The sequence below is a fragment of the Aythya ferina genome (genome assembly GCF_964211825.1).
Source record: "Aythya ferina genome assembly, chromosome: 2".
NCBI classification, from domain to species: Eukaryota; Metazoa; Chordata; class Aves; order Anseriformes; family Anatidae; genus Aythya; species Aythya ferina.
The window spans coordinates 4,042,092-4,114,180 of NC_140297.1; the positions used below are offsets into that span (position 1 = coordinate 4,042,092).

A 72,089-nucleotide genomic window follows, 5' to 3' on the forward strand; every position below is an offset into this window, starting at 1 on the left:
TGCCAAGTAATTTTCATTAACTGACATTAATTGATTCAGAACATTCATGATGGGGATTGCGAAGAATCACAGGTCTATTGCCTCATTCATTAAGTTTCATATGGCCAAGATGATTAGATCCCTCTCTAATGCCGACCAGAGGACATTTTAATGCATTTCAAAGTTATATTCTGAGACCAGCTTGGTGCTGTAGAACAGTAGGTTATAGTAAGCTTATCGGGAGGAACCGTTTTGTGATAAAAAGTAACAAATTCCATCAGAGCCTGCAAGAGATTATGAGAAATATGGTTACTTTCCTCTGTTATTTCATTATTAGAACTTCTTTGGGTAAGTGTAGAGTAATAACAAAGAGTACAGTGAATAAAGTAAATGAATGTGATAAACAGAAATTAGATTTCTAAATAAGGTTTTAGCCTACCAAAAAAAAAATAAATAAATAAAATAAAAGATCAGTTTGAAGCAGTGAATGGAAATAAAGAGAATAGGAAACTCAGATTCTCATATATAAGTGTATAAGTGAGGTTTATAACATCAACTGCATCAACATGTTAGAGAACAATGACAGCAGACTTTGTTTTCTTTTATAGCATGGAGAAAAACTCATAACAAGAGGAGTTTCCAGCTAGTCTGTTTAAAGTTCAGGTGTTAGAATGGGACCTGTTTTGTAGATCAGCTGGAGAACAGATAGGAAAAACAGGTGCAAGAGAGGAAATCTAGGAAGAAGAAAGCACAGAGATACCAATGCCTTCTCCTGAGGACTGCTTATGACCACCCATGTCAAGATACTACCCTCCCCTTTCTCTCCTGAAAAACAAACAAGCAAGCAAACATATCACAACGGTGGTTTACACTTGGTTCTGCTCCACAGTGGGAGACTGGTTTTGATAACCTAAAAGACCTCACCAAAGTAATCTGAGAGGCCTTAAGCAATGGAATGTAACTGAAACATTCTGGATTGGAATGTCATGTTGATATTCATTTAATTGCACCTCCATATTCACAGACTCTCTCTCTCTCACACACACACACACATATATATATATACATACATATATAAATACAGCAATAAAGCCCCTGAGCAACTTAACCCAAGGCTGAAATTTGTCCTGTTTTGAAGTGAGGAGTTGGCAGGGGCTGGTTCTCCACAGATGCCTTCTGATCTAAATTATTCTGTTACTCTATGATCTCGTATACTTAAGCTGATTGAATACTTTTTTCAGGAATTCTCATCTGTTTTTATGTTGGGGGTATTTGATTGACATCTATTTTGCATTTTTCTTGCAACTCTTAGAATAGGAACCGATGATATTACATGGTGCCTACCTTAATGATTCTATATAATGAGTTTTTTGTTTTTTTTTTTTTTTTTTAATTTTTCATTTTTTCCAGTAGAATGAGAACTACTTTACTGACTAGTAAGAATTGGCCAAAGTTTTGTCATTCTCTAGAGATGAGGAAAACTGTCAAAATAAGACTTAAAATGATTTTTTGAGTTGTTTAATCACTTGGTTTTATAACAAACTTGATTTTGATGTAGTGTTCGAGGCTTATCTGAACAGGTAAGTGATCAGATGTTATTATGCACTAATAAAAGACAAACACATAGGAAAGAGGAGGTAAATGAGAATTGGGTTACCAATGTTATCCTACGAATTTCTGCTTTCATCCCCCTCTTTATCATGCACAGGTTGTAGGTTTGACTGTCTCTCTAACATAAGCCTGGGGTTACTGTTTGATTTTAGATACAAATTTTGTTGATTTGCAAGTCTAAGGAGAGATACATCATAACACAAAACATGTCAGCATTTTAATATAGCAATCCACACATTCCCCATTACAACAGAGACTGATCTGGTCAGGATTAACAGAGTGAAAAGAGAGAAATTAATAGATATCACTGACATGACTTAGTTGCCCAAACACAGATAAGAAGTGTTACTCGAAGTATCCTTGTATATCTGAAATATCTAAATGGAGCTAGCAAAAATGACAAAGGACTTATAGGAGATCTATACAAATATGAAGAAATTTGCAGATATATGCAATTCCAGAAATGGTGTTAGATGCCTCTTTTGGAGTGGCTTAGGAGAACCCTGAATCTCTTCTGACTATACAGAACCCTTATGCTTAACGCCACTGGGAAATAATGAATGATAAATGGGATATGAAATAGCACTTCAATCTCATCAAGAAAAATGCTTCTGCCATGTCCATAATTCTTGCTCTCTTGGGCCCTGAGAATAGCTTGGTTTAATATTTACTGTGGCAAAATCCAGATTTGGTGTCTAGGTTCTACGAACCCTGACATTTAAAAATTGCTATAATTTTTTGCCTTTTTCTTCTTCCCTCACTCCCTCCTACCCCTAAAGAAGCAGACTGTAGGAAAGCCTTTACTCTTTACCCACTGCACCCATAAATAAAGCTAGTTTTGAGACAAACTTATTCAAAAGAGACAGAAAGACCTTGCAAAGGAAATCCCCTTGCAAATGAAATCCCTTGTCACTGCTTGAAATTCCCACCTGAGAGAAGGGAGACTAAACTCCCTCTTGCAGAGGACCCAGGAAATGCCACCCTGGCAGACCCACTGGAAACGCTGCTCCTTTGAAAAACCTGTTGCCACCGGCTGCAAGCACAGGCTGATGACAAACAGAAGAAGAGGTGAATTCAGCATCTCTTCTCGAACGGGGAGCATCTGCCTCCAAATACACCCTCAAAGACCAGCTGGTGCTCCAGCCCCCTACAGTTTTGCATGCCAGGTTCACGGAGGTGGGTCCAAAATCCCAGGGGAATCTCAAGCCTGGCCCTGCAGGGCAGGAAGGTGCGGGAGGAAAAGTTGCAATTGTCGGGATCCCCAGGAGGGACCCGGGGATCGGGGAAAGGAGGTGCAAGGAGCTACGGGGCGGGTCTTGGGCAGGTGGGGGCGGGCTGAGCATCGGCTTTTGGTAGCCTCACAGGAGGCAGAGGGAGCGGGGAGGACCCGGAGGATGCTGCAGAGGATGCGAAGTTTGTGCTGGCTGCTGCTCCCCCTGGTGAGTGTCCGGCGGGAAGGGGTCCCCTGGGCACCTCTGCCTTGCTCTGGGAGCCGGGGATGGTCCGGGGAAACCGCACATCAGGCTGCCCACACAGCTGGCCACAGCTGGATGGCTCTGCCACTGCCCTGCAGGGTCCCGGGGAGGGTCGTCCACAGAGGCAGGGTAACTTTTGTCAGAAGAGGGAGCAGGCTGAAGGAAGAGAAAAAATGAAAAGAAAAAAAAATAAAAAGAGGGCGGGGGGAAGGAAATAAAAATAGAAAACGTATTCCAGAGTTACAGATTTAACCCAGCTCTTTTCTTTAATTTTTCCAACCCTATGATGCTATTAATAAATCTCTTTCAGTTTCCATTCATTAGAACTGCAGTTTCCAGAGGACAGAAAAGCATCCCTAGATCAGAGTAGCTGTAGCATATCTTTAGAGGGACAGGAGGGGATAGCTTGCTTCTTGTCTTGTCCTGAGGAAGGTAACTTTGCTGAAGAGAGAGGCTAACTAGAAAGGAATACTTCCTCCTGATGGATTTGGGACATTTACTTCTCTGAGAGGGCACTGATGTTTTTAGTGCTGAAGGCAGCTGCTTATAATGTCACCAAGCAGGAGCCTGAACCATCTTGTGTCTGCTGTGCACTGGAGGCAGCAGGTGAGACTGTAATGTTAAACATCAGGGAAGATGTATAGGCACAGAGATGCAATTCAAACATGTATATCTCTCCTGTGCCCAATGCCAACTGCTGGTTTTGCCTGCACTGATTAGCAAAAGCAGGTGTAGGTGTAAGTACATCCATATCTCCTCTTTCTCCTACATCTTTAGCCTCAAAGAATTGTTTGGGAACCTTCCTGGGTGTGATTCCTGGGGACTCATTAATTCTAACTTTAGCCATTTCACAGTTGAATGTTTAGTGTAGACTAGGATTCAGACTCCCTCTGTACTCAATGTGGAGACAGTCGCCTTCCCTGGAAGGATTTCCTCTTGTCCTGAGAAAGATAGATGGGGCAAATATTCCTATAAAGCCTATTCTCTCCCATTGATAATAACAGCAGTCTAAAGGGTTACAGACCGGACTTGACCCTTCTCTTTAATAAGGTGAAAAACAGGAGGCAAATTCTCACACCAGCACCAGATGTGAATCTTTTGGAACACTGGATTTTCATTGTGTTTAAACAGCTTTATTTACATGTGTTAAGATATAGAATCTTGCTACACAAATCTTGTTACATACAGTTTTTATTCAGAGCAAACTAGTCAGCCTGCAGTGTTACACTTCTACAGGTAGAGTGACTTTGGCATTTGGACTAGCCCTTTTACATATATCAGATGCATAGCTTATTCTTGCAGATGTCTGCAGAGTGGAGCTAACCTGGAATGATGTATCATGCACATCTGTGGGCTGCCACACATTTTAACATTTTAGCATAGTGCAGCAGTCTGTGCCCATAATAAATTTCTTATCAGATGGGATGAGAGCAGAGGAATTCCTGTTTGAAAACTGCATGCTCCAAGTAGCTTTTGGCATCAAACTATTGCTTACATATGAACACCAACTGCATTTCTGGTAAGTGTCAGTGATCTAAATCTCAGTGTTTTTCATGTCTCAGACTTGGTCTGCTGGGAAGGTTTGGACTCTAAGTCAGACAGCCAGGAAAAGCCAGAGACCCACTGGATGTTTTGTGTAAATGGTATTTTCACATGTCAAAGGGTCATATCAGAGAAAAAAAAAATCCAGTGCAGATTCTCCAAATATTTCTTCATTCAGATATGAAAATAAACCAGAAAGATAATCCTGAAATAATCCTGAAAACTTCCTCTATGAAACTAGGTACTTCTACCTCCTGTCAGCTCCCCAGAGAGCTGTATGATGCAGGATGTACTTTCTGCATTGGAGAATAGAGTCCTTGGCATTAAAAATTACCATTTGCTTGTAAGTGACAAGCAACTGAGAGCAGTGGGTGCTGAAATGCATAAAAAGGACTTTTCCTGTCTTAAAGAGCTCAGTCTCAGGAAACAGAGGATGGGGAGCTGAAAAGACTCTGTATTTGTCATCCTTCCTGCTGAACTAAAGTGCTTTCATCTCCAAACACTTAAAAGCTTTTCACGTTTCTGGAGAAGGGCTTCCGCCTTGTTTGAAGAATGGAGGTGAGATGGAGCATAGATGGATTATCATATGGATCTACATCCATAGCAAGCAGGCACATGGATTCAAGTCCATAGCAAGGTGCTGAGTTCCCAGTAAAAGAGATTTGGGCTGGCTTAAATTCCTGATACAGCCACTACTCAATCTTCATTTAAGGGATATATGTGCTTCTTCTAGGGATTCAGTGTCTGCATACCTTAGGTTCCCCTCCACAGGCAAGTGGAGGTGTGGAAGGATCCGTCTGCTCAGGCATTTTGTTCTCCTGGAGTGAGTTAATGGAGGGAGACAGGCTCCTGTATAATGAGTCACTGTGTCCTCAAATGGGTGTCTGAGAGAGGTGGGAGGAATCCTCCCCTGGAACTGCCTGTCTGCCTTCATTGATTATTAAGGGAGGCTTGATGGAGGAGTTTAGATTAATCATCTAAAATTATCTGTCTAAAATTAGGAATCTTGTATAAAGTTACTAGTTTAGACTCCTTTAATACTACTAGGAAAGGGTAGGAACACTCCAAGAACAATGGCTATGGCTTTGGTTGAGTGAGCTTGCTGATGGTCTCTGACATTTGTTTCATTTTTCTGGAACTTGGTGACATGAACCCCAGCCTTAGGCAAACATTCTACACATATGGAAACGGAGAAATTTCACCTTTACATGGGCACTTGAGATAGCAAAAAGAAGTATCCTTGGCTGTTAGGGTGCTTTTATTCTGTAAATATTAGTGGCATTATTAGTTGAGAAATTAAATGCTCTAACAAGTTCATAGAGCTAATGCATTCATTTTAATTTTCTTCAAGATAACATTAATTACATTGGGTTTGTAAACAAAATAAATTTGTATGTCTGAATTGTCACATAGAGAGTTATCTATGAGTAAATACATACACTGATATACACAGATATGTATGTGCAGCTAGTACTGCTCTGTATAAAGCTATGTGGTTAAATACAGTCAGATAAATACAATCCAATACACAGAGGAGCATTCAAACATTACTCCAATTTCTTAAAAACAATCTTGAAAAGATATTCCTCTAAATGACTGTAAGGCAATCAGTATCTCAGCTTTTCTTGTTCCATAGGTAATAGAGTTAGAAAGAGGAAACAAACACTGAAAATGTCCTCTAGGTAGTCATTTTCAGCCAAAAAGACTCCTGGAATAATCTATTTAAACTGGCTGAAGAGAAAGATTAGAAATAGGCCTTTAGCTTTGGGGTTAAAAGCTTTGGGGATCAAGACTGTCAGAACTTTCAAGTTAAGGGCAGGATATTTTATGATAACTAAATACGATGGAGTCATGACACTGCTTTGGTGACCTCATGCTTTACAGTCAGTCAGAATCAGGAGTGGTAAACATGGCTTGGATACGGCAGTAAAAAAAAAAAAAAAAAAAAAAAAAAAAAAAAAAAAAAGTGGATACTCACTGTTTTTTCCAAGCACATTTAAGCATTGGGCTTTTTTTGCTGTGTAAGAAATTTTGGCTAGTTTTTAATAGTTTCTTCCAGTTTTCTGACAGAATAGAATACTGCCTATATTGTATTATAATACTGTCTAATTGCTTATAGGTCACAATGAATAGGAATGTCCTTACTTCAGTGATTGTGAATGTAGTTAAACTGACATGGCTTAAACATGACAGGAGCTTATGAAGCTCAAGGTTTGTCTTAGTTCCTTTCAAATGGGAAAATTGTCCCTGACTTGGATGACTTATGGTTCCTAATTTTAAAACTTTCTAATTAGTATTTGGATTTTTGAGAAAGAAGTGAAACAGGTGGACAAGGACAAGTGTTATGGAAGATTTTCATAAGATATATTCAACAGATAAAGTTCATGAAAATGGCTGGGGATTTGTTGGACTTCTTCAGTGAACAGACATGTATTCAGATTTTTTTATGTAGAACATAAAAAATGTTCAACATTTTCATGTTGAACACATCACTTTGATGTGTTCATCAACATTTCAATTTAAAAAAAAAAAAAAAAAGCATGCGCTTCAGAGCATTTTCTTCTTTGGACTGTGTCTTTGGTAAAACCAGCCAGCTTACAGAAATGAATGAACACACCACTGCACAGTTAAAAAAGGTCAGGGAATGCATGATTTTCACATGTCTTTGCTGTGCTCTTCTGTATTTCAAAATAGCAAGTAAGTTTTAATCCTCCCAGTTGAGAGTCTATATGACATGAGTGGCAGACAACTCTTGTTTGAATATGGAGAAGAAACTGTTTGGGCATCAAAGTCGTAACAGAAAAAGCTGAACAGGAAAAGCCCATACATGGAGAGCAGGGAGTACAGAGATGACTTCAGAGGAGATGAGATCTGAGAGATGAATTCAAACTGTGGAGACAGAGGGAAAAAAAAAAAAAAAAGTTATGAATATTATGAATATTCTTAGTAAATGATTTATGCACTAGATGCAGAACTTGTTAGTGTGGGTTTAGGCTTCCACTGCATTGGAAACTTAACCAGATCACTGGAAATACACTTCAAGTTCTTGAAATGTTCCTATCTTTCCAATTCTTCATTCAGCTACTTCTTCCATTTTTATTACTTTTCAAAACGACTAAGAGTTACCAATTCATTCCTGTTTTTTTGATCCCACTGAATTTCTTTTTCAAAAGTATATTAGATGTCCAACTCTGAAGCACTTCCCTTGTTTTCAGAGAGCATAGAAAACGTCCCTTCTTTTTCCCAAGTGTGCTAATAGACTTTTTAATGAGTGAAGATCTGTCCTTTATGTGATGTCTAAATTACAGTTTTTCTATCACAACAGTCTGAGGGCACCATCCCTTTACAGGCTCTCACAAACAATTGCTTTTAACTAATCTGCACTAAGTATGGCATTAGGATGTTGCTAAAAATACTTACTTCCCTGAGCTTGCTAAATCTGGCCTTGTCCACCACAAGAAAATTAAAGCCTGAAGTGTCGTTAGCTTGAATTTTCTGTTTGGGCAAACAAACGAAAATACAGAGGAAATACAAAACAAGGTTATGCTTCTTACTATCAGTAAGTGTATGGCTCAAGGTTTCAATGCAGTATCCTTATGGATGTTAAGAAAATTAAGTTCAAAAGTAAGTACAAATCTAACATCTGGCTCTATAAACTGTCTCAGGGTTTTAGCATGCCCGCTTCTGTCATATACAATTTTTTAATGTTCACTTATGATTGCTTTTTTCCAGGCAATATTGTTTCAGTTGTTAAGACTTAGATTTAAGACACCACTGTGAATTTTGGTTGGTCACTAAAGTTTGAGACTGGAAAAAGGTTTCAGTGTAGCTCAGCAATGCAAAGCCTCATTCCTTGAGTGCTGTCCACAATACTGCATGAAACACCTAAGGTTTCTGTTTAATTCTCAGGGTGAAGGCACCCTATAATGTGATTTTCAGTAAGGTCAATGCCATGTTACTGCCTTGCCAGTAGTAAATGTTGATCCAAGAAGCAGCATTTTGAATTAGCCTCTGAATTATGACCACAGCAGTGAAGACTGTGTCAGATTGGGCACCCTTACTTTGGTTCCTAAATTACCCCTTTCTAAGGTGAATTAGAGCTGCTTTTTTCCTACAGGAGCTCAGTGATTACATCAGATGCCTCCCACATTGCCATACTGTGTCCCCGACCTGGTGAAGCAAGTTAGAGCAACAACAGGCACTTTTCTCCCAAGGCACTGTGAGAATAATAAGAAAAAATAAGCAAATAAGTAAATAAGAAAAATAAGTAAACCTTAGCCAACGAATCACAAATAATGTTCTGCCCAGAAGGCTTTCCTTTAACTGTAAAATGGCTTAATGGTTGTCTTTTTCTTAAAGCCAGAGGAAAACCAACAAATTGAAGCATCATCACTGTTCTAAATTTCTTGTATATGTGTCATTTTTTCCTTATTTATTTATTTATTTTACTGTGGGATTACTTCCAATAAGCTACAATATTGTCTGTTAACAAAACCAGCCTCATTTTTGATTCTTACAGTGTAGGCTGTAGGTTGCCTCTGTAATTACACTTGATCTTGATTTTCTAACTGTCAGAAATATTTAATCTATTCTCTGGCCTATAACAAAAGTTCTGGTTTCTAATGGCTACAGTCACTGGCACACCAAATCCAGTACCCCAAAATCAAATCAAATTTATATATACTTATTAACTGCTAAGCTATCAACAGTAGTGGCATTGTGTACAGTCTCATTATTGGTGAGTATCAGCAACAGTTGTTATAGAGAAAATCCTAAAATCATGTTTTCTGATGATTAATCGTTGCTGTTGGAGGCAGAGGGCTGGACTACATGGACAAGGGATCTGATCTGTTATGGCAGTTCTTCTATCTTGTGGAAAATCAACGCACACCTTCCCTGTGGGTAGAGTATGGGCTTCCCAGCCAATGCAAATGAATTGCCCTCTACTGGTTTCAGTGCAGTTCTGGGTTATAGTGACTGATAATCTGGTTCAACAGGTGTGGATTTATCAAAGGAGGGAAAAGGCACACATACTGCCTCTTTGACAATGCATCTAGCAGGGTACTGTTGCTTAGTCCCTCATATGTGTTACACCTGCAACTGCTGCATGCATTGCTTAAGTTGGCCTTTGGAAAAAGATATCACTTCCTCTTTTGAAACCTTTCATTATGAATTATGTGTCTGCTATTCATTCCTGGCACCTCTGGCATGAAGAGGAACCTTAAGTTAACCCATGTATCCCAAATGCTTTTCCTCAAAGGCATTTCAAATCTATTTTAATGGTTTTGAATTCATTTTGGGCTCTGACTGGTCAGTGCTTTCAAGCATTTTGCCAAAGAACTCAAAATAAATGGTAATTGTATAAATCATGTTGAGTTGTTGTGACTTTTAAACACCAAGCCTAAGAATATTCCATATACAAAGTTTCTCATCAACATCAACAGAGTCCAGGAATTCTAGAAAACAAAACAAACAAAAAAAGACTTGTTTCCTGTCCAGCTGAATCCAGCCTTATAAGTAGAAATAACGAGGGACTTTTTGTTAACAATCATTTTGCTACTACTACTCAAATTATTTGCTTGTTGTGTAGGAAAACCAAAACCAAAATTTTAAAAGATAAGCAATAAATGTGGCTCACACTAAAGCCTCAAAAATTACATTTCAGAGTAGAGTTACTACAGATGAACAGCACGAGATATTTTAAGAATCCTTCATGCTGGTTTATAAACTGTATTTAAAATTGCCCACTGGAGAGATAAAATGCATGAAAAAAAATCCATGTCTTAATTTTCTTTTCATGCAGTGTCCTTAATCCTCTTTCTGTTCTAATATTAGGATGTATGAACCATGTCTAGGGCTTCATAATTAAATGCATTTTGTCCATGCTACTTTAAAATGCAAATACAGGTAAAAATTTTGAAGTTTTTGAAGGTAAAGGCTTTTTTTTTTGTTTGTTTGTTTTTTGTTTTTTGTCCCCCACCCCACACCCCCTGGCAGATATTATTATAAAAATGTAATAGTCTACAAAACTTCCAGTCACTTTCAGTTGATGCTAAAAGAAGTCCTGGCTGCACTGCTCACTAAACATTCTGAAGGCCAATAAATCAACTTCCAGTGACTGAAAAGGCAATATAGCAGTGATGTTTTCATCTGCACTGTGTTTTCAAAGTCATTAGAGGTTTAGAATGGCCTACAGTCTCCCTCAGAAATATCTCAGAAAGCCTTCAATCCATCACCACAATTAAAATCACTATCCCCAGAGCCTCTGGCTTTGCTTTGAATAGTATATCTTGCAAAGGAGCAAACCCTCTGCTCTCTTCCATGTAAGACTCCATGTCTTGAAAATCCCACTATAGCCAGAGGAGGCTTTGGTGCTCTATTCAGTGGTCTGAACATAGTTTAGTTACTTTCTAGACTCTCTTAGCTCTAATGACTGAGGGGGTTAATTCTGTTGCTTAAATATGTGTGTGTGGAACTATTTAAAACAACCCATAGAGTTTGAAACTTTGTCATGGGGCTGGCAAAATTAATATCAAACCTACACAAGAGGTCTGGGATACCCTATATGAACACAAATGTCATTAACCATCCCAGGGTGAGTGAAACATCCTTTAAATTTCTATTGACTGCAAAAGAAACTCAGATAACAAGGTCTCATGTAGACACTGACATTGTAGATAATTTCTCAGAATTTAATTGTCCCTAAAGAAGCACCTGCTATCATTTTCAGAATGTTGAGGCTGTTAAGAATATCTTCACAATGGCAACAAATATGACTGAAGGATCCTGAAACTTTCCAGAGTGTGAGATGGAGGTCAAGTAAAATACATGACAATACCTCAATGACATTAATTATTTGTATTTAAGAAGCTGTATCTAGACCCTAGTAAACAATACTGTTGATGTTTAGAAGTCCATTTAACTGGTTAAATGTAGTTATCTTCATCTGAGAAATAAAAATAATTCTATAAGATCCAAAAGTGAATCATGCATAATTTTTTTTTTAAATTCTTCCTTTGGTGAAATGGAAACAATGTCTCTGCGTACTAACTCTTCATCCTCAGAAAGTAAAGTGATAAAGTTATGTAATCACTTAGAATGAACTTTGATCATGGCTACAATTTTCTTAATTTCTCTAAATTCTTGGACTTTAATATTGTTTATTTAAGTCTGAATGGACAGACATCTTCTGCTCCTTCCTATGGCTTCTTTCTTTTCTTCCTTTTTAATTATACCAACTGCATTCAGAAGGGAAGAGCTTAGGCCATGTCTGTCAGTAGAGTGATTTGTATAGCACTGTCATCCCAAAGTCTTGGAGAAAATGGGGAACCAATTCTGTCAGTCTCAACATCAAAGAAAAGTGGGTACCTGCTCCTGAAGAATAAAAAAGACACTGCCATGTTTTGAGCTAACTCCTCCAATAATATATCCCAAGACTCAAAACTCCCAATAACTCAAAAATAACTCCCAAGAGTTATTAGGAATCTTTTTCGAAGACATTGTTCTGAACAATCAAAATAATTAACTAAGAAATTATCTATTTATGTTTAAAGAAAATTACTTATTTTTGATTTATGGAGAAGAAATATGCATATGGTCAGAAGGTATGTATGTTTGGGGAACCCTGATTCCAATAGCCCATGATCTTATTATCCGATATTGGTCATTTGACAAAGAGGTGGAAATCCAAAGATTGTGAAATTCCAAAGACTGCAAAATCCACTTAAGTTTTGTGAAAATTATAGGCATAAAAAGGAGTTGGTAAAAAAAATAAAACAATCCATCTTAGAAAAAAGGTGCTACATGAGCTCTACTCATATGATAGACAGAAAAAAACAAACAAACAACAACAACAAAAAAAAACAAAACCAAATATATATGCATATGCACACATGTATATAAAATTGATACATGTACAAGATCACAGCCTCCTTTTCCCTTTGTCTATCTTTCTGCTATTTACATTTCCTATTTGAAAAAAAAAAAAAAAAAAGGCTCTGTTCACTTTGGTAATCACAGAACTTCTTGGTTATGTTTTCTTTGTCTCACTGAGGTCGCGGGAATCCATCCAGAATGCAAGATATTCCAGCAAGTCATGAAAGAGGAGGCGCTCTGCCTAGAAAAGAATGAATCTGTTTCATCAGATTTTAAAGGTAACGGTCTTGATTGACAAGTTCTGATATCAGTATCTCTTGTATCACTTCAGGTGTGTGATGTGAAGATACCAGTTACTGAATCAAAATTTGATTCCACAACCCTATTTTATTGGGCTTGAAGTGCTTCTCCTTCTATTGGATGCAGCTTTACCTCATCTGATTTTAGATGTCTGTAAATGCTCAATGTCTAAGTCAGGATGTGTCTTCTTAGATTCCCTTAAAGTAAATGGAGAAAGGTGGGTGTCCTTAGAAAAATTTTCATTGCCTTTGCCTTAGATGCTTACTTTAGGATGAGATGAATCATTCTCTGAAATCACATTTCTCTTTACTAACTATGGAATGAGGCTAAGATGATTAGTTCAGACTCTGAAAACTTTAAATGTCTAGTTCAGGCAAGAAAATCATATTTGAATATATTTTTTAAGTCATTAAAGTATTTTATATGTACTTATATCCAAAACCCCAAAGAAGCTTCCACAGAATACAGGAAAAAAAAAATGCAGAAATTTTATTATGTTGAAAATCATTCCAATTTGGTGAAAAAGTTATTTTCCAGAAGAAATGAGAAGAAAAAAAATAATCCCAACTTCTTCAAAATATATCATTTCTACATATTTGGAGTTTTTCTGTTTGTTTGCTTTAAATTGCTTATTGTAATAGTGTTTTGAAATCTATTATATGTCCAAATATAAATTTTGTAAGTTAAAATGAACATTTCAGCATTTCTGTAACATATTTTTAAAATGCTGTAGAAGGGAATCTCTTTACTGTGGTTCCAGCATTCTAGAGGCCTGCTTTTAATTGGTTCAAATTAAAATATCAAATGTCCAAACTCTTTCAAAAACTCAATCCCATTTTTTATGGTCAACTTTAGTTAAAAAAAGATTGAAACTGCCTTTCAGTTATCATAAATTATCAGATGGACATTTTCTAGAGATGAGTTATGAGACAAAGGTGCTTCATGCACTTGGTATGAACGGAAGTATTACAACCACCTGGAAACCTGCCTTTAGAAGCCTACAGAAGTTTATAGACTAAATCTCAGGATATGTCCTTTATCTTATGTATTTTTCTGACGCCTGTCCAGTCACTCTGGTATCTGGCATTGTTCTTGTCCGTTCTATTTCAGTGTTATTTTTTCCTCACCCCTCCACCTTCTTTAATCAACTCCAAAATACCTCCTGGATACATTTTACACTTGGAACACCCACTAACACTCCGCAAAAATTCTGGCAACAATCAAGCTTTGTCCATCATGATTTATTACAAGCATTTTGTCTTTGAAAAGTACAGTATGACATTCCAGATATTTTTCTCTTTACCAGGAAAACAATTATGTGATTTTGGAATCCTCTTTGTAGCAAAGGCCATGCAAATAAATAAATAAATAAAATCCTGAAACTTCTGTTAAACTATTTAAAAATCTTGAACCTTGTCAACTGTGATTTTCTCAATGATCCCCTTTCCACCTTTTGTTCTATACAGGGGGAAAGAGTTTAATGAAAATCTGTTCTGGTATTTGCAGCCTTTCTCAGTATATTCAAAAATGAAACATTAAATCTGGAAAAACAATTCATCTAGGGTTTTTTAAAAACCCTAGGTTATGTTATCTAGGGTGTTCTAAAACTTGTCTCAGATTGATAAGAGTCTCTGGATGTTTTTCAGTTTTCAGGAATTGCATATGAGACAAAATTAAAGACCACAATTTGTACAGTTGCTTCCCAGCACTCTCAGAGAATCAGAGGCAGAATTATTTTGTGTTGCAGAGTTTTAATCTAAAGTCATTAGTCATTATCCTCACTATATGGAGTGGTGTCTAATGAGTGTCCTTAGTGGAGTCAAGGGTGCAATTCCTCACTTCTTGAAGTTCATGTGTAAAATAGGTCAATTGAATCAAGCTCAAAAAATGCTTATTTTTCTCCTTTGAAAACAAAACAAAACAAAACAAAACACAGCAACAACAACAACAACAAATTAAAGAGTTTTGGGTGTCTGAAGCAGACTTAAATGTCTATGATATCAACATTACTTCATAGGATTCCTACTGCACTTGTCTTTATGGAGTCTCAGATGATTTAGCCATTTGTTAGTGTCTTGAAAACCTCAGCATGTGAAATGTTCTTGCTGACTTTGCACTCAGTGCTTTCTCAATCAACTATAGAAGTTATTGGAAATGAAGTCCACCCACTCTGGAAGATAAAACATCCAGGTCCCCCTCCCAGATAAGTTCACCTAATTCTGTTATTTATCCCCACATTGTCAAACAGGTTAAATTTTTAGACTCAGTTCCTTAGAAGTCTTTTAGTGCTTCTTAGAGGAGCTCTTTAAGTCTCTTAAAATGTGTGGGGTTCCAAGTCTATGTGGACCTCCCATTACCTAACTATTCATTTGAAAATTAGCAGCCTAGTTTAGTCTATAATCATCAGAGAGACCTAGGTACATGCACTGAGTGATTCATCCTGTCCTCAAAAAGGAGACACCGATATATGGAATGAATCACTAGAAGTCCCTGTCTCTTTCTGCTGATTACAGGGGGAACATAGCTAAGTTTAGCTAACATATTTCAGACAATTAAAATTAGAGATAATGAATCAGTCTATTTTCCCATCTGGCAAATTGGGGATACCAGGAATTTCATCCTTCTGAAGGTGATGTGAGGATAATCCTGTGGAAGATTCTTAGGACTATTCTTTCAGAAGCCAGAGAGTAACTTTGCTTGGCTACAGGCAAGTAATATTGCTTCCACATTTCAGCTCTTGACAATTTTAGATTTGCCTTGTCATCAGTCACAGAGGAAACAGAAAAGAATCGGTGAAGGAAAATAACACCTCCCAAATGAAACTCATGCACTGTTTTATATCTGCCTTATGACTACCTAGAGATTAGTTTCTGTTACAGCATGGTGCTTTTTTATTGGTTCAGGCACCTTTACATGCTGATAATTTTTCTGTGCTTCACCCACACCTGCCTGACAACTGACACAGCATGACTGCAGCTTGAGTGTCAATGTGATGCATCAGTGACAAAGGTGCGATTGACTATAACTTCTGAAAACACTTTTTATTGGATGCATAGTTAATTAACTGCCCCGTATCTTCAGCAAACAACCTCTGGTTTAAGGAACCTCATAACTGCCAACCAGCCAGATCCGTTCCCAATTATGATTATTTCAGAAGATGCTGGGAGAATTTCTTCTGCTTCAGGATGAATCTAATCCCTGAAGTCACTGCCAAATTTTGTTAATTGACTAAGACAAGGATTTCAACCCCTATATATATATATATATCCATATATATATATATTTTTTTTTATTTAAGTCAAATGAAACTGATAGACTTTAAGCATGAAGTCAGGAAGCTGAGTTTTTAAGTTGGATGATTTTCATCTGACTGAAAGCATTAATAAAAAAAATCTCAAGAGCTTATAATTATTCCATATATTCATTTTGTTGACTTTTGACAATAAAAAGAGCTGCAGCTGATTTGACTTTCAGAGTGTGTCTGCTTGAATTTAATGTATTTTCTCTCAAAAGATAAAGTAGAAGTGTGTATGTGAGGGATGATACACTCAAGGAGTAGAAGAAAGCAACACAGTTCTTCATTTGTAGAGCTTCATGGTCTGTTGTGACTCTTCATGTACATGAATTAGTGGGAAAGCCATAGACAATCTCATTATGGAAGATCAGCTGTGTGATGTTCTGTGTGTATTCCTTTATTTAGATTTCTTTAGAGTTGGACTCAAAGAGTTATAGTAAATGGGATCACATCAGGCCAGTGGCCTGATGATACAGGACTTGAAGGTTTATTAAGTAAGTTTGAAGATGACACTAAACAGGGAGGAGCTGTTGACTCTCTCAAGGGTAGTGAGGCCTGGAAGAGAGACCTAGACAAATTAGAGGGCTGGGCAATCACAAACAATATGAATTTTAACAAGAACAAGTGTCAGATTCTGCCCCTGGGAAAAAGGGCAGCCCTAGATGTATGTACAAACTGGGGGGTCAAAAGGATGGAGTACAGCCCTACAGAATAGGATCTGGGGGTTCTGGTTGAAGACAAGTTGAATATGAGTCAACAATCTGTTCTGGCAGCCAAAAGGGCCAACTGTATCCTAGGGTGCATCAAGCATTGCTAGCCAGTTAAAGGAAATGATTGTCCCACTCTGCTCTGGTGCAGCCTCACCTCAACTGCTGTGTGCAATTTAGGACACCTCAACATAAGAAGGACAGAAAAGAGAACATACAAAGGAAGACCACGAAGGTGGTGAAGGATCTAGAGGGGAAAACATTAAGAGGAGTGGCTGAAGTCCCTTGGTTTGTTCAGTCTAGAGCAGAGCAGGCTGAGGGGAAGCCTCATGGCAGCCTGCAGCTCCCTCACAAGGGGACTGGAGGGGCAGGCGCTGAGCTCTGCTCTCTGCGGACAGCCACAGGACCTGAGGAAACGACATGGAGCTGGGATAGTGGAGGGTCAGGGTGGGTATTGGGAAAAGGTTCTTCACCAAGAGGGTGGTTGGGCACTGGAAAAGGCTGCCCAGGGATTTAGTCAAGGCACCAGTTTGGCTGTGTGGAGACAGAAATTGGACTAGATGATCCTGGTGGGTCCTTCCCATCTCAGGATATTCTGTGGTTCTATGATTCTTTTTTTTTTTTTTTTTTTTTTTTTTCTTTCCAGGGTGCACCAGAGATTGGGATGGTCTAAGCTGTTGGCCCAGAACTGCTTTTGGGGAAATGGTTAAAATTCCCTGTCCGAGATTTTTTGAAGAAATCACCAATATCCATGGCAAGACATTTTTCCTATTCTTCTGATCCTTAGATATTTAGAAAAAAAAAATATCTAATAGTTCAAGATCAAGTAACTTGCATATTTACATGATTCACAAAGCTATCTTATGTGACCTGACACAGAGTAACTATGTAGATAAGCATATACATCTTGGCTTATGGTGAATACTTGACAATTTTTGGTGTAGTGTTATGCTGTACTGAATCGTCTAACTTCTTTTGTTGTCTAAAATATATAGGTAATTGCACTAGGTTGCTGAGGTTATAATGGAGTATATTATAGAATCACTGACTTATGAAGTCATGAATAATTGATGTTAGAAAGGACTTCTTGAGGTCCTCTAGTCTAATCTTCCAGTCAGAGCAGGACCAAATTCAAAAAATCAAATCTAACTTCAAAGCTAAGTCAGGTGGCTGAGGATTTTGTCCCTAACAGATTATGTTGTAAGTACAGGATAGATTGCATAATTTGGTTTCCTCTGTGCGAAGATTGAACTTGCAGAAAAAATGAATGGGAACGTCTGTATTAATGTTTCAAATGATAGGTAAATAATTAACTCTCTGTAGCTAATCTTGCTAAATGTGACTACATGTGCAAGTATCTAACTTATGAATCAAAGTAGGAATATAAATGTTTTTTTCTTGTCAAACAATAAAAACAACAATGACAAACAAAACAAAACAAAACTTGTAATTCATTCTCTGATATATTTCACCCTTAAAGGCTTCCTTCAGAGAAACTGTACACAGGAGGCACATTGGTCAGAACCATTCCCACCATACGCTGTTGCCTGTGGATTCGATGAAGGTTCTAGTAAAGGGCCTGAGGATCAGGTGAGTTTTTATTTCCTGCTTGTGGACATCTCCAGAGCACATTCTCCTGAGTATACTGAATAGATGGATGTTCCCACATACCTGAGCCCCACCAGAATTCACTAACTGCCCTTCTTCAATGTTAAACTCAGATCTTCAAGTATATTTACCAACTGTTTAACAAATAAGGCTTAGTGCAAAGCAAAGGAGTAGCAGGTAGGAGGGCCACTTTCCTCTCAAATTTTCCTCCTATTTTTACTCAATAGATTCACAGTTAGGTCGTCTATCCTGCTTAACAAAGACTTTGTTTATCTGAGATAGAGGATTTGAATCTACACTATCTTCCAAGGTAACCTTACCAACCTGTCTATAGGGAATTTTTCAGGGAACTCTGTTTTTGATTTTTTTTTGATTTTTTTTTTCCAGGTCTTCTTTGAATCAGAGAATAAAAGAGTCCATAATTTCATAGCATGGTTATCAATGTATACGTTCAGTAGGGAACTCTTGGATACCACTAGGTAGTTCCACATTTCATTTTAGGTACTCAAGAGCAAGAAATGACCCCCCATTTTTCTTGTCTTGAGAGCAACATTTGGTGCTTCATATAGACTCCGGCAACACTTTTTCATCCACATCTTCATATGATTTAAATTTCCACATTCTTTATCATTGTGTTTGGCCCCAGGGTAGGAATGACTTGCACTGTGGTGGTTGTTCTTCAACAGATGAGCTTTACTTCATGGCTGAACAATATTTATTCAGAGAGCCATGCTCACTGCTTCTGTCTCATGAATTCTGATCTTTACTAATGAGGCATGAGAGAATAGGGGTATCTCCATCCTCTCATCTCCATTCTGCATTGGGCAAGGTTCATACATCTCACATGAATGCACTAGTGCCTGTATCATCACAGAGTGTCCTCTTCTTATGGTAATTTGATAGAACTGATTGACTCCCTCCAATCTATGAAAGAAAAGACTAACGCATATAATTCCTTGTGAGTGTTCAGAATTGGGACTTCACAGTGGAAAAAGGTTATTGGTCACTGACCAAGACACAAAAAGCTGAAGAGGATTGTCTTCACTAACACTTTGGCTGTTATCTTGAGTAAGTCATTTGGGTCTCCAGGAGGGGAAAGGTCAAGCACAGAAGTACTAGTTCAAGTATATGAATCTTTAAAAATGTTGACACAATTGGTTTCATATGGCTTCATGAATTTGGAAACACAAGCATATTTGTAATAGGCAATACAAATACAAATTTGTATTATAAAAAGGAATAGAAATCTGGAGCAAAATTCCCCAACTGTAAACTAAAAATATTTGTACAATGGCATGGTTCTCACACACAGAACTAAACTCTCTTAATCTTCAAACCAGAGTGGATTTTTCCAAGAAGCCCCAGGTTTGTACTGAGCAGTAAATCATGCACATGGAGAGTCTATAGTTGGCCTAAGTTGATAAGAGGAAAGGGGCTATATTTATATTTTATCATTAGCAAAGGTTTCACATTCATGCTGTGCCTGTGTTTAATTTGTTATCTCAGTCATAACCACAAGGTTTATGAAGGGAAGATAAGATCAATAAGCTCTACTGCATTGTAAACAGAGGGAAGTTGGTGAGAAGAATCCCACTTGCAATCTAAGAGGACTACTTGTTTCATATTTGTATCCTCAGTGAGAACCTCATGTGTCTTTTGCATAGAGTATTTTTTTTTCAGATGTGCTATAAAAATAGATAACATATCCAAATACTTCCTTATTCATCTGAAGGATCTATTTTTCAATTTGTACTTTTGTTTTGAAAATATCATATAAAAGATTAGCAGTATTTCAAAAACATAAGGGTGATTCCTAAATTGTCAGGGTTACTGATTTACTTATAGATCTACTTAAAAATGCTAATATATTGTCTCAACCTAGATATGCTGCCTTTTAGATAAATGCAGTTTGGATCAATTAGAGAACAAAGTCTCCACTGCATTTGCAAGGAGGAAATTTGAAACTAAATTCAGAGAATTTAGTTTCTTAGGATTTTGAATAGTTAGGTGAACCTGTAGTGAATCAGAATAAAATGTGCATAGCTAAAGCCAAATAAAATTGTATTTTATTTTTTTTTTGAAATAGACTATTTGAATGCAAAGCAAAGAAACAAATAAACTACAAAGAATTTACAGTGTTACAGCTGTAAGGCCAGTGAATGAAATGCTTTTTCACAGAATTTTGCTTTCCTCTCCTGCAAAATGCAAGTTTTATTTATTATTTAACTATAGCTGTTTATGAAAACCAACAATTCTCGAATCAGCAGAAAACATCCTTTGACCTTAATGGAGTACAATCTGGCCCAAGTCTAAAGTTACTGACTCACAAATCACCCATCAGCAGGTTTCAGTGCCCTAGCGTCCATATGTACCTAGAAGAAGAATCATAGTTACATAACAAAGTTAACATCTTCTTGTTAAGCACGCTCAAACTATTTTATGGTCACTATTTCGGATGAGTTGGTGGGCTGTGGAACCTGTCTCATGCATAAGGTTTTGAAGGGTTCAAAGGAAAAACGACATGTTAGTGATGGAGGGAAAACCTGAATCAGATCTTTAGCACCTAAAGCAGCATGGAGGGGATGGGAATGACTGATAAGGGAAACTGTAGCTTAGTGAAATGAGCACACCAGCATGCATGCTGCATAACCACCAGCATTGATCTTTGTTCTCTTTTTCTCATAGAAATCGTATTATTCTGCATTTTGGCGTGTCTACACTGCTGGCTATGCAGCATCAGTGACTTCACTCATTACAGCTCTAATTGTCTTTGCTGCCTTCAGGTAAAAAAGAAAAGTCTCTTTTCAGGATGTCTCAAGACAGCCTTATCCTAATTCCTTCCAAACCTTCTGTGTTTTTGTTTTTTAACTATTTTCAAACCTTTCTCAGGCATTATACTATCAATGGAAATGTGTTCTTTTATTCATGTTGTGGCATTTCCCTGCAGACACTAAAACAATAAAGCTGACTGGACAGTCTGTCTTATTCTCTATGATTGCACCATACAGTAGTAATGCTTCAAGCTGTTATTGCTATTAACATAAGATAACTATTCCTCCAGTACATAGCAGGACATATTCTGCAGAAACTGAGTATGTCTCATGCCCTGAACCTGTAGTCATTCTAAATTGTTCATTCCCTCTGTGAAAGACATAATAAGGAACAATGGAAAGAGGTTTAAAGAAATTAAATGTCATGCTTGATACTGTCGGATATTAGGAAATGGATCCTGGTTTAGACTGGCTCCAATGAACCTGAACAAAAATGTTAAGTCTACTTTCCAGGCAGGAGTGCAGACCACAGAAGCAACTTCCTAGGTGGTGTAAACTGACAGTCTCAAAGGTCATATCTCCTATAGAAGGACCCAGGACCAGGAGGCTGATATGTCCAAACCTTGAAGGAGATTCCTTCATCTCAAGGCCAAACCATGGACAGGACAATCCAGGAAAATACAGCCTGGAGTAAGACAACTGCTTCTCTGTTAGTAATCCCACAACAAGCAGCTGACACCTATTCAATCCTCTCTGTTCTCCTCCAGCAAGAAAGGAGCTGGAGAGCCTGTTGCAGTCTTGTTTAACAAAAAAAAAAAAAAAAAAAAAAAAAAAAAAAAGTTATTTAGGATAATTAGAAGGCACTATTGCAGTATAGCCCAAGAGTCCCAGAGTTATTCTCTGCTCCTGGCATCTGCTTTAAATGTGTGGCAATTCAAGGACAATTAAGCTAACACTTTTAGTAGAGCAAACAGAAAATAACTGCTGTGATCCTGTTTGCCTAGCTGCCTCTCAGATGACAGATTATTTGCCTTGGAAAGTGTCTAAGGTCACCCTGCATTCCTGTCTGAGTTCAGATGAGAAATTTCTCTTGAAAAAACATTTTCCTTTTCTTTTTCTATGTCAGAAAATTCCACTGTACACGGAATTACATCCATATGCACCTGTTTGTCTCCTTTATCCTGAGAGCAATTGCTGTTTTCACCAAAGATGCTGTTTTGTTTGCAGATGAAACTATGGACCACTGCCTAATGTCAACGGTACTAAACTTCCCTACTGTCTTCCATTGAGTTAATACTTAATTCATGACCTGAAGAGAACATGTAGATTTCTTAATCCAATTTCTCTTTAGTTTGCAAGAATTGAAATCTTAAAGCAATCAATACCTTACAAACAAAAAGGTCAAGTGCTATGGGTTACATTACATCCAGAATTGGTATATAGGTACAGCCTTGTTGAACCTAATGGAGCTGTATCAATTTCTATCACAAATTCTATAAAAGAGGCCCAATGTTTTCTTTTCAAAAAACAGAAAATTAACTGAAATGATGGAATCCCATGCTTGCTGAAACCTTGTATTAATTTCCTCATTTTTGTCTGGCAAATTTGATTTTTTCCTTATACTTGTAGAGAATCCAAACCCAATGGAGAATAGACCTAATAAGGTTTTTTTATTCCTCTGTATTTCCAGGTTGCTTGTAAAGCTGCTGTAGCATTCTTCCAGTTCAGTATTTTAGCCAATTTCTTCTGGCTTCTTATAGAAGGGATATACCTACAAACACTGCTTTTGCTGACCTTTGTTTCAGACAAGCAATATGTATGGTGGTTCATATTTGCTGGCTGGGGTTAGTACTCTTTTCCACTCTGTGTTGTTTAGTATTTCCATTTACTTTTAGAACTAAACAAAATATTCTGAGATTTCCTTTGATAATTTCCTTTGATGAAAGGTGCCTTTTCATGCAGTAGTACTACATCAAAACCATACCATTATTCTGCCTTTCCTCTTATCTTGGTAGATTTTTCACCACTTAAAACTTTGATGGAGAGGGTAGAACAGAATATTAGAAGTACTTGGATATGCCTACTCGAAAGACTACATCACTCCTGTTTATGACTGGAATTAATTTCATGCAACTACTGTCATTTAAAAGTTAATCATCTAATCTAAACTATCTCTCCAGGTTTTTCCTGCAGCAGTAGAATGAGGCAGTCATGCTGTGGTAGTGATTAATCCAGTCTTCAAACAGATGACTAATGTGCCTGGATAACATCCTGAAAACATCTTGTCTTCATCCACTGACTAAAGAAATTTGAGTGACTAACTTTAAATTGACATTTTGCTTTTGGTAGGCAGAAATAGATATCTGAGATCGCATGAGTTCAGGTCTAGGAATCAAAAATTCTATTTATTTATTTTTCCAAAGACATTCGCTGTCTTTAAGGAATCTTTTGAGTTTATACAACAATTAAAAATATCTCCCATTATCAGAATGTGGCACAAAAAAAGCACACATTTTCTTTCACTGCAGAGAATTGTCTATTGTGACTCTCAGATATTCCTGTATTTCACCTTGGCTATTCTAAAATTGAGGTGCTTAAATTGAGTGGTTACATAACGCTTTTGGATTAGAAGTAAAATCCACATTCTTCTAAAGTAGATAGCATTTTTGCCTCCATCTTCAGATTCTTAAACTTTATTTATGTAACTAAAATTTTTTAAATCTGAATTTTATAAAGAGGATGCCAATTTGGACCTATTTCAATTATGATTGCCAGAAACTAAACACTTAGGTCTTAATTCATCACAGCTAACTTGAGATAAGAACAGAAACACCTCAATTGATATTGTAGTATAAAAAGTCAAAAGTGAGAGACATCTCAGGGGCAACTCAGATCACAGGTAATATGGATATAATTTTTTCCTTTCATTAATTAAAAAGTCAACTTAAACTGAATATTATCCCATTATAAAAGCTTTGAACAAAAGTTAGGAATGACAATTTCTGAGCTTTTTCTACATATTCTATATGATACTCAAATAGACAGTATCTATATTTAATTTGATTTATCAGTGTGAATGTCACTTTGTTCTTTTGTGGCATATTTGAAAGGCACTTAGTCTTTGGAAACCCACTGATGGAAAGCAAAAGAAATTGCTAGTTTAAAGACCTGTTACAAAGGAAATTAATTAATTAATTAATTAATTAATTATAACAACAACAATAATAATAATAATAAAATGTAAATAGTTATTCACTCACAAATGCAGAATCAATAGCAAAGATTGGAAAGAAATTATAAATGCTTATTATGAATGCTTTCAAGTTGACTGTTTTACAAGGATTGGTAGAGGCTTGTCAAGAAAAGATAAAAAAAAAGAAGGAAGGAAGGAGAGAAGGAAGGAAGGAAGGAAGGAAGGAAGGAAGGAAGGAAGGAAGGAAGGAAGGAAGGAAGGAAGGAAGGAAGGAAGGAAGGAAGGAAAGATAAATTCTTTCAGCTAGTGTACAAAGTATTGTGTTCTGACCACTATTCACAAGACAAAATAGCTGTAGCTCAATAAATGATTCTTTCAGCTGCACATCTGCTCTTAATTTATATCCAAACCTACAAGTAATCCTAGCTCATATTTTTGAAAACATTGTTTCACAGCATCCCCTATTCTTCTATTCTTTTTCATTTTTATTTCGTTCTCCTATTCTTTTTTTTTTTTCCTTCCCTCTGAACTGAGAGTTAAGTTCTTCCGTAAAGTCATTTCAAGATTGTCTGTCCCATTGTCTGAAACTTAATGTGCATCCAATCTGCTGTACTGTGAAACTTCTTGCAATAAAGTTTCCATGGGACATGGCATTAAAAAAATTATATTGTTTTCTACGTTGATCTGTCCAGGAGCTCCCACTGCTGTGATGTTTACTTGGGTCCTCACAAGAATACACCAACAGAATACTGGGTAAGTCAGAGCTTGGGTAAGGAAGCCGATGTCATCCTATTTTATATTATATTTTGATTTATTAACAGGGAAAAAAATAGAAATTTAAAACAAAAATATTTTTCCAAAGTCATGCCTCCAACCATAAAACTTCATAAAAAAGTGAGAAAATAATTTTCAGTCTTCTGATTTTGTTGCACATATACTGAGTAATAAAATTTGGAAATGCCATAGTAAGAATTAAAATTTCACTAGTTTTCTAATCCCCAACTCTTGATTTTTTTTTTTTTTAAGAAAACCAATACTTCTGTTTAAAAACAGCCATTTATATCTAGCTCTAGTCTTTTCACACCTGTACCTTGAAAACAAACACATTGTTATGTCTTGATAGGTAGTTTCATGTGTTATTTTCATCCCTTTATTTGAATCTTTATATATATATATATATATATAATTATAATTATTCTTTATCTTTCAGTATGAGAGTCAGTTATAAAGCAGAAGATTGTTTACTAAGGGTTGCCCTGAAAGCCTTCAGGTTATTTCACATGGATGATAAGTTGGAAAAGATATTATTTTATACCTACCTCCTCAGGACTCACTTAAATTGTGTAGAAATAATAAGTATTATAGTCTACCACATTGGTACATCCTATTTTCCTCTTTTTGTATTACTGCAGTATATCTGTAGTACATGTTCTCCACTGCAGTGTTTCATAAGTGGAAGTAGTCTACCTTTCCAAAGCATGTACTTTTTCTTTTTGTAGCCAGAAAAGGTGCAAGAAGGATTTCATTTCTCCTCCTTTCCTGCTGCTCCTTTTCCAAAGAATCATAGAACACATTGGGGTAGATGATCTAATCTTAAAGATTATCTGATTCCAAACCCCATGTCATGGGTAGGGACACCTCCCACCACACTAGGTTGACCAAAGCCCCATCCAGCTTGGCTTTGAACACGTTCAGGGATGGGACATCTGTGGCTTTTCTGGGCAACCTGTGCCAGTGCCTCACCTCCTTCTCAGTAAAAAAAAAAAATCTTCCTTATATCTAATATACACTCTTTTCGTTTAAAGCTGTTACTGCTTACTTAGTCACTACACTTCCTGACAGAGTCCCTCTCCAGCTTTCCTGTACTTTATGCACTAGATGGCTACTACAAGGTCTCCTGAAGCCTTTTCTTCTCCAGGCTGAACAACACCAACTCCCTCAGCCTGTCTCCACAGCAGAGATGCTCCAGCATCTGAGTATCCTCATGACCTCCTCTGGACTCACCCCAACAGCTCCCTGTCCTTCTTGTGTTGAGGGCCCCAGAGCTGAGTGCAGGGCTCCAGGTAGGGTCTCATGGGAGCAGAGCAGAGGGGTAAAATCTCCTCCCTCACCCTGCTGGCCATGCTGCTTTTGATGCAGCTCAGGATATGGTTGGTTTTCTGCAAGCGCACCTTGCCAGCTCATGATGAGTTTCCCATTCATCAACACCCCCATGTCCTTCTCATCAGGTCTGCTCTCAATCCATTCTCTGCCCAGCTTGTATTTGTGCTTGGGATTGCCCTGGCCCATGTCCTTGACCTTGTGCTTTACCTTGTTGAACCTCATGAGGTTTGCACAGACCCACCTCTCAAGCCTGTCCAGGTCCCTCTAGATGTCATCCCTTCCCTTCAATGTGTTGAGCAAACCATACAGCTTGGTATCATCATCAAACTTGCTGAGGGTGCACTTGATCCCAATGTCCATATCACCTACAAAGATGTTAAACAACGCTGATCCCAGTAGCAATCCCACAGGAACATCACTCATTACTAATATCCGCTAAGGTATTGGGCTGTCGACTGTAACTCTTTGAGTATGACTTTCCAGACAATTCCTTACCCACCAAGTAGTCCATCTGTCAAATCCAGGTCTCACCAATTTAGAGACATGGATATCAGTCAGGAAATAGTGATATATAAAAGTACTTTTCTGCAAGCAGAATATTCATTAAGTAAACATACATGTATATATATATGTATAGGTTCAGATGAAATGTATAAATAATTTAGGCTGAAAAATAATAATCCCAGTGCAGATGCCAGAATGGCCAGAGTATTGGGTTTATTTCTTGAATCTATAGCAGAAGAAACTGGCACAAGATACTCCAGTTGCAAAGAAAGTTCAGGGAAAGATGGATGAATGAGCATTCTGAGAAGTTCTCACAGGGTTAAAGAGGGGGCTGAAGGCTGAAGGCTGAACAGCGTTTGAACTTTGGATGCTCTTCCAGCAAAAGGTCTACTCACTCAGTTTGCTTGTCTGATATACTTTATGTGCCTACTTTAAGGTAAGGTGAATCATATCCTGTTGCACTGATAATCTTTGCAAAAGAACTGTAGTGGAATAGCACCAATGAAGACATTTAAAAAGTCAAATGTATCTCATTGCAGATATCTACATTTGTTTGGTTGCTCCTTTGATAATAGATATATAAACAAACCACAGTATCAGAACCACTCTCTTTTTTGCCTAATATCTAAGAGGGAAACCCATGTCCTTCAGACAGCTGGTCTGAACTCATGTTGCAAAGAAACATCTTAGACATGTAGCCAAGTGTTCTGTGTGACAAAACTGGAAGAGAAAATAAAGGAAGATGGAGAATGAGAAAAACTAGCATGTATGGAACTTGACTGAAGGGAGGAAAAAATTAAATGTTATTCATGCTAATTACATTAACAGCCTCCCAACAAAGACCAAAATCCTATTTTGCTCTCTGCCTTCAGGGTACCTTTGATAGAGGTCTAGATTTTTCTTACATGTATCTGCTTCCCTTATGACACCAAAATCCTTATACTCCTATATTCCTGGAGGTATAGCAGTTTAGTACCTAATTTGTACTATGTAAAACTTTATTTTTTATTTTATTTATTTATTTATTTTTTTCAACAAGAGAGTAGGAAAGAAGCCTGAAAATATGTGTATTTCTTGACTTCACTTTAGTTCTTTAGCCTTTGGCTCTTACCAAATAAAATTCCTTTAAATTGGGCTGTACAGAATTTCTGGGGGAGGTACTGGGGAAGAAGTAGAAGCAGAGGCCTTTGAATAGTCATTTCAAAATGTCTGTCACCTCCCTGTTCAGTGACAGAAACAGTTTGGAAAAGCTCATATGGTATAGATAATATTACTGTTTTTGTTTGCTGTTTCAGATGTTGGGATGACGATGAAAATGGAGTAGTGTTATGGATCATCAAAGGCCCCATTCTGCTAACTGTATTAGTATGATTTGCATTTTTTTTCTTGAGCATCTTTTGAAATCTGACATATTCTAGTGCTTTCTTTCAGTAAGGTGGAAAAAAAAAGCACGGTAGCACATGCTATGTTTGATTTCTTTTGAATTTCAAATAGGTGAAAATTATTGTATAGTATGTAACATTTTTTATTTTATTATTTTTTTTTTTTCCCAAAAAAACCTCTAAATTACAGTCTAGGGTAAATTTTCTAGAGTCACACTAGGACATTATAGAATCACTTTTCCACAGACATTCTATATACTATGTTCTTATCTGTGCCTCTGTAATCCGTTTCTGAAGAAAGGCAAACCATACTGGCAAGAACTCCTAGATAATATGAAGCTAACTTAAATCAAGAAATATATCTAAGTCATTTTATCTAGTATATTTTTACAATGAGTTGCTAGGATGTAAACTTAAGACAAAAATTCCGTTATACACAGACTCATTCTATCTAAATTCAGAAAGTAAAGAATATGTCATTTATGACTGTGTCTGTTATAATCCCTATTATTAACGATGAAGGGAACTGGAGGGACTATTTAAACCACAGAAGATCATCTGTGTGTTGACAGTGAGTACAATGAGATAATATCAAACATATAATGACATTCAGATATGCAGGACTAAATTCACTCAGCATATCTTTAAATGTAATACTATATTGGTGGGAAAAACGAATATTTCTAATTATACTTATTTGATCTGAGAGCAAATCTTCACTGGTTTATATCAGTGCAATTACTATTATGGGAGATTCTTACTTCGTTTGTATCAACTGAAGATGCTTCCTGATTTGTAATAAATTTACCGATTCTGTTTTTTCTTTTCAGATTAACTTTATTATATTTATTAATGTGATCAGAATTCTAGTTCACAAATTGAAATCTCAGGACGGAGGAGGGAGCCATTCAAGCCACTTTGTGTAAGTATTGCAGGGTCTTTTGAAGTTGACCAATGTTACTTGTTCTAAGAAATTGCTTTACAGACAGGACCACAAAATGTTCCATTGGTTACTATACATAGAGAGATGTCCCCAGAAGAAATAACAAAGTAAAGCTGTCTTTGTATCCCACACTTTTGTTTGATTGAGATTGGTCTCAGGAGGTAATTTGGTGCCTCAGCCTTTGCATACATAGCAGGGAGAAGACCCTTAAAGGTCAGTCTGGAAAACTTGCATGCTGATTCATCTTTGCTGACCAGGTGTTGACAGTGAGAGTGGCAGAAAGTAATATTTCTGTAACTTCATTGGATGTAGTTGCCTCCATTCTGGACTTGTCCTCCATAGTAAAATTTGTTCCAACACATAACTGTCATCACTAACTTTGTAATTCTAACGGTACCTTGTTCTTTAATTATTGGTTTTCCAGGAGGCTTGCTAAATCCACATTACTCTTGATCCCACTCTTTGGAGTGCACTATATTGTATTTGCATTTTTCCCAGAAAGCACTGGTCTGGAAGCTCGCCTTTACATTGAGCTAGGCTTGGGATCCTTTCAGGTAAGCTGAACAAAAAGTTTGAGTCCTAGGAAGTTTGGGCTGAAACACCTCACTCTTGGGAATTTTACATTTTTGTTTGGTTATTACAGCAGATGTTAATAATGTGTCTAAATTCAGCACACACATTCTATTTTACTCCAGTACAAGCTCTCTCTGTTGTTCCACTATCTTATTATTTAAAATCCAGTGCTAGTCTTGAGTTCTGACTCAGACTTCATATTAATAATCACAAAAAAGCACATCTACATTTTTTGAATAACAATGACTGAGTATCATGAAGATCAGGCTATGGATTAAGAAGATCTGATTGAAACTTAATTCCACATGTAATAAAGGTGATGATACGAGAAATGAAAAAATAATGATAATATATAGTAACCTGTTCTGCCCTTACACTTCAGCAGTAGTAAATCCATCATCTTAACACTTCTGTGCTTCTTTTATTTGCTATAACACTGTCCAGAATGATATCCTGGTTTTGGAAGGCCACGGACTGGTAAATACTTGAGGTCTTTTTCCTTCCTCTTTCCTCTGTACCCCACCACTTTTGGCCTAAGCCAAATTTGTTCATTGGACCATGTTACCATTTTAACTAGGTGGAGAAGCAAGGGCCAGTGCTCAGGGCTGTGCTTCATTCAGTTTATATATGAAGATGTAGTTTATCACTGTCTAGTATCTGCCTGTGTTAGCACAGTCTATGAAAAGTTTTGGGTGTGGGCTGACTAACCCTCACCCAAAAGAGGTCTGACTGCAGGTCTGGCTGAATATGAACCCAAGACCATTCCCAATAAGTTCTTTGGACACAGACATCCTCTTGTGAGTGAAAGAAGATAGTTTAGAAGAAAACATGCAAACCAAGAACAGGTCCTCACCAACTTTATTTACTAGTGAAAATATAGCCTTGTACAAGGTGAAGGTCCCTACTACCTTATCTGGGGAAGAATCTGTTTGTAGGATACAGTGAACTGTGATTTAGTCCTTAGTGCCTCCATAAAAAGTCAATTATATATATGTAGTGTCACCAGTCCACTGAGACATTGAATCCAAATTTGAAAACCCATTAAATAGTTCCACATTACATAAATCCCAAAGGAACAATGGAAAAATATTTTTGCTGTCTTACTTGAAGTTTGAATGAAAGATGATTTTTTTTTTCCTCCTGTTTCTATGCTTCAAATCCTGATGGCTGATTTTTTCCCCTCTCTATTCTCCCTGTCCTAGGGTTTTGTTGTTGCACTTCTATATTGTTTCTCAAATGCAGAGGTGAGTAGCAAGTATATAAAATTATCAAAACCTTTGAAACTCATGGGCCTCTCTTGTTTTTTCTTTTTCCTGTTTCCAGAACTGATTTGTGCTTTGATCTATTCCTGAACACATGAAATACCCCTATCTCTTTTTCCCTTGGTACCTTTGTTGACTTTATTTTTATTCATATAATTCTGACAGAAGGATACACAATAAGCTTTGAAGCTGTGACCCTTTACAAATGGTTGGTGACTTTTCTGTCAGGGGACATTTTTTCTGCTTTGTCTGATAGCTATCATGATGATGTCTCAGTGGAAAGCTTGTAACATTGTACTTTAGGTTTGTTTTATCCTGGTGTGTTTTCCCTTTCCCTTTCCCTTTCCCTTTCCCTTTCCCTTTCCCTTTCCCTTTCCCTTTCCCTTTCCCTTTCCCTTTCCCTTTCCCTTTCCCTTTCCCTTTCCCTTTCCCTTTCCCTTTCCCTTTCCCTTTCCCTTTCCCTTTCCCTTTCCCTTTCCCTTTTCTTCTCCAGCGCATCTTATATGAATTCTGCAGTTTTGCTCAAGCACTTCTTTTCTCTTTTTGCCGCGTTCTTAGAATTTAGATACAATCCCTAGAGTACATTTTACAGAACTTTATCATTTTAAAAGCAGCTTCCCACAGAAAGAATGAGATTTATCTGGATTTCTCTGTATAAATAGTGTAATGTAATGTAATATATTTTTAAGTTGGTTCAGTATCTTCCAAAATCAGTAAGAGATCTGTAAGAGGGATTTCAATATGGATAAACTGAAAACCTGGAGAAGGACCTTGTGCGGTCGTATTTTACACTGCAGGTCACAACAGGAAGGCACAGACTTGGTATGAGGAAAAATATCTGTAATATATAAAAAAAAAAAAAAAAAGGTGGAAATATTTATGTGGTAGAAATACAACAATAAAGAAAGAAACTACAAAAAGAAAGAAAAACTTCCTTGTCATCCTCTGAATTTTGTTAATAGTTTGTTTATTTATTTATTTATTTTAGTGTGAATGGGTGTATGATTTAAGTCCACCTAAAAATGCGTTAAGGCTTAATCTTTATTGGTTTGGGTGTATATGGGCCTAGCAGTCACATAGAAATTTTGGCATATTTTATCTTCAATGACCTATGAAAGGTCATTTTATCTCCAATGAAAAAGTCTTTGTTTTCTGATTGTTTTTATAATTCCTTTTCCGTAGGTTCAAAGTGAACTCAAGAAACAACTGTGCAAATGGCAGTATCAAGAGTACCTGAGCTTCACACACAAACATGGCACAATGTCCAGAGAAAACAGTCCAGTCAATTATGTTACTCAGTTATCATTGCTTGAAAAAATCAGTCCGAAAAGGAAAATATCTGCATACCAGAATGGTGTAACTTCTGTCTGAGTTTATCTAGCAGGCTGAGTTGCTGTAACATCGTAGCATACTACCTAAAATATAGACAGTTGGGATTCTTTATGGCTTTCTGTAGTGTCAACAGACTTCTGAGAATTTCTTGTCCTGAACACGACCTGCTTTTCTCACGTGGTACAGATTAGTACCACAGTATCACAACTCTGGCTCTTTCTCTCCTCAACCACACAAAATCCATTGTTTTTGTTCATTGTTATTGTTGTGAAATGACAGATCGTGAGGACTTGTGCATCAAAAGGTTAGCACTCAAATCAAAGGAACTACATTCATTTTTCCCAGGTCCATCATGTTTGTCACATCTTTGTCAGTGTTTCCTGAAATTTCAGTTTGGAAGAGCACTATAATTAATCTTCATTTGAAAGATTACAGAGTGGCAAAAGCTTGTGAAAAAAAAATAGTGATTTTTTACTAACTGTTTTGAGGCAATTTCAGCCAACTTGATGGAATTATGCACTGGGAAGTGCTAAGCTCCTTTGAAAGGAATCTCAAGGTATCACATGAGTGATGCAAAAATGACTTGAGTTACATTATCTACTTGTTTTTTGTTTGATTTTGTTGTTGTTGCTTCTGTTGTTGTTTATTTGATTGGTGATTTTGTTTGCTTTTTTTTTTTTTTTTCATGCCTGTACAATGGAGATACTAAGTCAGGCCTGAGGACTTAAGATGGCATTTTCTTACCCATGGGAAAACATGTAGTAGCTGAGCCTTAGGAAGATTATGCATGTACAAAGGAGGAACATACAGCAAACATAATGCAATATCCCAGTTGGGCTTTCTTAAGCTCAGAATAATTTACAAACTGAGTCTTCTTAGTGACCAGACACTGGTCCTTGTGTAGCTGGAACAGAACTTCTATTGCAATATCCTTGAAGGTTAGCTGGATCCTGCAATTAAATCCACAGTGATACTGTACTTCTGTGATTTTTGGTGACCTCTCTCTGAGGATGAACTCTGTCATTGTTGTGTTGATTTCAGTCCTGCCCACCATTTCTCAGCTCATTATCACTCCATTGAAGAATGTGCATTGAAGAGGTCAGAAGCGAAACAGAGTATGGTCTGGTAAAACAGAGCAAACCTGTACTTACATCACTTCTTTGGGTGGCCTTCCTCTTTGGGATTGAATTGGCCTCTACATCAAACTCTCCAAAAAGCAGCGTGTTTACACAAGGTACATGAAACATAGCTGCAGTTCATTTCAAGATGGGACCATTCCCAGAAGGACCTGCATCCAGACTTGAAAGCAATTCTAGAGACTGCAGCCATTCAAGTACACCCTGGAATTTCTGTGAACTGGAATACCAGCTTAGCTTTAAAAAGTAGAGCTCTGGTCCCTGATTTTGTTGAACTCTTGATTAATTATTTAAGCAAGGTGATATTGACTTTGTGGGAACCTCTTTGTTGATTTTAGGTGCATCATCTCTAGCCTTACATGTGTTATTACAACAGAGATGCATTGTCCATGTTTCTATACACATAAGTTAGACCACTCCTTTATTAATTAGGCATTTACTCCATTTGTCCCAATGAATCACATGCTCTATACAAAGGTGTCTGTTCTGACCACCTTATTAGTTTTCCTTGTAAAAATAATCATTGCTCCTGTGTTGTGCGTTGCCTAGCATAGTGATTTGAACACATTTGTGTGACGTACATCTATAAAATGTAAGTGATAATTAAAACTGTTGTGTTTGTAATTTTTTAAATGTTTTATGTCAATTTGGACGTTTCCTTCAAGACTTTATCAAAAAACGACAGTCTTGTAATTGTGTTTGTTATGGATAAAGTTTTGAAGCCAAAGAATATGTATGATTATGATCTCTTTACCCAAGAGGAGATTTACATTATAGGAACTTTAACCTGTGGCTTGAGTTGATGCCTCACTTCTATTTCAAGACACCATCACCAAGACAAAGCTTTGTAGTAGCCTGCTTCTATAAATTTAGGAGAAAAGATCATTTATTCAGATATTTGGCTACTTATAAATGTTTTCTTGAGGAAATAATTAAACAGTGTTGAGTTATATAATATATGAAGGAATTGACACATAATTTCCTTTCATTTGTCTTTGGAGGCAACAAATTGGAATGATCCTGCTTTTGTCTGACCTGAGAATGTTTCCTAAACAAACAGACAAAAACAAACAAAAGACTGGCCTGAAGCTTTATGTTTTGAACATACTATCATATTTTCTCTAACACCTTTCTTCATGGTTTATTTGGTGTATATATCAGCCATCTTGTGTTACACAGCAATTCCCACTTCCCATCTGTGCTCCCAGGATGGCCTAAATTTTACTTTAAGGCCACCTATCTCACTACATGTCCTTTGATTTTCTTACTGGGAAGCTTCTTTACTGGACCAAGGATCTAAGGAAAGGACAAATTATGACAAAGAGCAGTAGTAGGTACATCAAGAAGGATCTTTTCATCACTCATCCAGTGTTCAGCAGCAGAAAATTCAAAATATGCAGTAATGACACTGTTCTTGTCAGACTTCAAAAACTGTTTTGTGCCCATCTACGGTCACCATTCACACTTAGATTGCATTAAGTCCTTGGATAACCACTCCTGCCTTAGCCTCTTTCCAGACACCCTCACATCCCACCTCACAGTGATCCAACAAAATACCTCAAATGTTCTCCAGCAACCTTAGCAATATGCCAGCCACCTGTTCTGCCTGGGCCTTGTCCAGAATGTCCCTGCATCCCTCCTTATGCTTTTGACTTTTCCAAGTCTTATACTTTTATATTATTTTTAATCAAGATGTGTAAGCCATAAGCTGGAATTGAGGGCTTTATAAAGTTATTCTGCGCATATAAAAGCATTATTTGCATAATTTTTATAAAGGGCACACTTGGAACAACATGATGATGAAGTTGATAGCCCTGGGGAGAACAAAAGTTTCTTGGATAAAGATTTTATGTGGGCACTGAGAAGGCTGCTTCATGGCACATGTAAGAACATGATGGTGTATGCAGGAAAAGGAATGTGTTATGGATACGTACTGCTCCATTCCACGCCTTTGAAGGCAGCAAAGGCGTTGTCACGAAGGATGCCTAGAAGTGTTGTGCCATTTGTGTGAAGGCACTGCCATCTAGTGGTTCATGGTGTGTACTGGGAATGCTACTGCACTGTCTGGAAGTGCACAGTCAGAACAGCCATGAAGCATGCTGAAGCACGCTCAAGCACTGTTCACAGCTAGCCTAACTAGCTGAGGATCTGAGGTGTACCCTCTCCCAAGTGAGATTTATATGATTACCAAGGGACATGTGCAAGGGGTGTAGAGAATGGAGATTACTCAAGTGTATCATTTAGTATATCAGCTAGGAAACGCTGTTTTCTCTTCCTCTAATTCTGTTATCTTTCACATAGTTTAACACTCTACATATTTTAAAATCCATTTCTAAACTACTCATAGAAAGATTAAAAACAATTGTTTCATCTGTTTCTCTCGATGTTGCATGGCGCAGCAGAGTCAAGTTGATTAGGTGATTGAAACTTCTCACTAAGAGTACTAAGAGTAGTAGTAGTAGTTTGTTAATTTTACTCTCTCTCTCTTTTTTTTTTTTTTTTTTTTTTTTTTTTTTTTTTTTTTTTTTTTTTAACTCTCCTGAAAGCTTTATTGTGTAGATTCCAGATTAAAAGAAAATCCTCCAGCCTGTGCTGGCAATGCTGACCAATGCTGACCTTTCCCAAGGTTGCATATTCTATACACAGTTGGATTTTCAGAATGGTTCAGAGAAATAGTAGAAGATATTAAACCAAACCAAACCAATTAAATAAAAAACAAGAACAACAATAACATACAGGACCAAAAAACATTAAGTCTGATTATGTTCAGAAAAAGGCTGAACTGAGGAACTGGAGCCTGCAACATACGTACTAGAGTATGTATGAGGGTACATACAATCTATCGTGGGATCATAGGCAGCTCTGTCACTATACGAGAGGGGTGTAGAGAATGGAGATTACTCAAGTGTATCATTTAGTTTGATATAAACTAAGATTGGATGTCTAAGCCAGTGACAGTATTAGCAGTACAGTTAGTGAAATCCTTGAGCTGCACAGATCTCCCTGAAGTGAGCACCTATATTTGGCTAACTACAGAGTTGTCTAAGCATCATTAACTATTAATCTGGGGTTGGATTTTATAAACATAGTTATCAAATGCTCTTGGGACATCCAAAACATCTACACTGTCCTGGAGATATGATTCAGATTTTCGTACACTTACACTCATCTGGAGACCAAACAGGACACCACACTGTACCTGAAATGACACTATTTAATCTAAGCAACCAATTGATAAACTCAGATAAACTCAGCCCTGTAGGTAAAGTCTATTAAAGGAGGGTCATAGCCTCCTTGTATATGGGCTACCTATGTGGTTACATCAGCAGTATCTTATGACTTTCTTTTAATCTTTTAAAATGCTGTACAAAAATGTTTCCTGTCCAAAAAACTCACTCTCAGGCCAAGTTATGTGAGTGGGCAATGTTGATTAAACCCACACCCTTGCAGGACTGAGATTAAAAACTGGTGTGAGGGGAGTCAATGCCAAATAATGGGTGAGTGACTAAATCCTGTGATGCCAAAATTGGTCAAGGTTTTTGGAAATTCAGTATTCATTTATTGTTCAACTATTGTAACAATTCAGATACAATTTGATGACAGTGCCCCACTAGATGCAAGTTTCCAGAAATAGTGTTTTAGTAAACTTAGAGACCCTACTTGTAAGTCTTCATGATATTCGTTTAAAAGTTGTGTTAAAATCCATTTGAACTAGACAGTGAGAATTTGTTAAAGTTGTTCTCTTTGGTATTTTGACAGATTTAGTAAATGAAGGTTTTCTAATGTCTGATTCTTGTAGCAAATGTGTTAGTGTGGTACTGTGTCTTTAAAGTTATGGATATTTACCACAAGACTTTTACATTTAAATACATTTATATGTGCCTTGTCTTTCTCTGTCTGTAAACTACAAAAGAAGCCTAAAACATCTGCTCAGACTAGACACATAACCTTTAGAAATAAAGTATTCTCCAGATTCCCTCTTCCACATTTGCTAAGCTCCCTGTTTAGTGGGACAGTGACTGATATAGCTCTTCAGCATGTGGTAGAAAGGGCAGACACATCCTGTGCTGCATCATCTTACAACCAAAATAAAGGGTTGATGCTGGCCCAGCTCACCCAGTAAATCCCCAAGTAAGTGGATTGTCACAAGATATTCACAGTGATACAGAAAAATAATATCCCACACATCTGCACTGAGGACTCCCCCAACCTGACCATGGACCCATGTACTGAGTTTACATAACAAGGTTTTGGTAGTGGGAGGCTGCAGGTGTGGATTGTGAGAAGAATCCAGAAGGTGCCCCACGTTAGATAAGGGCCAGTTTCAGCCATCTCCAAAGGGACTCACCACTGGCCAGAGCTGAGGCAATAAGTGGCATTGTTCATGCCTCTGGGAGAGCAGATTTAAGGAAGGGAAACAAACACACTGCTGTGCAACAGCAGCTGGAAGAGTGAGGAGTGAGAAGCAGCCCTGCAGCCCCCAAGACGAGTGCAGCAGGAGGGCAGGAGGTGTTCCAGGAATGCAGCACAAGTTCCCCTGCGGCCCCTGGTGGAGCAGGCTGTCCGCCTGCAGCCCATGTGTCCCACATGGAGCAGATCTCCATGCTGAAGCCCATGGAGGAGCCCCTGGTGGAGCAGGTGGATGTGGCCTGGAGGAGGCTGAGGCCCATGGAGAGCCCCCGAAGGGCCCCCATGCAGGCCCCGGGCCGGAGCTGCAATCCATGGAGAGGAGCCCACACAGGAGCAGAGGGTCTGGGGGGAGCTGCCGCCCATGGGGGACCCACGCTGGAGCAGTTTGCTCCTGGGGGATGGACCCTGTGGTAATGAGCCATGTGAGAGCAATTCCTGACGAGCTGCTGCTTGTGGGTAGCCCCGCGGGCTCAGTTCGGAAAGGACGGCATCCCGTGGGAGGGACCCCGTGTGGAGCAGGGGCAGAGAGGGGCTGTGAGGCAGCAGCGGAGATGAAGCATCAGGGACTGACTGCAACCCCCATTTCCTTGTGCTGCTCATGGGGAGGAAGGAGAAGAGGGTGGATGAGAGGGAAGGTGTTTTTGGTTTGTCTTTTTTTTGCAGTTTCTCACTTCTCTAGCTTGTTAATAATAGGTAATAAATTTTGTTAATCTCCCTATGCTGAATCTATTTTGCCTGTAACAATAACTTGAGTGATCTCCCTTCCTTATCTCAATCCTTGACCCTTTACATTGTATATTCTCCCCCTTTCCCTCTGAGGAGAGGGAGTGAGAGAGTGGTTGTGGTGGAGCTCAGCTGCCCAGCTGGGTAAAACCACCACAGCCTAGCATCCCATTTCATCCCAGTTCCTATAGTAACACTATATGCTGATCTCCAGTTCCACTACAGCCCCGCCCCACCATTGGTCCTGTTGAAATAGGCTGACATCATGACCTTGTCTCTGACCTGTCTTGCACCTACCTTGCCACCATGATCTTGTATAATGATCCATGATCACAGATCATGTCCCCATGGGGGGGGACAGACAAAGAGTTACAGAAGCTGAGGAAAAAGATGGAAGAAGGCTCATGAATAGATTGTCTAGTGCAGAGTCCTCTGTAATAGTAGGGTGAATGTCCATGATCTTTTAAAAATGACCCTGACAAGAACCTTGAGGTTTGTTTTGACTGGAAAAGAAATGGAACCTCAAAGCATGTCAGATATGATAGAGACCAGTGTTTTTCCAACTTTGCCAACTGGCAATGCCTTTTTTTTGAGAAAAACAAACTTTGTTTTCCACTTTAAACCCCTTAGAAATAATCCACAGGCCCAAAAGGACCTGTAGATTGAAGTTTAGAACAACAGGGGTTATTAGTTACAAGAGAGAGTGTGTTGTTTTTTGTTTGTTTGTTTGTTTGTTTTTTCAATATCAAACTATATTCACTTTTGATACTTATGTGGTGGACTAAACACCTTCTTAGCATTACTCTGCTGATTGATGGTGAAGGAAAAATGTGCATGGCCCACTAACAGCAAAGACTTCATGCCTAATTAATCCAGGACTGACTTTGCCAAGTGTAATTCAGGGACTCCTTTCCACGAGTAAGCTAATGTTTTTAGCCCCCCAAACTCCATCCCAACTGTTCATATAGAAATATGCTACCCTGCAACTTCACAGACAAAAAGCTCTCTTTGTTGTCATTTTATATCAGAATGGACTTATACAAAATGGTAATACATTTATTGTGTCATCTATAGCAGTCTACATGTTAAAAACAATTTCTCAAAACACAAAAATTATTACAAAGCAGCAATTCATGTATGTTTTTCCACCTTATAACAAAGCTGAATAACCTCAGATACCATTATTAGTTAAACCAGTTTTGACCAAAAAAAAGACTGGTATTAGAACCAGCAGGCCAGTAGGTTTGTACCTTGACACAGTCAAAAGCCAAAATACAGCTTTCCATATGATAACTTGGTATATCTCTTCTCAGAGCTACAGTATGTTGCATCACCGCTAAATGGACAAAAAGAAGGGAATGAGAACAAACACATTAAATATTTGTTTTTACAGATTACACTGCTACATGAAGGCCTCTTCAGACTTTTCTGCAAGGACACACTCCATTGGAAAAGGCATATCCAGATGTTTGTCATTTCAGACACTAAAGAGTGTCATTTCACATGACATCATATCACAGAGTAATTCTTTACATGGATGAATTCCCCAGAAGACCAATAGGAAATTGTGATATTAATCATAAGAAAGTGAAATGACCATGAAGTTTAAAACATTTTTTAAGCTCTGCTGGTGTGTTTCCATACACAAAGTACAATGTGTATTTAGCTGAACTTCACTCTTCAGTACAGATGTGCATGGAGCTTAACATCAGAGCATCATTAACTGTTCCTTCATGCTCCATATCTTCCCAACTTTACTCTTAAATGCAATTCTGAACAGGTTGCATGTTTCTGACTCCTAAAAGCAGAGGATAAAATGCTAACTTTTTTTCATTGTGTGTGTACTATGTACCATGGTTTGTTTCTAGACACAGAAGTGCTTATCACATGTGATAACATGTGTACATGTGATAAGAGTGGAGAGAACAAGACCTCCTGAAAACTGCACTGAGTTAGAGCCTTTATCAGGCATGCATCTCCCCCAGATCTGCTTGGTAACATCCAACAGAAGCCAACCTCAAGATTTTCAAGACCATTATTCCTCACCATACAAGAAACAGAATAATAGTGACTAAGCACAGACCCTAGGGGAAAGTCAACTACATATAGACTTTCATAGTACAGATATTAGTCTCTGATCTGGTCAGTTAGACTTCCTGGTGGAAAGAAACAGATATGTGCAAAGTATGAATCATGTCACCCTTGAGTAGACATCATATATATGTTTAATGCTCTTACTCTAAAATCCTTCATTTCTCTCTGGTGGCTACAACCAGAACAACTATATCAGAGGAAGACTTCACTGTCAGTGGTGATGTGGATGTCGTAAGCTACCTTAGTGACATAAGATCTTTCCCAGGGCTTTCCTATGATCCACAATCCTTAATGCTGAACATGCCTGATGTTGAAAGGGACACAGACGTGTAATATAGCCTAAGTGAGATTTCAGTACCTTTGGAGCCTGTCTAAACAGCTTTGCAGTTATAGCTATTGAGATATATATATATATTATTTTTTTCTTTCACAGAATCTCTTATAAGCCCTAATTAAAACCCACAGACCTAGGTTTTAGGACATACTGTGGAAATCAGGCAAAATCAGATATTTGGTTGTATCTTTGCATTATGTACACCTCTAAAGTTGTTCCACCTCAGGAATCCAACAGACATCACTCTCACATAGACATAGTCTAGCTACCCAAAAGTAGATAAGCTTAGTTTATCTCAGTCAGTGAGTTTATTTCAGGTTCCTGGAAATCCACACAGACATCACAGATAGGAGCTATAAGAGACACCAATCTTGTCTGACAGCTGGAGGTCAATCAAGATCCCATGTATCCTGCTCTAATTGTCTTTATCTTGCTTTCCCTAGAACTCCCAGGCTATAACAGATCTCCTAGGGTCACATTTATTTTTCTGCAGCACCAGGTAGAAGATGATTTTAAATATCCAACATTTCTCTCATTTCTCTGGAAGCTTTGTTCATAAGAGCAAATCCCTGGATAAAAAAAAAAAAAAAAAAAAAAAAAAAAAAAAAAAAAAAAAAAGCAAACAACTTTCAGTTTAACTGTTCTCTCTCCCTTCTCCCATCATCCAATTTTAACACCTGGTTTTCAAATATAAGTACTTAAATGAAGCAGAGCAACCTGGGCATTTCTTCTACAAAATAAAAATACACACAACTGAACACAATACAGGTAAAGGTAACAACATTTGAGGTCACCAGTCAACAATGAAACAAGTCTTGTACTTCTGAAATATATATCTTATTTTTCATTTGGAGATGTTAATAGTTCTGTCATACCAATAGTCCACATCAAAAGTCAATAATAAAGCAGTGGTTAGGTACATTAAATACTCACAAAAGATGCAGTACAATAGGTTTTTGACCTCTTACAAAAAAAAAAAAAAAAAAAAAAAAAAAAAGAAAAATTAAACTAGAAATACATTATGGACATGGTAGAAAAGATGGCTCAAGGAGTACTGCACTGCACACTTTTGTTTTCCTTTTAATTACATAGTTTTAATAACATAGTCTTTCTAGCTCCAAAATATATTTCACAGTGAAAAATCAAACAAAGCACTATTACACTGAATTGATATTTACACACACCCAGAAGCAAACCACCTTTTGGTTTCTTCCATCCTGAAACAAATAAAAATGTCAGCCACAGTGAGTGGTGGCCATCCATGTCCAGTATCTTCAGCTTACATTCAATATAAAGATTTCTGAGACAGTAATTTGTGCGATGGCATCAGAATCTGTTTTAGTTTACTATATACACCTGAAATATGATCTTTCCAGAAACACTGAGAAAGTCAGAATGACTAAGAAAAAACAAACAAACAAACCAAAAAAAAACAAAAAACAAAAAAAAAAAAAAAAAAACAAAAAAAACAAACGCAAAAAAAAAAAAACACAATAACTTTGCAAGTGTGTCAGCACTTACAATAAAAAAATATAATAGAAGGGATTGCTTGTATAAAATAACATATATTAGATATGTGGAGATACATAGTTTCTTCTGGTAAATTCAGTGCTGGTGAAAGGTACTGTAGACTTCAATTTGTCCATTGAACAGTAAACACATGGACTGAAAAAGTAGAAATTTCCCCTCCAATGCCCTTTAACTTGCCTTGCTCCAGAGCATTGGCTCTGGAGTGTAAGGGACAAGTCCGTGTTTTCATGACTATTCAGTCCTTATCCTCTCTTGCTGAGAATGCCTAAAAAATAGTATTAATAATACTGTTCTGAGGCACAAATCCAGAACCAAAATGAAGTGGCTTTGTTCTAACAATTACAATGGTTATCTGTATTGATTCTAACATAGCTGAGGACCTGATCTCTAGGGGGCATGATTGGAGGATAGTTTTGATGTTGTGGACACTTGCCCACGAGGCACTGCAGAAAGATCCACCAATTCAAATTGCAAAGCACTGTAAGACAGCTAGGAAAACAACAGAATCTGAAAGTAATCTTAGAAAAAGCTTTGACCAAAAAAAAAAGATCTAAACACCTTCTTGCTCTGGACTGAAACATGGCATAAAATTTCCAACCAGAGGCAGTTAATCAACACTTTTTTTTTTTTTTTTTTTTTCCCCAAAGGTTCTAATTTATTAATGCTTGAAAACTGACTACCAGCTATTCATGCAAAATAAACTTTAGATTGTTTTAATAATACACTTACAGTATTGTCAATATAATACCTTGTGAAATCCCATACTACAGAAAATACAAAACTAAATGATATCTATTCATCTAATATTAGATAATTTCATTAAAAAAAAAAAAAAAAGTATAAGTATTCATATTAGATCTGACTTTCCTCATCTCCCTCTGTCTTTCTGGTTTGCAAATACTATGGTTCCTTGGAAAACTTTATAAAATAGCTTTTAGCATCATCTAATGAGATAGGAAATTCTAATCTATCAGTTAAAAATATTTCATTGATTTTTGCACAGAGTCTGGAAGAGGAGTATAAATTCTGCTCTCAGAACAGTAAACCAGTGCTGAAGACTTGCAAACAATGTCTGGGTCATATAACTCCCATTTAAGGTACTGTAGTATAATTTAACTGATATAAATCTTTTTTCTGGTCCTCCGTACAAGGGTATATTTAACCTGACTGGGGCATAAGTGTCTCATATTAGAACGATCTTGTATGATATGAAGTCAGTCTTAACATTTCTCTCTGTTTAGAGTGATTTTTACATTCATTTACACTGCTACAACTGAGAGCAGAGTATGTCCCATAAAGCACTATGTAAGAGTTAAGTATTACAATTAATACTTCTTTCACAACTGACTCTTTTTTCCTTTTAAAAAAAAAGGAAGCTAGTGTTATTTTTAAAAATTTATACTTAAAATGACATTTTTTCCCCTAAACTAACAAAAACCAGTGAAATTAAAAGCTCAGCTGACACTAAAATTCTGAATTGTTCTTTTTTTTTTTTTTATTATTATATTTTTTATTTTTACTTATGATCAAGTAAACTAACACCAAAGAACAAGCCTGAATTTTAAATTTCCTGGTTACTATTAGTTTCAGTTTGTAGCTTCACCTTTAGAATGTCATTTTCATTTTTTATTTTTATTTTTTTTTTAATATATGCACACACGTACACACACATATATATATAAATTTAGATATATATATATGTATATCAGTTTCTAAATCCAAAATGAAGTGAAAGCTAGTTGGTCATCAGAGCCTTTATGTATAAAGACTTTTAAGAATTGACATCATTGACATTTGACTGAAGTAGATGTGTACCAGTCGTGGCTTTAACTACAAGGCAAAGTTGGAAAGAATGTTTTAGTTTCTTTCAAAAACGAAACAAAACAAAATAAAAACCACGACACCAAAACCAAACCAAACCCAACCCAACCCAACCAACCAAACAAAACCAGTAAGTACATCAGTATTTAAATAAATGAATTATCCAAAGAGAGAGAAAAACACCAGGTGTGGGAAGTCATCCAAACTCTTTATCTTTTCTTTCTATAGCATCTTATTGTTCAGTTTGGTTTCTCACCAAATGCAGTTGACTTTTACTTTCCAAGACGATCATGCCAGATCTCTCTTGTGCCTCTTGCTCTGGGAAGGAAGAGTCATAATACACAGAAGTCAACCAGGTTGCAAAGGCACCACAGCACTACCCCAAAACATGCTGTGTTTGGGCACAAGTGCAGGAGATTCAAGGTTATGTGCAGGGAAACACCATCTTGGAACTCACTTTTGCTTTTAAGGTGGGAAGGAGGAGACAGTTATTTCTATTATTCAAAGAATCCAATCAATCAATCAATCAACTCCCAATCAATCAATGCCAAAAATATAGATATATCTTAATTACATGGCCCTTTTAGAAAATTCACAGCTTAGCTAGAACATAAAGCATTCCCAGAAGTGTCCCTGGGTATGGCAAAAGACAGCTGATTTCATCTCTCTTGCCTGGAGTCCCCCCACTGACTGATGATAGCTATGCATCTTCACATTGGCACAGAATTTTCTTTAAGTCCACTGGGTACATCTGACTAAATCCAACCATGAAGTTAATTTCCTGGAGTTCTTCCTGAACCTCCTAGTATGATCAACCCATGTTAGCTCCATCCTAAGACTCAAAAAAGAAACACTGGAAATTCACATGCCAAAAGACAGGGACAGGATAAGATACATTTGACTAGTATTAAAAAAAAATAATAAAAAAAATCCAAAACAAAACAAAATGAAAACCAAATTTAAAAATTACAGTGTTCATGTCCATTCACAGATTAGTATCGGTTTGGCAACCAAGGATCACAACTGCACAGCAATTACTTGTTACTTTTGACTGACAACAGATTACTTGCAGATGCTCTGAAATGTAAATCATTGAGCAGGTGGGCTTGGCTTTTAAATATTTTCCATCAATGGCCTTGAGTACAGTTGTGTATTTACAGTGATTTTTAAAAAGATATATATATACACTTCCATTGCTTTTTCACCTCTACAACCATCAAAGACATTTTGGAGGAAAGGAAATGAAAAAGGGAAGGAAAAATGAAGGGAAGGGAAGGAAAAGGAAAGAAAAATGAAAAGAGGAAAAAAGGAAAGGAAAAGGAAAAGGAAAAGGAAAAGGAAAAGGAAAAGGAAAAGGAAAAGGAAAAGGAAAAGGAAAAGGAAAAGGAAAAGGAAAAGGAAAAGGAAAAGGAAAAGGAAAAGGAAAGGAAAGGAAAGGAAAGGAAAGGAAAGGAAAGGAAAGGAAAGGAAAGGAAAGGAAAGGAAAGGAAAGGAAAGGAAAGGAAAGGAAAGGAAAGGAAAGGAAAGGAAAGGAAAGGAAACCTATACCACCAGCAAAACTATGTTTATTTGTTTTCTTTTTAAAGGGGTGGTTTTTGGTTTGCTTATTTATTGTTTTGTTTTTCTTAGCTGCTCATGTCGCTAGATTCTCCGCATTTATGCTGGACATCCGAATCTGAGAGCTGCTCTTGCTCAGAATGGAGAGTTGTGTCCCCCCGTTCACTCCGCTGCTCGCTAGAGAAGGATGACGATGTTTGAAATCCACAGCAAAATACCGGTTGACTTTCCAGCTCCTCCATTTTCTCTTTATTTCTGATTGCACCTTTAGGGAGAAACTTCAAAAGGTCATTTTTTATGTACTTAGCCGCTCGAGGACATGCTGACAAATTATCAAGCTTAGAAGAAAATAAAAAAGAAAAAAAAAATGACAGAACAATTTTAATGATAATAAAAACCCCTTACTTTATCTGAGATGACTTCTGTGTGTATGAAGAATGCCAGGCATGCAGTGGGAACAACAGCCTGGACTCAGTGTCTCTGACTACAGATAACTTAGGATCAGCCCAGAGAAAACTTCGCTTTCTGCTTTCAGCTCACCTCTCAGTAGACAACATTTCTTGCATCCATGTACATCTAAGAACCCTTCCTTTCCTATGACCTTTTATCATGGGCAGAGTAAATCACCCATAGCAAAGCAATCCCTGCTCAGAAGTCTAATTAGAAAATGAACAATGATGAAGTTTTCCCTGTTATCACCTCTACAGTTGTCATGCTTAAAAATACTGTATAATGAAATTGGCCAATATAAACTAGTGTAGCCCCACTGAATGAAACCAAGATAGAGTGTTTGGGGGATGATTCATTAAGTCATCTTCTTTATTATTTATTTATTTATTTGGATAGTCAGAAGTTAGAAGTTTAAGTGAATCACAGAATCACGGAATTGTCTAGGTTGGAAGAGACCTCAAGATCATCAAGTCCAACCTCTAACCTAATACTAACAAGTCCTCCACTAAACCATATCACTAAGTTCAACATCTAAATGTCTTTTAAAGACCCCCAGGGATCGTGACTTCACCATTTCCCTGGGTAGCCCATTCCAATGCCTAACAACTTTTTTGGTAAAGAAGTTCTTCCTAATATTCAACCTAAAACTCCCCTGGTGCAACTTCAGCCCATTCCCCCTTTTCCTGTCACCAGGCACATGGGAGAATAGACCAACCCCCACCTCATGGGGGTGAGTGAGGAATTAGTGAGGAACTAGTCTTTTCATAGTCAGGTTAACAGACATCTGTGGAAGATAATTCATTTAACCTGTGCTAAATACACACTGTTGAGTAAGACACAACCTTCTAAGTTTGTTTGTTTGTTTGTTTGTTTATTTTCCCCTCTAGATTACAAAGACAGTCCACAGTTACCTCAGTAAGTTGTTGAATATTTCAACACTTAAGCACACTTGAATGTCATTCTACAACTTTAATCTTTCCTAGGCCTTAAATATCGAGTAGAACTGTGTTGAAGATGAGTGATCTTACTTTACTACTGAAAGCCGTAAAAAACTATATTAAAACTGCATTATCCTGTAATACAGGTAACTGCAGAGAATGAGTCAGATTAGCTAAGGTCTGAGTCTCTCCTTCAAGGTGCTTCTCTCTCTGTTGACTCCAGAAGGACTCCTGGGAAACAAGTCACTTAACAAAGTAACTACCTCTGTTAGGGAACATTAATCTGAGCCATCATTTGTGGCAAGGCCAATGTTTTGTTTTGATAAAAACATCACACATCCTCCTTCTTTTGTTGAGATATTGTGAAATTCAGACTGAGGTATTAGGAAATATGTAGATGGAGAAATATGTTATAGGGAGAAATTAGAATAACAGTTATTCCTACAAAGAAATGGAATGGGAATGGAAATTGAGGGTGAGGGTGAGGGAGGATAAATATTAAAGGTCTTACCTCCCCATTCAAGAAACAATAGAGAACAGCAACAACAAAACCCTAGGTAAACATGAGAGAAAAAAAATCTTTCAGGAAATGCTGGAAAATGGAGTTTAATAAACAAACAAAACCCAAAATATTTGTACACAAAGCATATACATAAATGAATAAACACATGGTCTGAGAACTGTGCGTGCATAGTCATTATAAGAGATTTCTTTTTAACAAAAGCAGAATTCACTGTATAATCACCTGGAAAGATCCCAGTCCCAATTCAAACACTAGTCTCTCCCGCTTACTGACATTTTCAGGAGAAAAAGCAAACACCGTGTAGTGAATTCCAAACAAGGGGATAAGCAGTAGCGTAGAACGAGCCAGTCTCCTGTTGTAATAGAGTGAAAGAACTTTAATGCAGCCTTGTAATAAACAACTTGTGCTTTAATTAAAGAAGAAAACACAGAATCTATTTTGTTGCTTCCCTTTCAGGAAATACATACACTTCATAATTAAACAAACGAATATACAACATCCCCATTTGTTCCCTAACAGTAATTTTAAACAAACTGTAGTTTGCTTCCGTTTCTTCATACTGGTACAATTATAACACATTAGTAATACATTATACCCTGTATTGTTATTTCGATTTATATTATTATAAATAATTTTTTTTTCCTACACTGTCAAACATGAGAAACATGGGAAATCTTGGCATGGGATTCAAACTGCTACCATAAAACAATTATAAACCTCTCACATAATTGCTTAATTCCAGTGTTTGTTCTGAGGAAAAAGTGTTACTGATTTTCTTAAATAAGTTGAGGAAATAGATGGAGGACAAGGAAATCTATAAAACCATAAAGACCTTTGGAAGAGCTCCATGCTGTTTTTAAATTCAAATTTTTGGCCTCCTTATATTTATGCAGGATATTGCAGACTAGTTTGAATTGGCTTATTACATGCTCTATAATATCCTTAAAATTATGTTGTTTTCTTACTGAAAATGAAGACTTATTTAATATCTCCAAGAACTCTTTGAACATATCCTGTTCAAATGGGACATCAGTGCATTGCTAATGTCCCTCTGTCATACTTTGTGCACTAGCGGTGATAAACACATCACAGACTTTGCCTTGAGATGATACTAAATGCATATGATTCATTAGTCAGATGCAGACTAAATCTCAAGTCTTCGTGAAAGACCCCACAAATCACAGAGCATAGTTCATGCAAAATATCAAGTTAGACATTGGCCAAAAGTATTTTAACTAGAGAAAGAAGAAAACCTTGAAATGAGATAAAGAGAGTGCAAAGTCTTCATTTTTGGTGACCTCTAAAATAAGTAAGTTATACAGGAGTGACTCAGTACAGTGGATTAAGAAGTTTCAAGGTCTCTTCTAGTCCTTTTTCTCTATGAGTATGAAATTAGATTGATAAAAAGGAATGAAAATATTGTAGAAAATATTATAGAATAATGCTCTCCATAAAATCTCCATAAAAAAATAAAGTTTGTAATGAATTTAATAGTATCTTCAACTACCAATAGGATACAAAGAAATCAAATGAAGATTGTAAACAGGAGAAATAAGTATGATTTCTAAAGTTCTGCTATGCTTTTTATTCGGGTTTAATGTCAATAACAATCAAATGATAAATGCTATTTTGATTCAAATATTACTGTGAATTAGTATGGTGTATTTCACAGCAGTCATAGGGGATTACTTTTGGGAAAGATGCAGAATTTTCTCTATAGCCAGTTTTCTGGCATTAGTAATTTAATTAATCATTAAATTAGTTTATAAGATCTTGAAATATAATGTCATCATCAACTTATTTGAGATGTTGTCTTCAGTAGTGTCATAGGAGTCATGAAGAAAATATATGAAATGTAAGAAGCTGAAATTTCATCCTGAAATTTCATCCTGAAATTTCTGTATGATTAAGATCAACAGAGAGGAAAATAAGATTTTAATAGGAAGAAAAACTTAAGCTATTACTAATGGCTGTGCAGATGATGATGAACTGTGTTTTTCTGAAAATATCAGGAAGAAAGACAAAGCAGCAGCTGTGAGACTGATGTGTATATGTGCAATGGTGAAATGAAGATGTTAAAGATAAGAATATAGTGAAATTCTCAGCAGTGCAACATGAAGGATGCCATCCAAGACAAGGCCATCCTCTTTTCTTCCCACGTTTTTTCAGACAAAGGAACATGGGGGACAGATCCAAGTGTTTTGAGGACAATAATCAGTTAATGAGTTTTAAACAGACTGGAAGAGGCATATTCTCCAAAGGTATAGAAAAAAACTTGATAATTTTCCAATGGGTAAAGGAATATTTCAAGCTTACTTACCAAAAAAAAAAAAAAAAAAGAAGAAAAGAAAAAGAAAAAAAGAAAAAAAAGTGTAAAACAATAATAATAATAATAATAAAAAAAAGTATGTGTGCAAATATATATATATATATATATACATATATATATTTGAGGCCGGCATTCTATTTTCCATCTGTCACCTTCCTTAAAAACAGCTTAAGAATCAGATTCCAATAGTATGGAATGAACATTTCCATGGAATATCAACTTTCCATAAAGTTAGTCCAAAAAGACAAAGGTAATTGTGTCTCTTATTTTTCCTCATTCCTGAGTGTGTTTCCTTAACCAAGTGAAATTATAGAAAGACATCCTTATAATAAATGTAACAAAAAGTAGAAAGGTCATCTAACTTTGACCTGTCTCTGGAGCAACCATGTCTATTTTGCCATTGCACATCCACACTTTTTCAGGTGACTCCTGAAATGTCTGTGCATATTACATGGGACAAAACCAGGCTTGAAATGGAAATGAAAATACACATCATATTGCATTGTTGAATAGAATTCTAAGAAAATTCTACTAAGTGTTCTAGTGTGATCATATTCTGCATTTTAAAACATGATTCTATGAGACAAATTTATGCTATTATCTAAACAAATGCAGTAACTACTGCTCGAATGAAATATAGAGAGAGAAAGAGAGATGTTACAGGCAACAAGCACCAATGAGGTCTAAATGGTCTAAATAGGTTCTTCCAGCTTCTTTGAATGTGACAATAAAGATATATCTCTAGATTCACAATCTGCAGATATAACTGTAAGAAAATCTGCTCTGGATATGTGAGGATGTTATTTTCAATAACTGAAGGCAGGCGTTAAAAAACATGGGTCTTCTACACCAGGTGACATGAAGCTCAAGAAGTGATTGAGGAAATTTGTGGTTGTTACTTTTTTTTCTGTCTTTGAGATAGAGGTGAAAGCTGTAGCTTAGAGCTTTCACTCCCATTAGTTCCAGATATTCCCACTGAAATAGTGTCTTGAACCTTTTCTCCTGGGACTATAGCTGCTCCTATTGGACTAAGTGCAGAGTAGTGTAGCTTGAAAAAAAAAAAAAAAAAAAAAGTGTATTTACATAAGATTTGACAGATGTTATAGCACTGTGCTATTAAGGTAAAAATAAAATACACAATAACTTGTATTCTGGCAAACAGTTTGTTGCCTTGTGCTTAGAGAATCTTATCATTCAACTTTTTGGAGACTATCACAGACTTTCAAATGATGCAAAAGACCTTCAAAACCACAGGCTTTGAGGAAAATTGTTGTTATATTTTCCCTTTATTGTCAATAAAGAGTAACAGGCACTTATGTATGAAGATGAATTGTCTCTTCCTAAGTCCTTTAAATGTCATCTCCATGTTTCTCTATTGACTGTAAAGGAGGTTTAGACTAGGTTTGTGACATAAATTGCGATAAAAGACTTGTAAAGTTTAGATCAGAGGAATTCCGTCTCTTTGGTCCTAACTCAGTGATGAATATGTGCAAAAAGTTTTAATGACAATATTTCAAATAGAAAGATAAACAGTAAACCATGAAGATAAAGGATGTTACCATCAGTAATATGCTTAGTAGATCTCCTGTTTAATAAGCCAGAGAATCTATTTTATCTAAAGGATGCTAACATGTTAACCTGACTTTTGTGAATGTCTGTATTCTCCCTGACAGGTACATATCTTATCCAGAAGCTTAAATAGGTCTGTAGGACTTTGGAAGACTTGAGGCAAGACCTAGACACAATAACTGATGATGTCTTTATTTTCCCATGTATAAATCATGTTTTCAGACTAACGGCTTGAAAAGCAGTGGAGGCTTACTGAGATTTCCATTTCTGGCACAAAAAGTACAGTTTAAATTTTTTTTTGGGGGGGAAGTGTATAATTTTTCTGGCCTCCTGTTTAGGCTGAACTCTCCCTGCCATTGACTATGTAGAGAATTCCACCTTTGGCAGCTGTCAGTCCTCTGTCTTTGTGAAGTGCTGCACTTAACACGAAGTTTGTTTCCCTGCGAAGGCTCAACACAAAATCTATATTTTTGTTAAGGTTAAGAGGAGAACCTTGTATTTAAAGTATCTCCTCCTAAATGTGCATCCCAGTTTTGCCACTACTTTTTTTAGACTTCAGACTTCTTTCCATGCAGAAAATGGACCTGCTGCCTGCCTCTCTGCTAGTCTCTATTCTTTCCACCTGTTTTTGCATGACATATGTCTGTTGACTGAATCTTTTGAGCATTGTCAGAGCTCTGTTTTTTAAATACCTTGAGGAGATGTAGAATCACAATCAGGGGAAGCTTATATTCACGCTTAAAATGGGTTTTGTTAGTAAGAAGACATATCAAATTACAGAACTGTAAGTTACTAAAAATTTGTTTTCCTTAATGATTTCAGCAAATACTATTCTTCAGCAAAATGCTGTACTTGTGGATCAGTGGAGCCGGAGATCCCTGGGAGTGTTGATTTTCACTCATAAGCCTGATATAAAATTCAGGGGAATGTTCACCAGAAAGTATAGAGTATAAGATTTCTGAAAGGTACACATTTCATCTAAACGAATCCTGTGGGCTTCTTGCACAAGTAACAGAGAGTGAGATGCACTATGAGAACATTATTAGTTCTTGTCTCTAAACAAAAAGACACATTTTTCCTCATCCCTTCATGTATACTGACAAACCTCACTCAGTTCATCAGACTTGTACACCAACTGAATGTCTGATTCACTCAAGCCTGCCCTACTCTACCCCTACTGTTATAGCAAACTTTCAGGTGAAACATTTCCTCTCAGAATGACCAGAGAACACCACTTTGCTGTATAATAAAGACTATCTATTAATAGTTTCTATAGAGACACTATCCAAAATCATAAATAGCATCAGTGATAATTACAAATTAAAAAAAAAAAAAAAGCTTTTAAATCTTTGATCAAGGTGCATCAGCAAAAGCACAGAACAACAAAAAATTCTACATGCAACAATAACTAAATGAATGCTTGCTCTTCAGTTACTACCCATCTGCTTATATTCAATCATTTATTTGCAACATGCTTCATACAAACACAGTAATGTTACAGGATTGCGTACACTTACAGGGTAATGGTTGATAGTTCTGACATCTTGCAAGAGTGCTGGTTAGCCCTCTTAGGCTTACAGTAGCATTTCTGAACGCAGCTGCTAAATATGACAAGATTAGCATTTTTTTCAGCATATTGTGAACAGGCCAAGGTAGGTCACTTTCAACACATTTCATGAGACACATCACAAAGATGGAAAGCGGACATGACAGAATGAAGTTACAACACAAAACAGCTGCTTGACTGAAGCAAAAATAAAGAAATAAAATAAAAATAAAATGCATTGGGTGTCACTGGCAACTGGGATGTGTCGATTCACAGACAAACCAAAGATCAAACAACCTGGAGGCAGGTGGGCAGTTTTACGCATCCAAAATACACATGACTTTTGCAGTCTGGTAGTGTACAGAGGGTAACAGAACAATATATTAAATGAAAGCTGACTGCACGCTTGTGGAGAACAATCAAATAATAACATAAACTTGTAGGATGGAAATTAATCTATGGTGAAGTTGGAGCAGATTTCTTCATTTTCATGTATAAATACCCAAGGTGGTGTGAATCCCTTCTTTCTAGTGAAGATTACTACTAAGGACACCAAAGCACTTCTTTGACCAGATACATATTATTTTTTGTCCAGCACACTAAGAAAGGTGGGGTTGTATAAGCAGCAGGCTCATTATGATAGACCAGAACTGTGATCCCTACATGCTGTACTCTAAAAGAAACTATAGAGAATGGGAAGTGTACATTTAAAATTAACCACAGAGAGGCTAATTTGAATCAGTTGTTAAAAATAGTAATCTTGAAACAACATGGGAAAGCATGTTGAAGGATCTGAGGGATAGATATGTTGTATCTGCTATGTCAGACTTTAAAAATTAAACCATGAGAATTAACAATAGGAATCTGTTGTTGAGGTATATGTGGGGATTTCTGTTTGATATTTTGTTTTGTTTTCAACACATGGTTATTTTGGTGGAATTCACCTCAGTGAAGCTTGGATATTTACAGTAATAATTGGATATTTACAGTCTAACTAAACTGGACATGAATTGGCCCATTGGGAATCATCAGAGGGATGGTCATGTGAGAAGTACATACTTGTTGGTCAAGTTATATCTATTTTAGATGTCTACTTTAGGATGGGTTGAATAGAAAACTCCAATAAGTGTCCTGATTAAATCTTTGTTGACTCTAAAGGATACTCTGGTTTTATTTTTATTATTATTTTTTTTTTTTATTTTTTTTTTTTAGCAATTGCCTAGAAAGTGAATCAAAAGCTACTTCTGTTTCTCTGCTAATATGCATGGTCTATGATTTCTGTTCATCTAGTTATAGATGGAAGAAACACTTCATAGCTTTAACAGTATAATAAAGTAAGTTGAAAACAGGTTAAATCTCTCCCTACTGGTAACACTTTTAAGCCAATCCCATTTAATGGGACTCTTTTTTTTTTTTTTTTTTTCCCCTGTAGGATAATCAAAAACCTACATTTCTATTAGTGACTATAGAGACTATAGCTTAAGAGCTGGAAAAATTACAGTGTAGTGGAATGCAAACATCCAGCAGATAGAAAAATCAATCATGTTTCAACTTGCAAAAAGAAAAGAAAAGAAAACAAAACAAAACTCTTTTCTTGTATGAAGTTGAAGGAAATATGAAAATGACTGTTCCTTTTACAGAATCATTTATTGAATAAAATTTTGCACTACCTCTGTCTTTTACACAAGTGAGTTGTGCTTTACTCAATATTTAAAACTGATTAAAAACATGGATGAAATTTTTAAAAAAGTTCAGAGAAAGTTCCTTTTTACAATGGCTGAGACTTTCAAAAGTGACTGGATTTTGAGTGTCTCATTCTTGGATAACCTGAGTTGAAACAGCAGAAAATTATCAGAACAACTTTTACCACAACAGGGCTGCCCAGCTTGTGCTGAAAAATGGTGTTTATGAATCCATTTTAAGGTACATAATCTGAAAATGAACTAAAAATCAAATAATCTAAAAATCAATAATCGCTTTTAAAAATCTTAGTTATGGGGTGTAGTGGCAGATTGTTTTCTTCACTGACATGCTTGAAGCTGCACAGGTAATCTGGAAAAAAAATGTCACTGATTATAACTCTTTCCTTTACTGATTATGTCCTGTTTTATTTGGCAAGGATTGACTTTCATTATAGTGAGTAGAACTAATATGACAGCATTTGTTTTTCTGATATAATTATCGAAAAGGTAAGACTTGATTCTAAAAAAAAAAAAAAGATATCTAAGAAATAACTGCTATTCTACTGCCAATGAGGGTAAGATCATACCTTAGAATGGAAAACTTCTTTAGCATTTCTTAAGAAAATGTTGATATTTTAGCATGCTTTTAACATTTTTCTGTCATCATATCTAATTTACCTAATTATCTCCCTGATGTTAGATATTTTAAAGTCACTTAAAATCTTCAGAATATAGAACTGACAAGAGTTTTCTTTCCTTTTCAGTTTGCTATTATTAATTTATTTATTAATTTATTTTTAAGCAAAGTTGAAACATCAATAGAAAGAAATGGAGAAAGAGAAAAGACAGAAGAGGCAAGAATCAGAAAGAAATGAAAAGGAGGAAAAATAACTAAATAAGAGAAAAATAATATAAATGAGATTATGGATATCAAAACATTACATGAATTAGGGCAGAAGCCTCAGATTTCTGTAGGCACAAACAAAATGGAACTGGTCACGTTTAACTATATGCATCTAAGAAGAATTTAAACTGAACTACCATCTTTAACTTACTCAATCATGGAAAGAAACAGGCACTTCCAGAGGTTGGTCTAACCTATGCAACAGAGGCATCTAAGACATACGGGATGCATTGTCTTATGGAGAGGTGCCCTGGTCTCTCGATTTGACCATAGACAACAACTAGACTGCTTAGATTAAATACGAGACTTTAGACAGCTAAAGGCAAACAAGCTGAGTCTCACCGCATGTGTCCTGTGCATGGACTGCAGCTGCATCTGGAAGGAAGAGGGAGGGTGCTAGGGTGGAAGGGGAAAGAAAAAGTTAAACATTCCCAGGATGAAATGAGTGATGTATGATGTGGCTGAAGACCATCTTGTCAGACCTTACGTCTAGCAAGTTAATGCAAATGAGAGAGTTCACAAATTTGAGGCAAAAGTAGTTGCAATTCAGTCCTAAGGACTTTGTAGGTTTTGCAGAGATGCTTAGGAGAAGTAAAATGAGTATGATTTTTTTTTTTTTTTTTTTTTTCAGGGGAGTGACATTATGCATTTTTACCAAGCCCTTGTACATACATAATGAAAAATCAGGGCTCTGGGTTTTGGTCATTAATAGTACACAGGGAAAGGAAAAGTTTGTGGGTTGTCTCTGAATATGCTGAAGGTAGAGCCTCTGGGAAAACATAATGAAGGTAGAATTTGATTAACAGAATTTAATACTGTGCCTCATTAAGAACCTTTGTGCACCCTGCTCAAATAATTTTATGTAACCTTACTCCAAATAGGATTGGCAACCTAGTCACTGAAAAAGAAAAATAAAACAAAATATGTAGCAGTAGGGAAGAAATGTAGAAACAAACTAGTGAAATAACTGCTGAAAATACAGTAAAAAGTTAACCAAAGTGAAAGTTGAAAGATTGTATGGGAGAGAGAGCGGAAAAACTGAAAAATGCAGCTGTACCATCTAATATTTATATCCGATATTGCTACAGGCTGTGGGAAATCCTTTCCTTGCTACTCAGTAGCTAAGGATTTCTTGCACCTTGACTTGTTTACTGGTCAAAACACAAGCTAGCTTTACAGAAATCCTTTATTTACAGATCAAATGTGAGCAAAAAGCAAGGATGGTACAATCCTACCCCACTGCAGTGAATGTGGGCGCTATCCACTGCATGCAAGTAGACTCATTCACTTCTCTCATTCAGACAGAATAAAAAGCACGGATGCTACTCAGCAAAGTGGTTATTTAGTTTCATCTCATGTAACTTTCGCAGTTTATAATATAGATATCTGCCTCTAACCCTGTCATCCCATACTCACTTTGCAGTCAGTGGTGAGAAACAGATATTATATGAGATCTGTCTGCCCTCTTTTAACATTTTGTTTATAATGAAATAAGAGGTTACCAAGGATCTTATTCAATGAAACGGGTAGATCTCTACTGACTACAAGAGACCAATATGATTAGCCTATTAAATCAGTTGGATCCTATACTGTCTTTCTAAATGTACAACCATTGTTGTGCTCTCAGTAAAAAGCTATTGCTGTTTCTCTATTCTGCAATTGAAAACAAGTCCAAAAGTCCTAGTCTAGTCATGTTTTAGTCTAGTTATAAAGTTATAGTTATAAAGTTCTACTTTGTACTCCTGAAACCACCAAACTAAAAAACTTTCTTCTGATATCTCTAAGGGGTCTGAGGTATTCTAGGTTCATCTTCTGACAAATGGTAATAAATTGAAAACAAGTTTGGATAAATGAGGCAAAGTGTTACATCACGTTTTCAGTCTTTGTTCAAACACATTGGTTCAATTGACATCCTTGGGTGGTAGATTTTTATTTATTCCATCTGTTTAACATGTACGAGGTTATTTTTTATTTTTATTTATTTATTTTTCTGTTCTGAGTAGGAGCATATTGCACGGTTCAGGTTATTTTTATTTATTTAGTTAGTTTTTTCCCCAGTGATTTGTAGAAACACAGAAGATTTTCACTTTTTGTGTCTATGAATCTAAGAAAGGCAATGAACTTCAGACTTGTTTATGCAGGAATTCTCACAAGAGTGTCTTATGTATTTCAAAGCTTCCACTTAAAAAAAAAACACATGGAGAAAAATTTCTCCATGAGTGTACATTTTATTTCCACCAAAGACAGATCTAATCACTGAAACTGAAAGCTAGCATGGTAAGTAAAATAAATAAATAAATAAATAAAACTGACACGGAAATTACATGTCTGTGAGGAAACCTGTACTTCTTCTACAGAGAATGAGACCAGATTAGTGTTTGCAGACTATAGATGCAGTTAAAAATAGATGTTTAACAAAAACTAATTAGAACTGAAACTTCTTGGCCAAAATATATATATATATTTTATATACATAGATATATATATATATTTGTTTTTCCAGTACTGAACCTTGAAGATGAAACAGTGAAACAGAGTGGATAAAGAGAGACAAAAGTCAACTCTAGCTTCTTCATTCTTGACTTTGCTAACATCTATAGGGTGGTCGTGCAAGGATAGAGAAAACAATTGTTTATACTCAAAGGTCAAAAAGTAAAGAGGTAAAGTTTAAAGTTTAGCTGTGTTCTAGAGAAGAAAACAAGTAGTATTTCCATCAAAAAATAGACTTGAATTAAATGTAACCTCAAAATTATATGTCCTCATCCTTCTATATTAACTCTGAGATTCTACTTCCACATGATAGGTTATTCTCACTGACTCTAGAATATAACTTAATGTCATGCACAATGGACTAATTCTGATGGAGGTGCATTAACATAACTTCAGGGAAGGAGACAATAGTGTGTTTAGTGAGAAAAATGTACCACATCAAACAAGATTCTTAAATGATTTTGAATTTAGGTTTACTGCTTGAAACAGTGACTATGTATGCCCAAATCCAACCATTAAACATCAGAGAATATGATTAGTTTATGCCTCATAATCTTTAAAACATATAAACAAGTAAAATCTGCAGTGTGTTTATTGTCTCAGTCAGGCAGAAGAAGTGGACATTCAAGCGTTATAGACAGGTCTTAGTCTGGTCAGCCAACAAAGCTCAGCATTGGTGTAGCTACATTGGGTTTACATAATTTGGAGCTCTAAAGCTTCAGTTATGTTGCTGTGCTTCACCTGCCTTACATATTTCAGAATATCCCTGTGGGGAAGGATCCAAGTTTCAACCCATCTCCTTAACCCTCCTTAGTGAAGAAAAGAGAATGATGTTTTTGTTGAAAAGGCTTGGGCTTTCAGGCATTTAATCATCTGAACAACACCAGTGATTTCAACTGGAGTAAGACAAATTACAGTTCAGAAACTCTCTCTGTAATGATACTAATGCACAGGAGCTGGAGTTCTAAAACTATGATGTAAGCCATGTGTACAACCTTAGACTGGCCGAATTGTGAGGTAAAATACATTTGCTTAAACCACCTTCATTAAGACTGAATTCAATATTAAGCCATTGCAACTTGGTGGCCTTTAAGTGAGTTTTCATATTATCCAAGGTGAGAAAAATTTCTTCTGGGGAATTAACCAGTTACCACCACATGGCTACCGTTATGCACAATATTAGTTAAAAAAAGCCTCATGAGCATTTCACCATTCCAGATTAAAAAATAAAAATAGAAAATCTTATGCTTTCAATGCCTTCTTCCTTGTCTCTTCCATACCTCAGGATCTAAGGACTATCTACTTGCTTGGAGAATCTCCTCTAAGGAAGGATGTCTAATTCTTCAGACATAAAACCAAAATCACTGAATGTGAAGCATGTTAGTTGCTGAAGTGAGACACGAGAAATCAATGGTAAGGAGAAGCAGAGACACTGAGGGAAAATTAAACTCCTTTTGTTCTTACATGGTAGAGGCAAAAATGTGAATGGCAGAAAAAAGTGAATGGAAAACCATGGATGCTGGTGTTCATCGAGCTTTGACATAAATTGAAAGCACGTTCAAGATCAGAGATGTCAGAATTATTCCCCATTCTCTGCAGTCTTTTAACAACTGCTGCATGACCAGTTGCTTCAACTTTGTTTTTACTTTTACACTAAGTAAATTCCAAGAAATAATGCTGCAAACTCACTTGGGACAAATAAAATTCCAAGTTTTTCCTTTTTAGTGTAATAATGCCTTAAAGCAACTAACATAGTTATTAGCAGTGCAGGAGGGAGAGTGAAAACATCTAGAATGATCTGATTTGGATGCTCCCATTTCAGCTTCCAATTTGAGGTTTCTAAAAAATGATCTGAATTTCCAAAATTATCAACATTATCTTCTCTACTAAACAAACTAAAGAATATAATAGTGCTCTCAAATTTATGGGTAATTCATGAAGACACATTGCCTTTGGCACTGGACATTCTTCCACTGATTTCAGTGACCACTAACATTTATCAATGTAGATCAAAATTAGGTTATTCATTTCAGTGAGGTGCAGTGACTTTAGAAACACATTTATAGAAACACATTCTTCAGGAAGCCTACCTTATTTTTGCTAATTAGTGAACTTGAATGTGTGGCAAAAGTGGTATTACAGAGGGTTTAGTTACTATAATTGATTTCCTATTAAAGGAAGAAGTTTTATATTGTGCACATTGTTAAAGTATTTGTAGTTTTTAAAAAGCAGTGCTGGAACTACTTTACATAGAGCATTTCAAACCACACTTGTGTAGTTAAAGACCTATGTTTACATATGTACTCATGGACCCTACACACATAAATAATACTGACTTGAGCCTTCAGTTGTTATGAGTGCTGTTTCCTAGTTTCATACCATCTATGACAGTCAAACCACAAGATTTTAGGTAGAGGGTATGAAAGGTCTCAAAAAGAAGAAAAAAAAAAAAAAAAAAAAGAACCAACTGTACAAATGTTTGCTACTAATATTTTTTTTTTTTCAATATGAATTCAGAATACATTTTTTTTTTTTCCACTTAAATAATCTTGGCAACAGGGCTTAGTGTTAATTCAGCCTTTGATGGAACTGTTGAGAGAACATCAAGCTTTATACTACCGTTTCTTCCTAAAAATAAAGAAGAAACATTTCTATCAAGAGAACCACACTCTTGAATTTAACACAATATTGTCCTCACTCTCACTGATCGGAACATCTCTCCTTAATCTTTCTAAAGAAGTGGCCTCTCTTTTAATGCAAACACACTCTTTTCTAGTTCGTGTCTTGCTCTTGTAACAGGTAAGGTAAAAAAGTCTGTTTGCACATTTAGGACAGTCTGTGGACAGAGAATTTCAATCTCTGAGACAGCCACAGAGCGTGATAGAATCATTTGGGAATTCTGAGACATTGTTAGAGAACTGTTAAGCAAGAAACTTACTTGAGTTAAACAGATTTCAAAATAGCTAATTCATGAACCACAGAAATCAGGAGTGTATCATTTCCTCTGTCTGTATAATCACTGAAACAATAAACTTACCCTTGAAAATACCTTACAGCAATGTGCACAAATAGTGTTTAAAGAGAGAGTCTTCATATTTTTCATTATTATTTCAAAATAAAATGGTCATCAACTTCCAGTATACAGGTATCACCTATGCAGGCCAAGACACAATGGACTTCCACTCTAACCACCTCCTAAGAACTTGAAATTGCAGAAGCAGAGCACTTTTAAACATTGTATTAATCACAGAGGTTCTTGCAACCACAATAAACAAGTTTTGTTATCAATGATTTCAAAATCAGAGCCTGTTAAACATCCAGAAAATGTTTGCAAATCATTGGAAGTGGATGGAATTCCTTTCAGAAATAGTAATTTGCTCTTATAGTAGCAGTAATTTCCTCAGGCAAGTGCTCCATGGAATAACAAAACCTCTATCAAGGTGGACATACTTAGGCCTGATCCCATCATCACAATAAGAATGGAAAAGATGCACAGTGAATGAAAGGACAGCCTTGTGGTTGGGAAGCCAGATTTTAAAACAGAAGACCAAGTTCAAGCTCCTCTACCTGCCACAGGCATCTGGGGGGATTTTAAGTAGTCCTCAGACTTTTGCATCAGACTCAGCTGTTCAATAGAAATAACACCTCACAGAAGCATTATAAACACACTATATATGCTTTGCTGATTGGCTTTATACTTCTTGAGAGCAGAGAAAATCTGTAGATAAATAATCAAAGCAGAATAGGATCTTCAATTATGTTATCTGAAAATAAATTAATCCCTGTGCAATTATATTCTTATTAATTATGGTACATAGCCTATATGATCTCATATTCCTAAGGAGTGTACTCATTTTTTTTCCACATCCCTACCTGAAAAGATTTTGCAGAAATTAACACTCCTATCCACCCCCAACCCCCAACAACTAATAAATGAAACCAAAGGCAACTCCTCAAAACAAAACAAAAAAACAACCCCCCAGATAATTGTTTTTCTTGGAAAATGTCAATGGAAAGTATAGTAGTTGTGAATGCAAACATTTTCTCTAGAATATTAAATAAATTAGTAGAGAATTAGTCTTAAGAATCACAGTAGTAAACATCTGCTTTCCTGGTATTTCTTAGGAATGAGAACTAGGTTCTTGGTGATCATGCACTGACACCAAATTATCTTTGTCTATGTTTTCCATTTTATTTTCTTATGATAGAAATTGGTTAGCAGAGGGACATGAGTTCCCTTCTTTGTTGGGTTAGTGGGCATTCCAGCACTCAACTGACAGAACCTGGCATTAGGAAATTAAAGTGCCATGCTAAAAAATACACCGTTCATCTACTGTCTGTCATTTTCCTGTCAGAAATTAGACTTCTTGCCATGAAGACCCTGTCAATAATTATTAATGCCAGCAGTTGGAGCACTTGCAGCAAGACAAAGCAGTAGCAGAATGAATCACTGAGTATCCAGTGACTTTGTAGGTGAACTGCAGAGGAGTGTTGTTTACCAAAACATTTCTGTCACAACATTGCCTCTCCTGCCCTAACCCTCTAGGTTGCACCATATTTAAAATCATACCTACCTATGATATATGCCATGTTTCTCCTTTCTTTCCAGCAAGATGCTGATTGGAGGAATGACATAGACCTGAATTAGCTAGGTATTTATGGGGTTTATTTTCTTTTTCATTGAATTTTCAACTTGTGATACAAAAATTATGATGAAGAATCTGTTAAGGCAAAAGCAGAAACAAGCTTCCCCCTCCCAGGTTATACTATTCATGACCAAAAAATAAAAATAAAAATAAAAAAAAGTAAATTAAAAATAAGCAATTAAAAATAAGTTTTTTTTTTGTTTTGTTTTGTTTTGTTTTGTTTTGTTTTCCCAGTTAAATGTGCTTTGATCCTTGAAAATGAATAAATAAGCAGACTTGATGGAAATGTTTGGGCCTTTTTAATTTTAAAGGTTATTCCAGCACGCATCTTCACCATGCATACCTACTTAATTACTGTACTGTTTTATGGTAGTGATATCATTAGTTGATCTGTCTATAATGAAGCTTTCAACACTGATCCTGAAAATAGTAGCCTGGATTTAAGTTTGTGCAGGCATTGCTAGAAGAATATGTTTTTTATAATGGGTGAATGTACTCTCTCTACAACTACTTGACTCAATCTCAGATGTCTGAAAGTAGAGTCTGACATACCAAATTACACACTATCGGCTGGATTTCTCCCAAGACAAATAATGAAGCTTTTCCAGAATAACTTATTAACTGTTTCTTAAAACTCCAGTTCAGGGACTGATGTATGAAAATCCTTCCATACAGCATGGGCTCAACACACTATGTTGATCCAGCTTCAGTAGGGTTGTGAATAAGTGTTTCTAGTCCTTAGGTATGTTTCCAGTGCATGTTAATATTGTATTTATGAACTTCTGATGTGCTGCTACTTCACTTTCAGCATATGATGTAATAGTGTCCCTAAATAATTTACTACTACCTCTTCAAAATACTTGCAAACTACACAAGTGGATATTGGTAAGAATCAGGCTGTGTCTTCTATTTGGAAGCACAATAAGCAAGATCTACCTCGATTGAATACACAGATACAAATACATTTTTGTTATAGGATTAAGTATGTCATGACCATAACCACAATAAACTAAAATTCTTTATGGAATTCATTTACCAGCTCGGGCCAGAGACATATTTGGACTATGCAGATAGCTGTCTTAATTGTACCAGGAATACAATCTGTGTCACTTTTTGACTTGCTAGCACCCAAGGATCTCAGAACTTCTCACTCAGGAAAAAAAAAAAAAAAAAATCTATTGCATGTGCATTACTGGGCTTGTTTTCTTTTGATACTTAATTTGCTGGAATTATTCAGGACTGACATTAACTGAATTAATGATTTCAGATTAACTGAAACCAGAACATGGTCCAAGCAGTGAAGATATGTCCTTTTAGATGACTTAGGCTACTCCCTCTTAACACTTAAAAGTTAAAAACCAAACCAAAACAAACAAACAAACAAACAAACAAATCTGACTACTGAGAGAAAGTATGAAAGCTGCTTTAAATTCTTAGGGAAAAATAAATAAAAAGGAATCCTAAAATCAAAATCAAAATTAAAAAGTGTAGCTTTTATTTTCTTTTTTTTAAGTCCTACCTCAGCTGCTTAGATATTTTTGATGAATCTAACCCCCAGTCATTTCAAACATAAGAAGGAGTTTCTATCTAAAAAAAAATACCAGTGAAGTAAGCACAGAGTTATTCTCTTGCAACTGACACATTTTCAGCAATTCGGTCTGAAATGAAGTAAGCAGCATGCAAACAGCTTTGAGGGGAACTAAATGCATGATGAAAGATCAGTTAGCCATGAGACTGGTAATGAATGATTGAACATACAAGTTGATAAAATGGAAGTTTATGATAACTAAAGCCTTTGACTACTTTAGAAAATAATTAGGAGTTAGCTACGTTTCCAAGTTTTTGTCAGCCTAAAGGAAAAGGCTATTACATATATTAATCATAAGGAAGGTTTTTAGAGGCAATTTTTTATGAGAGTGAAGCTCTCATTATTGTGCTGCAGATTATACAAATTATTATTTTTTTAAAAGCAAGTCTTGCAATCTCTAGTGGCTACACTATGTTAATTAAGCGTTAGCTCCCCAGTAGTGCAATCTTCTGTTGTGTTCCTGTCATAGCTTGAAGCTAACTTCAGTAGTGGGAATTTTTAATAATGAATGCAGTGTGGTAATAATATATAATTAATCTTTGAATTTAAGCACATCCCTAAGGCTTGTAAATTTAAATACAGGCTTAAGTGATTTGCAGAATCATGACCTCTGTGTCTACAAAATTGAACTGGATGCAGATTTTCCTAACAGAAAATAAACATTAAAAGCTCTCAAACCTGAACATATACCATATATGTAAGAAGAAAATAATTTCTCTCTGAAGTCAAAAAATGAATTATTATTTTTGTCTTTTTTTTTTTTTTTTTTAAACAGAGTTCCCAAGTCACAGGTCTATAGTAGACAAAACAAAGTCTTATAATCTTTTCCACATTAGATCATAATCTGATGGCAGATTATTTACAGGCAATTTCTCTGGAGTCAGAGGTCAAATTTCAACATAAATTTTGAATCTGAAACATCTGAAGATTGTGGTGTAAAAAACTATTTCCTCATATGCCTCATTGTAGTCTAACAGGTACATAATCACTACAAACACTACAAAACTGTGATTTAAATTTCTTGTTATCACCATGATGTGGCAGTATTTACCCTCATATTGAAGGAAAAGCAAGGGATTGTGTCAGCATTTTTCATCTGTACTGGTGTAAGGTCAGATGGTGTGAATTAAACAATTGCAGAAGGTTTAAATGATCCTTTGCAACTTTGCACTGAGGTGGATCCAGTGAAGAGCTCTCTGGAGCCTTTGGTTGTCCATGCTCGGCTAATGGTGATGGAAGTCCTGGCTTAAATGTTGTTCCCAAGAGTGGAAGGCTGATACCAGAGTAAATCTTAATCACTGCTTCAGTGATATTACCTTTATAAACAGGCTGAGCACACTTCCTCAACTGTAGCTGATATGATCTATGTACTAATTATTTAATTATGTTGTGGAATAAAGATCTGGATGAACAGTTTGGCCTGGTGGGGAATTGAATGAGAAATAAAACTACTTTGTCTTTCTTTTTTTTTTTTTTTTTTTTATTTTTGCTTGTTTTGTTTTTCCATTACAAAGATTGTGATTCTGTTGAATTCTACAGTGTTCAGCCAAATACTGCTGGAAAAAGAACTTTTCTAAAAAGTTTCATTTGTTTGCTATTTTCATCATGTAAATAATATCTGTGTTTTCAAAATGAAAATGGGGAAACATTTATATTTCACTTCACAGGTTTGAATGCAACTAAGGGGTTCTTAAAATAATCTATCGGCATGGAGAGATAAGGCTTAAACAAATAGCTATTAGCATGCACTTTCCTGGGGATTTATCAGTCTACTAGGAAAGTACTGGAAATATTTGATCTGTATTTTGCATATTTCAGAGATAATGAAATGAGCTTTAAATATTCACTAGTATGAAGTAGCAATATAAGACATGAAGAATGCTTATATATGGGCCATAATCTGCAGAGATTTCAATATGGTGACATTACCATACTATGATCTAGCCTTTTCCTTTGTTATAATGACTCTCTTTTTACAGGATATGTGTGCAAAAATAAAGTGTATGCCTGGTGTATATCTGCATAAACTTATTAGTTTCATTTCTGTGTGACATTTCTGTTGTTGAATCTGTTTGGATAAACAACACTCCGCTTCATAACACATACATAAAGGCAAGATCAATTTATACACACCCATTTATAAAGTTGCAAAGAAATATGAAAAATAATGGCAGCGAATGAAACAGAAAAAAATGATGTTTTCTCTTGTTTTTTTTTTTTTTGTTTTTTTTTTTTTTTTTTTTTGCTAACTATACACATAGGAAAAATATCAGTAAAACCCAGTCACCATATTGGTCAAAAATGACAAACATGTTTTATAGTCTAGTCAAATCTTTAGAGTCTGTGGCATGCTTTGCTTCATATGTGCGAGATGTGCAGCAGACGTCAAACATGCACTTAGCAGGTCTTAATCAGAACTAGCTCTGCACATCTTGGGTACCAATGACAGTCTAAGGTTCAGTGGCTGACCTCCCAGAAGCACATACAAAGGAAGACTTCATGCAAACTGTAGGCAAACCATGCATGGGAGACAGTTAATTTATGCACTATAATTTCTCATGAGTTATAATCCAGAGAAATATTGACCTGCAGAATGAATTTGAAACATTGTTTATGGCTGAGATTATGCTCATTGTTTATGGCATAGTTTAGAGCAAACATCAAGGGCTGTATTTTCAGTATGTAAATATTATCACTTCATGAAAATACAAAGAAGAATAAAGACGAGAAGGAAAGTAAAATAGGCAGCTGGGGGTCAGAGTTTTACCTGAAAATCATTTTTTAAATGGATTATATCATTATACTCTGGGTGAAACTGATCTTTAGGGAGATAATTAAAAAACAAACAAACAAAAAAAGTATTACAAAATAAAGGTCTCCTACTTTACCCTGACATATTTAATTTTTATTTATTTGAATAACTTGCATTTTTTCACTAGCAAACTAATCAAAGAAATAGTCTTATATAAGTTTACGAGTGCTAGAAAATGCTGGAATTCATAAAAACCTGCAAAACAAATGTGTGTGGTGTTTGGACTACAAAGCCAAGCAAGCACCAAAAGTACTGCTACATTCGCTACATATTCACAATGATTATATAATATTTTATATGGTTGTATGCACTCAAAATAGAAATGACTGTCTCAAATGACCAACCTCAATCTTCTAATGATCTCGGTAAATAAAGGGGGGGTAGGTGGGTGGGGAGGGGATGCAAGCTTTAATAAAAATAGGCACGATAAAGTTTTAAAACCTCTAACGGATTAAAAGTTGGATTTCTTATGCATTTTTAAGCAATTCTAGGTATGTTGTGAATTATTTTGCTTAGGTTGAATTCAAAATTACCAGAAACATGATCATGAACATAAGCAGCTTTAGCCAAAGATCCTGAAATCTTTTTACCAAATCTCATTGCTCTCAGTCAACTTTGGACCACGTCTCTGGAACTTATGAAGCACAGCAGACTCTCTCATGAATACAATAATATTTATGCTTGGTCAATATGTTAATTTACAAACAATTGAGCTTTAAATAAGAATTATTATTATTATTATTATTATTATTATTTTTTATCTAGCATTTATATTTTCTTTTTTTTATTTTTTCTTTTATTTTATTTCCTAAGTGCTTTAAAGATGAAAAAGAGTATTAAAATGTACTTCAGTGGCTTTTGAAATAATAATACAAAAAATCTAAATCAATCAAGTCATTTTTAATAGATCTTGTGACTTTTTTAAAGTCAAATTTACTCAGATTTTTTTTTTTTTTTTTTTTTTTTTTTCCTATGTGTATATTAGAAATCTGAATTGATTACTGCTTTATTTGTACTTACAAGTAAATGCTGGATTCATTGCCTCCAATATCAGGTGACTGGAGTTTCTGCACAAGTATCACAATTATGCCAATAAAAAGCACAAAATTTATCTGGGGGGAAAAGAGAGGAAATTATGATGACTGTGATATATTTTTTCAAATATAAGATGAGACTTTCACAATGACTTGCTGGCTCCATTGTATTATTCTTCTCCAAACTGCACTCTAAAAGTTTTACAGGGTCATTAGCTAAGTTTACAAAAGGCATATTGCCCCTTTTTCCAGACAAAAATATCCCCCTGGCAGCACTGAAGTTAAGGAAGAATGTAGTTTATCAGAAGAATGAGGTAAGACAAGTATAAACACAAAGGTTTAAACATTTGTCATTGTCCACTGATCATGCTTAATTTCTGTTGTCTGAACTAAAGCATTTCTCAGCTTAGAAGTTTCCACCATCATTTATTTCAGACAATATTTAGTGTCTGCCATTTCCTGAAAATCCCAAGTTCTATCACTTTCCTATCACTTTTTTCTATCACTTTGGCTGAACTGTCCCAAGATGAGATGAATAAATATATATATTTTTTCTTTTATGTTCTTTATGACTTTTAGTTTTATCTCATCCTGAATATTTATTTATTTATTTATTTTCCCAGAGAATTGTGTCATTACAAGTAGAGTTTTAAAATTTTGGAGAAGAGCAAAAGCAGTTTATTTTGATGTTTTGAATTCAGATTTAGCTGTGACCTACTCTATAGGCCAGAAGAAAATACGAAATTTAAGGTTTTGCTTGTTTCTTTGCTTGCTTACTTTTTTTTTTTTTCTCTTTGAAAGAGTTGTCAGCATCTATTTTTTTTAAGAATCATATTCTATCTGGATGTGAAAACTACATGTAGATGGAGAACTCTTACGTTATTAGATGAATTACCTTTAACATGTGTGAAAGTTACTGTACTTGAGAGAGGTGTCCAAACACTTAACAGGGGAGGCACCACATGATAAAGACATCTATATCTAAGTATCTACCTGTGAGTTTGATGTCTAAATTCACACAACAGTAAACAGAGACCTTGCCAATATTGTCACTGGAGTATGGAGAGCAACTTAGCATGTAGACACCTATGTGCAGTAAGACAAATTGCTTTTTAGGTGCCACTAACCATATTGCAGAGAGGCTCAGTCTCATTTACTATACTGAAGAGCTCAAAGTTGTTTAAAAATTCCTGTTAACCCTGGGGCAGAACCCAGAGACCAAATGCCTCTCAGTTGTCTATATGTAGGTATTGTGCACCATTCGGGTAAAACCCAAGGCCTTCATCATCTAAAGAGAGCTTAGATACCTTGTTGACAGTTGAACACTATGTAGTGAAGTCATTAGAAGAAATTTCCATCAGTCATTTGCCCTCAGAAGTGCTGAGGAAGTGCCTCCTTCAAGTGTTACTTACCATGATTGATCCAACCACAGGACCCTTGATCACCCACCACAAGGCCGTGTTGTCATTCATGTCCCAACAGCTGCAGTTAGTAATGAAAGAATGGGGTGGGGAGAGAGAAGGAAAGAAAAAGATGAAGATACAACAAGGAAATTAATGTTTACAAACATTTCTAAGGAGGCAGAGAGTGGGATGTTGGTCTTGTAGCTAAATTACTTTATTGAGCTTCAAAAGTTCCTTAGTCTATCCCTGTTAAAGCTTTCTTTTACAGATTTTAGCCAACTCAACTGAAACTAGGACAAACCTATACATATACTGTGATTTCAATAGTACCTTCTACTAAATAGTTTAGACATTCTAGAAAATACTTCTATGCATGTTCCTGTGTCCACAAAGTACAATTGTAAAACTGTCCATTTTGGCCAACATCTCTGTAGAAGGGGTAAAAAGGCAGAAGTACAAAATTAACAGGAAAGAAAGGTCCAGGGTTAGCAGATAGGAATTTTGGATCCTGACCGTGACAAGAGGATTTTGACACATATCTTGGACACAACAATGTAGCAGGGACCAGCTATATTCACACACAGGAATGATTATCCAGTCATTGAGTTGTCAGTCCTACCAAGGAGCAATGATTCATCTGAGAAGTTTCAAGTTGTGGGCAACAGTTGGGGTCATCTCCTTTTTTAAGCTGTCAGGAGTGAATGATCATAAATCAAATGGCATTTCTACCTCAGCACTTAAAATCTTCCTCCAGATCACAGAAGGATTACACTGAAGATTTTTCCATATAGGTTCATTTGGACATTCCTTTGTAGAGCAAATTAATTGCAGGACCCATATGGGTTTTAAACTTTAACATTTATTTTTAAAGCTAGAGGAATGATAATAATGGAAAATGACTTTTTTTTTTTTTTTTTTTTGCCCTGCCACAACACCACCACACTACATTAATTTATTACAAAATTTGATTGTCAGTTAATAAACATATTTTATTTGTGTCTGCTTTCTTCCCCTCCTGCTTACCTTCTAAAAAAAAAACATGAAAACACAGAAAAATGTCTTTGTACCTGCAGTTCAGAGGAGGATGGTTTCCCTCCCACTGGGACAACAGCCAAAAGTCCCAGCAGTGGTTGTCATGGTACATTTTTCAGATGACAAGTAACAATTTGGAAGAGCATACAGGGGTAAAACATGGCTGATCTTATGAGAGCTTCATACAATTTCTATGTCACTTAAACAGTACTCTGGTAGCATCTGGGGGAAAAGTGAAAACCTATTGTGTACAGAAGCTATAGACACGTTTAAGAGTGAGGAGGCAGAGCTAAAATTCCATCATCCAAGTGGGTGTGGCAAGCAGCTGATTGACATTTGGCTTAGAAATTTCAGTTGAACTTACAAATGCAATATTTTTCTAGATTTCCTGTAAAAGCAACAATAAGTATGCATGTGGTAGAGCAGGGGAGAAGAAAGAAAATTTAGAGATGAGATATCAATTTTACACAAAAGCACATATTTTTCCTTTGCCAAACACTGGAAAAATCTGGTCAAATTCTAGTATTATTATTCTAGCCATATAATTAGGCATTAATATATGCCAATTTGTCTAGGTAAAAATATGAAATTACAGAGGATGGAATCTACCTGTTCTTTGTTCAGTCATCTGTACTGAAAACATTTAAAGCCCAGATAATTATCTCAGATTCCAGCTGAGACAAATAGGCTCTCAGAGGCTTTTTTTTCCCCCCCTTTTTTTTTTTTTTTTTTTTTTTCCTCCACTGATGGATTTTAAATGTGTACTCTGGGGTGATGCATCTTCCCTTAGAAATGCCTTTTCTTCTTAGATCTACTCTTCTGCTTCTGCAGAAAGTCTATATGGTAAGCTAAGTTGTCAATGTCTTTTCCTGAAATGTTAACAGTGAACCAGATCAAGCTTGTACAAGGGTTTTATTAAGTACTTTTTTGATTCAGTCTACATGACATCTATAGGATAGATGTGATAAAAACAAACAAAAAAACAAACAAAACACAAACAAGCATCATCTCCTCAGATGAGTATCATTAGAAAGAAAAAAAGCAGTGCACCACAGAATAGTTTGTAGTATCAGCCAACGAGCT

At 36.3% G+C, this 72,089-nt stretch overlaps 2 protein-coding genes across 11 annotated transcripts in view; one reads left to right on the forward strand and one right to left on the reverse strand.

The window, feature by feature from the left end:
• Positions 1-2,931: 2,931 nt before the first annotated feature.
• On the forward strand, positions 2,932-32,564 carry LOC311431643 (vasoactive intestinal polypeptide receptor 1-like). Its single transcript, XM_084509400.1, has 13 exons — positions 2,932-3,029; positions 12,661-12,760; positions 17,431-17,538; positions 18,265-18,374; positions 21,078-21,175; positions 22,290-22,422; positions 22,854-23,007; positions 25,049-25,109; positions 28,259-28,328; positions 29,176-29,267; positions 29,713-29,842; positions 31,064-31,105; positions 32,306-32,564. Exons 1-13 carry the CDS (start codon positions 2,985-2,987, stop codon positions 32,492-32,494), a joined length of 1,332 nt encoding a protein of 443 aa, XP_084365526.1. The 5' UTR covers positions 2,932-2,984; the 3' UTR covers positions 32,495-32,564.
• Positions 32,565-44,147: 11,583 nt separating this feature from the next.
• The window catches only part of ADCYAP1R1 (ADCYAP receptor type I), a 140,480-nt gene continuing 112,538 nt past the window's right edge, over positions 44,148-72,089 (reverse strand). The window contains exons 13-20 of one of the 10 annotated variants that reach the window (XM_084508718.1): positions 69,984-70,053; positions 68,558-68,649; positions 63,066-63,107; positions 56,344-56,397; positions 53,387-53,470; positions 48,194-48,323; positions 47,960-48,001; positions 44,148-46,325 (exon numbers count right to left, since the gene is read on the reverse strand). In XM_084508718.1, the coding sequence (XP_084364844.1) occupies positions 46,137-46,325; positions 47,960-48,001; positions 48,194-48,323; positions 53,387-53,470; positions 56,344-56,397; positions 63,066-63,107; positions 68,558-68,649; positions 69,984-70,053 (703 nt within the window). In that variant the 3' untranslated portion in view covers positions 44,148-46,136. Of the gene's footprint in view, positions 46,339-47,959; positions 48,002-48,193; positions 48,324-53,386; positions 53,471-56,343; positions 56,398-63,065; positions 63,108-68,557; positions 68,650-69,983; positions 70,054-72,089 lie in introns of all 10 variants that reach the window. The other 9 variants (XM_084508716.1, XM_084508719.1, XM_084508723.1 and 6 more) reach the window with 9 other exon arrangements.

Coding starts and splice junctions, on each gene's coding strand:
- LOC311431643 (XM_084509400.1), top strand. CDS start 2,985: ATGCTGCAGAGGATGCGAAGTTTGTGCTGGCTGCTGCTCCCCCTG. Junction 23,008..25,048: donor GTTCATATTTGCTGGCTGGG/GTTAGTACTCTT, acceptor TGATCTGTCCAG/GAGCTCCCACTGCTGTGATG. Junction 25,110..28,258: donor ATACACCAACAGAATACTGG/GTAAGTCAGAGC, acceptor TTGCTGTTTCAG/ATGTTGGGATGACGATGAAA.